This window comes from Nelumbo nucifera, chromosome 3 (genome assembly GCF_055504915.1).
Source record: "Nelumbo nucifera cultivar China Antique chromosome 3, China Antique-T2T, whole genome shotgun sequence".
Lineage (NCBI taxonomy): Eukaryota > Viridiplantae > Streptophyta > Magnoliopsida > Proteales > Nelumbonaceae > Nelumbo > Nelumbo nucifera.
Window position 1 is genome coordinate 15,866,512 of NC_142651.1, and position 67,866 is coordinate 15,934,377.

The window sequence follows — 67,866 nt, forward strand, 5'->3', positions numbered from 1 at the left end:
GTGTTATCTACACTATAAGCCCAATAAATTTTCATCTTATCTAATAGCTTAAGTTTTTAGGTTAAGAGGGCTCCTTGAGAGATGCCAATAGAGTCCTACATCCAGACAAACAGAGAAGAAACAAACAATAATTTGGGCATTTAATAAGTGGAGATGACACCTTGTCATATTTCTTCATGATCTTGGAGAATGCCAGGATTTTGAGGAAGCTGGTGCATCAAGTGGCCAGCAAATTAAAATGGTTAATACAGTACTCCACCAACAATAAGCTAGCCGCGCGTGGCGTATCAAAGATAAGTGTCGACTGGTCTATAGACTTCTGTACCTGTAACTCTTTAGAAGTCGAAGCTTTTGATAGAACTCGACAAACGCACGCTTCAGTTGTTCCTCAACTTTCTTGAGATCCTTCTTTCTGAAACTCAACTCTGTGCTGTTGTGAACCTTAGAGTTGAGAAAACCTTTCAACGTGGAGCTTGGTGTCTCAAGCGTGTTATTCATCTTCACATGTTTCAGGACTTCCAAAGGAGCCGGTCTAGACGACGCCTTGATGCTGTTTTGGCTATTTTCCGGGATCCCTCTGTTGCTATCTTCTTCTATGGTCTCCATGTACTTCGCTGCAATTTCAGAGATTACTACGTACATTAGAATGGACCAAGCCTTTATTTAATCTATTTTGGGTTTATTTCCATATCTCTCTGGTCATCCACTTTATTCTCTTTAAGGTTATGTTTGGTTTGAAGGAAAAAAGAAGAAAAAGATAAGAGAATCTATATAAGGTTTGTAAAAGTTTTCCTAGCATAACAGGCCATACCACTAAATCTTTGTTGGGCTTGGACATAATTTTTGGCCTACGAGTTTGAGTTTGGGTTTTTAAAAATCCAGTTAAGCCTAAGCCCAATTCAACAATACTTGATATAATAAGACCTTTCAGTAAAAAAGATATTTAGATTGATTAATATAAATAAATCAAATTAATTTACCGTTGAGTAAAAAATATCTTATTGCCCAATTTCCCAGCCACGTTTTGGGCTCAGACCCAGGTCCGGGATTAAGCTATATATGAGGGTCGGGCTCGGCCTCGGCCTGAACGTTCTGCGGTAAAGCGCACCGACCCATGAACAGTTCTATACACGGTACACACTATTACTTGGGCTCCACTGTAAAAAATGCGAGCCCCATTTATTTAATGCTAGGAGTTGCACTAGTTTGGATGCCATAGGCATAATGTTATACGCACGGTAAATGAGTACTTAACAATTTTCTTTTTCATACCTATTCCTTAAAATAGCTCTCGCAAATATTTATCAAATGTTCATTTACTTTGTTATGCCTACTAGATCCAATCCCTGGTGAGGAATACCTTATCATTGTTTCCACGGGACTAAAGCCTGTTGAATAGTTAAAGCGTTCTCAATTGAAACATGGATTTACCGGGTAATGGGGTATCAATTGCCACAGAAATATAGAAATGTCTGGATTTACGGATACGGACAAAGCACATTGCACTCCGGCCACAGTCATGATTTACTACGATGTGAATTCCGGTGGGGCTTAGAGCACTCAGGCGCACTTTTCATCCCAGCACAGCAACGCGGCAGCGGTGAGGCAATTTTCGGGATCGGAGTTTGCTACCCTCAAGTCTTAAAGCAAAAAGCGGAGAAGGTTTGGGTCGTCGAAGTTTGATTGAGAGCACATACTAACCTGTCTCTCTTCTGGCAATGGAGGGTGTAGAGGCCATCAGGATCGCCGCTGAGGTGGCAACATTTGAAGAAAGACGACTCAGTTCTGCCGGCCGGTCGAACTCTAGCGTGGGATTCTCCACCTTGATTCGAAACGCTATCAGCGCCGACATCTGTTTATTCAACATGTCTGCTTCCTCCAACACCTCATCCACTTTGGATTTGTAAAACTTGTTCACCTTATTCAACTCGTCGTCAAGCCTCCTGAAGAAGTCGAGCTCGTACTCGCTTCCTTCGTCCGACGACATGAGAAAATTAGTCTCGTACCGCCGCTCCTCCGAGCCTTCCTCCTGCACTGAGCTCACAAATATCACCTGGTCCTCAATGTCTCCACCTCGGCTGGTTGGGTTCTTGAAGCTTTGATACTTTTGGGTCAGCCCGCTGAAGGCTCTGTACAATGACATCTTGCGCTTTAGGTCGGAGGCCGGTGCAGCTGTCGCCGGTGGATTGTTTCTTTGCTTGAATCGTAGAATTTCTTTCAGTCGAGTCTTGAGATAGTTGTAGTCGATGTAAGCTTCTTGCCATTCTGGGACAATATGTGAAGTGAACTCCTTGCCGAACTTCATTATTTCGGTTGTGTCAAGGAATAAGGAGGTCCTTTAATTTGAACCACAAGCTCAAATTATCAACCAAGGATCACAGAAGAGTTGCAGAACGATTAGAGAGAGAGAGAGAGAGAGAGGAGTGAAATAGAGGCAGGATGAGGCAAATAAATGGATTTCAAAATATATGCAAAATGCTTCTTATCGACCATGAGACAATGGGAAACTCATATAAGGAACGAAAGTGAGGGAATAAATTTGTAATTTTAATTTATGTAAAAATTCCCATTTATGACTTCATATATTTTAGGTAAAAAAAGGAACATCCTGTATGTGTGTGTAAGTTGACATATGACTGGTGACTACAAAAGTACAATTGGTCCAAATCCAATACGCAAAGACTTGTACCGGATCAAAATAGAGAAAGATGGATTTGGGCCCGGTCTAGGGATGCGACTGCAGGCCCACTTTTACAGAGGCTAAGGCTGCATTTGGCATTTCAAAAATGCCTACACCCTTGGGCTGAGATGGAACCAAATAATAACGCTCCACACCACACCATTTATAACATAAAATAGATAGGGCCACAACACAACGATTCGGATCTGGATGTAGTAGGCAGGTTAGGTAAGTATAACGAGTGAACACGTAATAGCTGTGTGACATATGTTCTACTTAATACGTTTTTTATTCAAATGTTTAGAATTGGGATTCATTTATGTTTTCCTTTTTCATTGTTTTATATATTTAATTATTTTAACAAAAATAATAAAATAATGAATTAATTCTGTTAACGGAACAAAAACATTTGAATGAAGGACACATTAACTGGGACATATATCACACAGCTATTATGTATTCACTTATTATATTTATCTAACATGCCTACTACATCCGAACCCCAACTATTCACTCTTTTACTGTGGGCCCATTGCTCTGATATCCCAGCAAAACACGACCAAGCTGAATAAGAGAAGTTGGTCTTTAAGCTATACGCCTATAACCCGGGAAACTGTCGGATTGGATTATTCAATCCACCCAAACAAGAAATTAATTTTACCTTTCTTGTGATAAATAAAAAGAAATCAGTCAGGCCATTAGGATCCATTAACTAATATTGTATTAGACAAGGGATTATTGACTTGTCATCTCATTTATGATTGTTTTTTTTTTTTTAATTCTCTTTGGAATTTGTACTAGTACACATGAATGTATCGATTACCTTACAAAAAGGAGTGCAATGTATCTATTCCTAATTAAAGATGATGCAATCAACGTGCCCATAATTCTTATAGCGCATATAGGAACTGTCAAAATCATGGATGGCTAAACATTAGTGTGGATGCAGCGTTTATAGGGTACAATAATAAAGCCTCTGTGGGAGCTTATTTGAGAGATGACAGGGTCGCCTCATCAGCAGGCTGAAGCTAAAGAAGCTTTTGAATGAAGCCATTAATTTGGCCCACAATAAGTTGAATTCTGAGAAAGAAGTAATGGTAAGGATTGCCTTATTGATGTGTTGATCTCAAAAAATCATTACGTCCCAACCCGTATAGACTGATATGTATAGTACTGGACCCTTCTCGATATGCCCCTACAGAAATTGTATCGGGTCAGGGCCTGTTCAGAGGGCAGTGGGACTTAAGTCGGTCCATCTAAACTAAAATAAAAAAATAAATAAGTAAAAGTTAAAAAAAGGACCAATACTGACCGAGTATCGATACTTTAAACCTTGATTGATCCTAACCCTGGACATTATCAAAGAAAGACAAGGGCTGGACTTGCCTTTAATTATCCCATGCCAACAAAAGCTGTATGCTGCACATCTAGTCATCTAGCTAGCTAGCAGCAAACAAAGGCCTTTCAGAATTAATTTTTTACTAGTATAGTTTCCCTTGCTGGAACCAGGATCTTTTGGATGAGGATCTTCATCTATGGACCTCAAGCCTTTTGTAACTAGCTTGGATTATTTAATTGGTTAGTTTTACAACAAAGTTAGGATTTAGCTGCTTTTGAAAATGTCACTAAAGATGTGTAAAAGGACCATTAAATGACACCAAACCGTGGCACTTATTAAAAGGCCACTAAAACCTATTTTTAATAATTTGTTCTTTAGGCTGAGTTTGAAAGGAGTATAAATGTAAATATGTACAGTATAAATATATATAAAATAATATAAAATATAAGGTTTTGCATTTTACATATTTATATTTGTATTCCTTCCAAATTCAGCCTTGTTGCAATTCTAAACATAGCGACAAACGACACCAAACTGTGGCATTTATTCTCTTTATCTCTCTCACACACACAACAAGCTGGTAGTTTCTGTTGGTTTGCTGGCTTCTGAGTTCTTATTGTTCGGTTTTCTCAGCCAATTTCAATATGCATGATTGGCCTGACTAGAGGGGAATGGGATGAGATACAAACAAGGTTGTGTACAATGGGCTAGTAACCAATCAAGAATGAATACAGCAATTCTGTAATCAGAGTTCAAATCAACCCCCTATACCCCCCACAACGTCCCACAGCACATTCTCGCTGTGTATTAAGAACATTTCCCGATAATGACATTATTATTATTGGGATTATCATCGGGAAATGTTCCCAATACATGGAAGAGATATACTGTGAAACGTTGTGGGGGGCAATCTTGTGGAGAACTGATTTGGTCTCAGATAGACATGGGCTAATATCTACTGTATACGAAATGTTGGTATGTTCACTCTTAGTTGGTTCCATAGTCTTGCAACTAAGGTAAACCGAAAAATAAAGAAAATAATCTTTACTAACAAGCCAACAAACTTTTGTCACCGTTTTGTTAAACGATCACACAATAGAATAGACAATTAATTATTATAGTGAAAATGATATCATAGACTCATTATATGTCTAACTACCTCATGAAGACTTTGCCTTTTTCTTCTGTCCTCTTGCTTCATTTTAATCTTGGTTTCTCTACCACACAGATGTTTACAGCCTTTCTTTCGATAGGCTGTTGTTAATTAACACGCATAAGATGTCATTTCCCTTTAACTTCTCTTCCAACGTGGAGCTTTGTACACCAATCCTTGTTTATATTAGTTCTGTTTTAAGAGAAAAGTTCCATTCAAGTCCCAATCTTCCACTTGCTATTTCTTCCTACAGAAGCTAAACATTTTCTTTGGTCTTATGTTTAGGGGTGTCAATTCTACTGAATTTGATCTAATCCGACCCTTTTTAATATGAGTTTATTACAGATAGACCAGGTTCGATTCAATTTAATGGATATTTTGGATCAATTTGAACCAGTCCAATTCAATGTATGAACCATCCAATCTGTTCAAATTGGTTCCAACCCAAATCTGGTCCATTGGTACATGTATTCTTATCTACTATCAATGGGTTGGATATTGGTTCAAGCAGATCCAATCTATTATTGATCAGGTCCAATTCAATCCAATAAATATTTTGGACAATTAAGTCTGAACTGATCCAATTCAATATGTCTTATTGGTCCATGCATTAATCTGTCCAAATTGACTTTGATTTGGACGGGATTCAACCTAAAACCAATCCATTAACACCCCTGTTCATGCTTTATTAGAGCTAATAACCCTCCATTGCATGCAACTATCAGGGAGAGGGGCCGGGATTGTACTAGGATGCATGGCATCTCCTATTTATCACCCATAAAGTATATATGGGATGGACTCTTTTTGGCTGTTGGGTTCACTCTAGCTATCAGATGGCAAATCAGGTTCAGTCAGTCCAAAGCCCATTCAAACAGCCTTTACAGCCTTGCATTGGGAATATCTCCATACTTTATGGCAAGATAATCCCAATGCAAAGTTGCAAGAGACTATTTGAACGGTACGAGCATGGATTTGCACTGACCAAAGCCGAACTCATCAGATGGAAGGGATCGTTTAGATCAAACACATGGCTGTGGACCACCGGGAACACATAAGCCATGATCAAGTAGATTTGAAGATATGGATTTGTGATTTTCCTTTGTTCCATTACAGATCAGAAACTTTAATATAAAAATAAAAGTTAAAGACATTACTGCTATTTTTCCACATGGTTATGATGTATTTTTGCTGAAACTTACAACATTGGAGATAGATATTGATGGAGGGTGATTTGGCCCGTTCTCGTAATAAGGGGACATGTGGACGTGACTCGACATAGGTGACAACTCATAATAGCCAGCTCGTTACAAAGTAATACTCCACCACCCCGAACTAAGGTTCTTCGAGGTAAGATCATCTCGAGCTAAGGGCACCTTGGTACCAGGTCGCAACACCAATACATAATTCAGTTCGGTGTACGACCCTTAGCTCGAGAACATCAGTTCGAGATAGAAACCAGCTTGGGTATACCGATCTGTCCTCGATACAATCCCAAAAGTCACTCCAACGGTTCACCGAATTTTGCGGGATCACGCCTCGTAACAGCTAAGCATTATCTCCCCGTTCGATTCGGGCGGAAGCGATTAACCTTATCAACTGATAGCATTATCTCTAGATAACACAGAAACAATTTCTTTCTGTGCAGATTCTCTACGTCCAACGTCTACTGGAAGCTGAATCACCTCCAACTAGGAGCAGCCAAATTGTGCAGCATCATATATGTAGGTAAAACTGGACCCATTATGTGTAGGATCAGTATTAAAAACCTAGTTTTTTAATCAGAACTATCTCTCTAATCTTGTTTGGTGAAATCAAGGACTAGTTTATAAAGTTTTGAGAATAAACAATGTGATATAGTGGTTATTGAGTATTTTTTTGCCATCATTTACTTGTAAATTTTTGGTTTGGTTTGGTTTTATTTTATTTGTATCAATAATGTTGACATATATAGTACATTAGATTACCATAGTTTTTTTTGGAAAAGCGGGGATTTGTGCTTCCAAAGCTCAAAAGCTCAACGCTTCAATTTTAAGCTTTGTGCAACAAACCGGTAGTTATGGGTGGGTATCCATTCAGGTTGTAGAATTAATGGGCCTGATACAGTAAATTGAGAAGCACAAAGAGAACTAACAATAAGATTTAAGACCTAGGAGGGGTAAATGGAATAATGCAACTTCAAAAGGGTATAAATGTAACGGAAAATATAAGGGAAGTTGTTGAAAGAGAAGTTGAACAATAAATAGTAATAGACATATATATTTGAGATCCACTGCCTACCCAAAAAATATGAGTCCAATTACAATGCATTTGGAATATTTATTGTACATTACATCAAAATTTCAATTAATTTATTTAGTATTTTCATAGGTTTACCTTAAACAAAGTGTATTTACAATTAAAAACTTTAACAACATAAAAGATGTCAGTCTGACGCATCACCTTATTATTGATTTATTTTTTTCATTTTCATAGAATGTACCATAAATATTACCTAAAATATACACCTACTTATGAAACCGGTTTCGACCTGCCGCTACTTGTCTAATATATTAGTATTAAATTCTTATTAAGTTATATATACTTCTTTTGTTAAATCCATCCACTTATAGCCCCAAGTAGAAAATCCGGGGAAAGGAAATGAGAGACCATAAAGACTTCATTTGCATTGCAGAGATATGGATTGAACGATTCCATTTACATAACTAAAAATGCATGGAAAAAAAACTGAAAATCTTCTTTTCGTTTCTTTGGAGACAACTGATGGAATATATCTTGCCTTTCCTTTTCTTGCTTTTGCCTAATTTAAACACACAGCTTAAGACAGATAAATTATATTAATTGGGATTTGTTCTTCTCAAAGAGGCCTTTCATACCGGTCTCACAGTTATATCTCACTATGTATTGAAAATATCTCCTTATGAATAATAAATACAAGTATGGAAGATGTTTTCGATGTACAACTAAGGGTCCTTTTGGTTTGCAGGAATAGAGGTCTAGAATCAGAATCGGAATGGGCTATTCTGATTCCAATTGTTTGGTTGGGCGGAATCAGAATCCCATTCCCATTCCTGCTGGAATGACATTCCCCCATTTGAGGGAATGGCCATTCCTTGCCCCTCCCTTGGGAATGAAATTCCATTCCCGCTGATTTTAATTCCCATTCTCATTCTTGTCTAAACCAAACAGACTATAGGAATGGACCATTCTGATTTTGATTTTGGAGGATTTCGATTCCGATTCCAACTAAGAGGATTTCGATTCCGATTCCAACTACGAACCAAACAGACCCTAAGACATGCCGTAGACTAGGTCGTTAGTGAAACTTTTCTACTCCACTTGAATTTAAGATACTATTTTAGAAAGAAGAATCTAATATGACAGTGACTACAATTGAAATACAAGGAGCAGCAGGGTTTTTAAAATGATATTCTGTGATCCTCCATTGATCAACTCTAATAAGACTGAGAATACTATGGGAGCTAGTATGCCTAGTGACTGTCATGATAGACAAATCCATTTAAGAATTAATTACCTACCCTAAAAACTAACAATTCAACAACCCTGATGTATATATATTTATGATTAACTGTTTTTCCTCTTAATGTAGATAGCTTGACCCAGCCATACAAAGACCCATGGAGTAGAATTGTGTCACTAAAGTTTGTCTTAAAATTGGAGAGTGTAATTCTAATAATTAAGCCGGTTCTCAATGACCCATATCATTAGTTTTCTTGACCCGTTCCTAGCATTTAAACCATCCAACATGCAAGCTTTGGGATTAATTATCTGTAAGGTTAGGTGAGAGAACAAAAGTTTAACCTTGAAAGTGGCACTTCCACGTTAAAAATATGCAAGAGGTTAGTTTTATATATATGGCCATCTTCTTTGATTTGGTAATAGTTTTTGATGATGCACGATTCAGTCGGTCCTAGCTGCCGGTGACCTTGTCTCTGACGGAGTAGAAGATGTTTGAAACAGGGAGGAAGCAAGAGATTCTCGGGGGAGGAACCCGGTGGGAATGCTCTGATGCTCAAGTTAGTACTTTTGAGAAGGCTAGGAGGATGAGAGATTCTGAGACCAGAAGGCACAAGTATCACTTACCTTTACTCTAGGGGGAAGAGGGCCTTTTATAACCACCCTGAGGCACTCACTCCTAGGCCTCTGCCAAAGCAGGTGTAACCGCCTCTGTGGGGGACAAGTATAACCGCCACTGTCTTCTCTGTCAGGGCCGTCTCTGCAACAACTGAGATGGCGGTAGCAGGTGGCCGTTGGAGTGCGGTTGTCATTTGTCAAATCCCTGACAGTCAAGCGCGTTGCCTCAGAGTACGGACTTCTGTCAGATACGGATTCAGTCATGCGACCTGGAGCCGAAATGCCGGGGTGGTGCCCAAGGTGAAGTCTTTTCGGATAGGAGTGTGGCCCGGACTGACCCGAGGTGTCGGGGTGTGGCCCAGACTGACCCGAGGTGGGTCGAGGTTTCTAGGGGAACCTTGGGTTCTATCTTCAAAGAAGCATGGGTTCCTTTTTTTGAGGAGCTCAGGGCCTCTCCTTGGGGAGCTTGGGCCTCTTCTCGGGATATGGTTGTCGTTGTGCCAAGCTGACGCTCCTGCCAGGTCATACCCAGTTGCTTCCACGTGTCGCACAGCCAAGGGGGTCGGGCCAAATCTACCTCCATCAGTTTTTTTTTTTTTTAGTTTTACTTGGTCTGAATTATAATATTTTCTATTAATCCTTTATTTATGGTGTTCTCGAAAGCTCCAATCCATTAGTTTGATCCATGGTTCAAAATATTGCAATATATATCGTAGGATAGGTATTGATTTTCAAGGTTGCTGTGTGACATCTAGAATTAATTAGGTGGATTTAAAAAATTTCAAATATATTACTTTAACATACTTATACCAAACACAAAAAGATTTAAAAAAATGTATGGATCAGATTACATGTTCTAGTGTATATTTGGTACTTTGAATCTTGTACTCAGTTTGGAAGGAGTATAAATACAAATATGTCCAATTAAGTAAGTTGATGAGCAACCTGATTGAAAGATCTGCCAACAGGTTGTATCAAGCCTGAATTAGAAGAGAGAAGCTTCTTGCAATCAGTAAGATAGGTGGAAATGGACCAAGGTGGAGTGGAAGAAGGCTCCATCCTCAAAAGCAAAAGCAACCCTTGGACATGGATTCATAATAATTCATTCCTCAAGGTTTGCCTCCCAAGAGCAAAAAAGAAAATCTCCCTAATTAGAGAATTAGTACAAAAATGGCACTTATTTGGTGCAAGAATGTAAGGAGCAAAAATGAATTAATTGAATATAATAAATCAATAAAAGAGAAAAAATATATATATTGCTGACTAATATTGCCTTAGCTATTAAAACAATAAATTTACAGTCTCCGTATTCCCGTGCCCAACCCATGAAGAAATACAGTCCCATTTGGGGAGATTTCAGCATCGATCGATTGAATTGCGTTGACCAAAAATAGTTTCAGAGGAAAGTTGATTTCTCAGCTCATATAAGCATATTTTTGTCTTTATGAGCGCGTGAAAAAAAAAAAAAAAAAAAAAAAACTCTCAAAAGCGGGCACCATATCAACTGCAACTCTGCTGTATTGTATGAGGATGCATTTGCTCCTTGATCATGACTAATTAGATAGTACGTTTTGCTGCTTCTTGTTCCGTTTCTTCGATATGATCTCTATCATCTTCTCAAAAATTTTTTTTTCTTTCCTGTTTTGACGTCGGTTTACTCATCTTTATTTTCGTCGTCGTCGTCGTCTTCTTCTTCCTCGTAGTTGAAAGGGAGAGGAACAGTCTTGAATGCACGGTATTTTCCGACATTGTTCAAATGCTCATTCTCCAGCCTGATCCATTGACAGTCACGTTCTCATCAGCAAAAAAAAATAATAATAATAATGATATTAACGCATTTAGAAATTAATATCTACCATTTATGTAGTCTCCAAAAGAACCAAACACTATTAACGTATATATATATAACCGAAAGTTTATTATATATAACTAAAATTTTTTTCCCTTACAGACTAAACTGAACGAAAGTGAGTTTGGATGCACTTTTTTTTTTACTTTTATTTTATCTTGCGCTTAACATTGTCGCTTATCGTGATTGGCCCAGTAATAGGGATGATAATGGGCCGGGCCGGGCTGGGTTTTTACAGGATATTAACAACCTTGAAGCCTTCCCTAGCCTGGCCTAGCCTACACCCCCAGCCCCAGACCTGGTATATATGTCTGGGATCCTGTCCTGCCTGAAACAATATTGTTTATGTTTTGAAAAATTAAAATTTTAATCGAAACAACATTATTAATTGTTTATATATACATTATAGCATATATACATGCCCTACATATTATGTTTGATGAAATATTTATGGGTTCCAGTATGATTTGAAAAAGATATGATATCAGAAAAACAACTGACCAATAAATTGGATTATAAAAGTGGTAGCGAATCAGATGTCATTTATTAAAATTCATGGGTGGATTTTGATTGATCAAAACTCTTTCTATATCATATCTTTTCCGTATCATAGATTTTCCCAATATTTATATTGATCGAGCCTTGTATTGGAGATCAACTTCCGTTGGAGCAAGCCTGTGCCCCACCGTTCCAACCATCTTTTGCAACCTTTCATGGAAAGATTCTTTAAATGACCCCGGATCTGCCCACAAGAACTCTGCCCATATCTATCCACAACACATTATCCCCATAAATTGGAAACATCTATCCCTACATAATACTATATACCAGATGAAATCTTCTTATGTGTGTGTGTGACTGCAATGTTAGGTGGGTAAAGTAGGCTCAACAAAGCACATAAGTACGGAGAACTCTCGATACAAGGCTGTAAAAGCTGCTCGAACGGGCTTTACCCTGACTAAAATCGTACTCCTTGTACTGGGTTCGAATAACAAAATCTTAGGCTTTGGCCTGCCCCTGGCTGAGGCTGAGGCTGCCCGTTTAACACCTAGAAGTGTGATAAACATACACACAGGGACTTAATCTTGGTTCTCTTAATCTCTTTATTGACTAATCTTGGTTCTGTATCGTCGTGTGACTCGTGTCTTGTTTGATTAGGGGGTCGGAACTCGCAAGTCGCAAGTGCTGTTGTGATCCCCAACCCAAAATACTAAACCTGATAGAACTCAGAGTTCAGTACTGACTCAACTCAGTTGCTTACACAAACCACATGGAGTTTACTATGATGACCTCAGGTAGACCGGATTAGGCTGTAGTTAATTTGAAGAGCATACCTGAAGAAATTCCAAATGCCACGACGAATGATCTCCAGGCTTGCTACTATAGCAATTAAGGCTTCTCTATGTAGGAACGACACCTTAAAATTCAACACAGTTTGCAACCAGGCAAATCTCAGCAGCACATTCAAGACCTGCATGCAATTTTCACAAAATTAACTTCAACAACTTATTAGCAGAGAAGATGAGTGACACAACTAGTTAATTGCACATCAGGTTTCTTTCTTACTTACCATGCCTCCGAAATACACACTTCTGTGAGGGATGAGAAGCTTGTCTCTCAACCAACGGTTCTTGGAGTTAGGTTGCAGAAGGCCCCAGTCAACAACTATGTCCCAGTATGTGCTACTGATTGCTGCAATGGATGATGTGATCCAGGCCATCGCCCACCAACCCTTTCCCTTGTCCAGACCGTAAGCTGTCCTCATGCTGACCGCCGCGATTGTTGAGAAGTATTTCAGCCCATTATATCCTTGCATTATGTCTTTTTCTTCATACAAACGTCGAAGGCACTACAGCATATATGAAATTATCTTGACTCCATAATGGTTCATAGGGACTGCAGAGCTTCACTTAATTAAAAGGAAAGTAAAGTATTAACCTACCTGAAGAAAACGGGACCAATATGGAATCACTGCTACAATGAAATAGAAAGTGTTGTATACATCACTGCTTTTACAAGTGTGACTTCTGTGTTTGTAGTCTCCCCAACCATAGTAGCAAATATAGAACTCCAGGCTTCTGATGGATTGGACCTGAAGTAGAACAATAATAAGTACTTTCTGTTCCAAGCAGACTAAATGACATATAATCTGACTTTTAATTAAGTAGAATCAGCAATGAAAGGAAACCTGGCTAGTTATCTGGTCTGCCAAGAAAAAGTCTGGAAGAGTGACCTGTAAAGTAGTGAAAGAAGTAAGTTAAGGACCTTCTCAACATAATTTCTGTATGATTTTGGGTAAAAGTTCTATTGATCATGTACCTTATAGAGAGGAGCACAAAGACAATGGAATACACATTGCAGAAGGAAGTAGCGGCTTGAACGATATAAGATGTTGAATGGACAAAATGTTATGGCAAGAATAAGCTACACACAGAAGAGAGATTACCAGTCAAATATATGCCTCCCGTGACATGGAAAAGCAGAGAAGGTGATTGAGCCTAAGAATCATACAATGATTAACCCCAGAGGGATCAGTTCAGTGAAAGCCTTATAGTCTTTAGTTTTGGGGTCCATTTCCATGTCCAGATTTGAGAGAACACTCCCAAGTGCAAGTGCCCCAAGAACAGCACTGATGAAGAAGACCTCACGGTAGCCCAACTCTGTTCCTTGCTTGAAACCAAATATAAATGGATAATTGACTCGGTAGCGCCTCCAAAAGTATATATTGGCAGCATACATGATCACGTGTAAGACAATGAATCCAAACAAGCTGCAAAAAATTGTAGGTTAATAATTATACAGAGAGCCAAGGTGATTAATTATCAGATGCTCAAGCTCAGTCTGCATCTAGCCCAACAAAAAAAAAGGAAAGAAATTGAGTCTAGTGCAAACTGCCAATTTGCTGCAATATTTGATAATTTACTATTAACACTAGAAGTCTGTTAGATATAAGTGACTTATGTTGGTACTCGGCAGACCTAATAGCATCAAATGAACAGATAGGAATTGACTGAGTTGCACACAAGTTCATTTCAAAATTTAAGTTAACTACAATGTTGAAAAGCTTCAAGGAATCCCTAGTTTACCTGTAAAGTGGAAACATATTTTCCATATACTGGGTGCTCCCTTCCTTATCTAGTATATTTCGGGCACGTATTATCAAAATAAGGGCCACTAGTAGAGCTGCTGTGCAACCAGCAAAGAAACCTGATAGATAGCAGAAGCAGAAAAGTGAAAATTAAGCATTAAATGATGAAGTCTAGCTAGAAGCATGTCTACAAAGGTTTTGTTCCTTTTTTTATATAATTCATTGTTGTTCTATTAGTTTTTAATAAGAGAATCAGAGGTTCAATCTCTAACAAATCCATTATCCTAAGTTGTAGGTTCTAATGACACTGGACAAAACTTGAAATCTTACCCATGGAAAATGTTACTCTATGCCTTTCTTTCTTTGCTTTGGGTCTCAAGATTCTAATTCCTTTACTTCGATTTGAATTTGAGAAATGCTTGATGAATGTAGCCTCAACCCTCTCCATGAGCCTAGTGATCTGTAGAGGTCAATCCAAAACCAAATTAATCAAGTTGGTGGAATATAACGCTTCCAGATAATTGTGGTCATGTTAGACTATATAATTGAGCCTCACCTCATCGGAGTTGCCAAGGTAGGAGCTGTCCACCATGTTGAGGTAGTCTCTTGATGCACGTCGTGAAGAAATCTGCAACAATTTGTAAAGAGAATTGAGACAGAGGTTACGTTGGCTACAAGTGAAACAGAGCTTCTTTTTTTTTTTTTTTTTTTTTTTGGTAAGAGTGAAACAGAGCTTCATTAGAATGCAAACAAAAATCTGGGTTGTAATTGGGAAACCGACCTTGTCGTATTTCTTCATGATTTTGGAGAACGCCAAAAGATTCAAAAAGCTGGTTCATTCATAATATAATTGAGAATATCAGTAACAGGCACAAATCTATGAAAATACGCTTGTTTCATCTCCATCTAGCATTTGTTACCTGTAGCTCTTTAGAAGCCGAAGCTTCCGATAGAACTCCGCGAACGCCCGCTTCAATTGTCCTTCAACTTTCCTCAGCTCCTCTTTTCTGAAACTGGACTCTGTGTTTTGGGAAACTTTGAGGAAGCCCTTAATGGTGGAGCGTGGGGTTTCAAGCGTGTTGTTGATTTTCACACGGTTAAGGATTTCTAATGGAGCTGGTCTGTTGGCCATCATTTTGTTTGGCTTCATTACATCAACAACACTTGTAGTACTATTGACAGGTCTGGTGTCATGGATGTCTCTGTCCTCACTCGAGTCTTCCGAGCCACTTCTGCTGCTAAGCTCAACTTCTTCTATCACATCCATGTGCTTTCCTGCATACAATGACCAAACAACCCATGTTGAAAAGACACAAACGCTCTTGGTTTTTTGCATTTTGACAAGCGAGTCGGTTTCATCTTAAACAAACGGGAACTGAACTGAGCCCGTTTGTGGGACACTTACTGCTGCCTCTAACGTCGGAGGGAACAGAGGCCATCACCGCAGCTGCAGAGGCGGCAACATCCGAAGCTAGACGAGTCATCTCGGCTGACCCATCGATTAATCCCGTGGGGTTGTCAACCTTAATCCGGAATGCTATCAATGCATCCATTTGTTTATTCAACATGTCAGCTTCCTTCATCACCTCCTCCACCTTCGACCTGTAAAACTTGTTCACCTTGTTCAATTCGTCATCAAGCCTCCTGAAGTAGACGAGCTCGTACTCACCTCCTTCGTCGGAGGACATGAGGAAAGTGGTCTCGTAGCATCGCTCTGAGCCCTCTTTCTGCACCGACTTCACATGAATCACTTGATCTTCGATGTCTCCTTGGGTGGGGCTCTTGAGGTTGGTGTATGTTTGCGTTAGACCGCTGAAGGCTCTGTACATTGTGAGCCTTCGCTTTAAGCCACCTGGGGCATTCGCCGGAGGCTTGGTTCTTTGCTTGAAACGGTGGAGCTCTTTTAATAGGGTTTTGAGATAATTGTAGTCCATGTAGGCTTCTTGCCACTCTGGGACCATTTGGGAGATGAATTCCTTCCCGAACTTCATCTTTTCTGCTGCAAATGAAACAATAACTGTGTGAACTGTAGTTTGATGAATGTAAAGAAAGAAGCAAAGACGTACGCTTCAGAGGAAGCGGGCTCAGTTCATCGACACCTCTCACTCTTTACTCGCACACAGATAAGCGAGGGTGGTAAACTGGTAAGAGAGGATAAACACACGACTGCAATGAGACCGAGATCCTCAAGCAGAGAATTGTATATATGAGGCAGGGACAGAGAGGAGAGAACGAGCACGAGCACGACAGAGAAGCTTCCAGCTCTCCTTTCAAATGGTTGAAGCGTTGAATCTTCTTTGAAAATTAAGGTCAACTATGGTAGAAGAAAAAGAGATATCATGATGCAGCGCGGGTGGCTGCCCTCCCTCTCAAAAGGTTGTTAGGCAACTTTCTTGGGATGTATATTTACTAAAATACCCCCATGTACCTTCCCCTCTTTTTTCTTTTTCTTTTTCTTTTCTAGTGGATCAACTTCATATCCTTAATCATGATGTTAAATGCATTGAAATTCCGTTGTTCATCATCTCAGGTGGAAAAGCTTTCAATGTAAAAAAAAAATAATAATAATAAATGAAGGAAAAGAAGAAAATAGGCAATGAAAACCTTGTTTGTGATTTTTGTTGAAGGGCTCTTCAGACTTCAGTTGGTGTTTTGGGTTCATTTGCGACTCAAGTTCTAGTTCTGGAGACAACCTTTCAGCTCAAAACAATGGATAATTGATCGGCAATTCAACCAAATTTTTTGATATATTTACCAGTTCACTGGGGGTCAGATCATGGTGGTCAAATCTCCTGCATTGTGGTTATTCAACCAAATCTGTGCTTCCTCAACACAAGAATCACTGTTACCAGAAACAACCGGACAAAATCCGTTCTGGTGAACTGGTAAATTATCCATTGTAGAAAAAGCTGTTGTAAATTAGGGTTTTATGGGTTAGCCAAAAAAAAATTAGGGTTTTATGTATCCCATTATTTTAAGAGTACAAACGCATAATAAAGAAATTAAGTTATAACAAAGAAGAAGAAGGGCATCTTAATAACTTCAATGTCTCCATTATAGAAAAATGAGGTATTTGTACTTTTTTATTTTTTGTTTGACTACAGACATGATATTGTTGCCAATGAAAGAGATGCTTTGATTGATCAAAGTTGTTTCGGTACTATGTCTTTCCATTATCATTGATTTTCCTTTTTATGCAAAATGTCAATAAAGGATTTTTTAACGGGATTACCAAAATGCCCAGCGGGTTTTATAATTTATCCTTTTATATTTTTTTTCTTTCTTTCGATAAAAAACATACTTATTTTATTGAAATGTGATATTCATTAAAAAAAAATAAATCATATCTCTAATTTTCTTGGAACTTTACTTAATTTGTAAAACAAACCTGAATAGTTGAAAAATAGTAAAATAAGACGACAAACATCTGAAGAATGATTACGTGAAGCCGTTTGATAACAGCTAATGACTTATAGAGTTATAGTTAATAATTAAATAATAAATTTTTGAAGAGTCTATTAGAAACAAATAAAAATAATTAGAGTACAAGAGAGAATTTTGCAATTATAGGAAAAGTACAAAGATGACAATGAAATTTGTCCCATTAAATAACTATTAGGAGTAAAATTTCCAACAACTACAAGACCCGAAGTCTATTAATTAAATATTAAAATGATTTGGGCACACCCCCTTTTTTTAATTTTCAAATGGGGGTATAACCCTGTGAAAAGACAAAGAGGCGAGGCGTATCAGTGTTCTCGAACCGTCTGGCACAGGAATTGTTCAGGCAACTTGTTTCATTTTATTTTTAACCTGGTCTTTGGCCAAAAACAGTTGATTTGATCAGTGACCCATTGATCCCAGCAATTAAACTATCAATCCATTCAATCTGTTCAACATTTTTTTGTCATTTTATTTTATTTTTTTAATTGGAACCTGTCATCTATTCGAACTGATTGGTCAAATTGTCAATCCAGAAACTGGTGGTCAGAACGGTCTGATTCTGGGTCGGACCGAAAAAAATCAGGAATCGGTCAAGTAATCGATTCTATTTTATCCCAGAACCATTATTTCGCCAAAAACCATTGATTTGGTCAGCAAACCACTGATCCGGACAGTCAAACCATTCAATGATTTTGATCATTTTATTATTTTTTTCATTTTTTGTCAAAATGAACTGTCTATTCGATTTGAATGATTGAACCGTTAGACCCGGAAACTGAACCACTGACCGATTCATTGTCCAATTCGGTTTTAAAAACCTTGCCTTACATTATATAACCATAAAAGCCAACAAAACACGAGGCACTTCTGTCTTTTGCAAGAATGTGCCCAAATCAAACCCCTTTAATAATAAAAATAATAAGCAAACACCAAAATATGGGTTTACTGTGGGCGTCCACTTAAGAGTCATAGTCAAGCAGCAAGGTTATGACAAGGGGTTGTGGTGGTATAGTATTGTCGCGTTGCAAATAATTGATGGATACATGAATCAAAAGTGGCATTGGTTATGCATTAGTGCAGTGGGTGGTCTGTTCTGTTGTATCCAAAACAATAGTCAAAATTCAACGGCGAGGTAAAAGACGGAACAAAAATGAGTCATCTGTGTAGATATATAGATAACCATGGTATGACTTGCAACTGGTGGTGGGTCCTCCGTCCTGCTAGGCAACTTGGATGATCACCGTGTCAAGTCAATTGACTCCTTGTGTTGTAGGCTCGTAGCATCCAGAAAACCATGCAAGAAGATGCTGAGAGCTCAGGAGGAAAGAGAGGTCTCAGGCTTACTCCTTTAATTTAGGCCACGAAGAGTTTTTATCAATCAGCATAACATGGAATGCCCATAACTGTTATTTTCAGCCATCTCTATCGAGTTCAACAAAACGGAATGAAGAGACAGCATTCATATAATGGGATTTATATATAGTTGGGATAAAGGTTAGATGGTGATGAGGAGATAGTTTATTTGTATGTAATAAAGACAAAAGAGGTTCATGAGGAGTTCGGCTTCTATTAGGACAAATTCAGTGCCGGCACTATTTGAGCAGCCCCTTGTAATCTTGCATTGGCAATATCTCCCATGAAAAAAAATTACATAAGTACAAAGATATTTTCAATGCAAAGTTGTAAAGGATGTTAGAACGGGCTTTGCCCTGACCTAAGCTGCACTCATTCATGAGAGTATTGTTTTTTGTTTTCTGGTATCAATAGAAGGTAGAAACAAAGAATTTTACAATTCTGGAGTGGCTTGTAAAATTTACTTGTCAAACACTTATTTTAATTCTTTTAACTCATGTTTGCTTTTCGGGAAATTATTTACATAGGTAAATACAATTATGCATAATGCATTTACCTATATTCTTTTATTTCCTGTAAATAAGATAATAACCATTTTAGTCATAAAATAATTATTATTAAATGGGGCAATTTTGTCTCATCTAAGTGTGGGCAACTTTCACTTGATGGAAAAGTTATTTATCCATTTGGGAGATGGCTATCACTTATCCAAGTAAGAAATACCTAAAGAAAATAATTTTTCTATAGGCCCCACATAAATATGAAAAAAAAAACATATAGATTATTTGGCCAAGGGGAACTAAAATCCCTTTAACCAAGGTAACCAAATAGATCCTTAACAGAAAGTGCTTGTCAGAATTAAAACCCAATTTAATTAGGAAAAACTTTGTTTGTTGGGGGACAACCGGACAACAGCCTATGCTTTTGAGAACGTTCTTGGGCTCAACACCTTAAAAGGCTGTTTGATGACAGATCAAATGGCTAAACTGAATTATTTGTCTTTTATTCAATATCGAGCCTGTTGGGGAGGGTTTCAGCGTTGAGGGCATGGTTTTCAAAATCGGACTGGACGGGAAAAATCGGGAACTGGTCACCTCCATTTTACCCTAGAATCGTAAATTTGGCCAAAAACTATTGATTTGGTCAACAAACTACTGACCCAGGCAATTAAACTGTTCGAATCGTTCAACGGTTTTTTGTTGTTTTTTTTTATTTTTTGGGGCCATCTGGCTAGTACGAACAGTCGGACTGTTTGACCCGAGAACCGGACCCCTGAGGGAAAAACTTAGAGAAATTACCCAAGATAGTTTCACCGGAAAGCTGACTCTTTTTGCTCGTGTAAACCTATTTTTGGCTTTCCATTTTTTTCACCAAACAAGGCTTCATGGTTTTCTGTGTGGGGCCCACCTTGCAATGTGAGAAGTTACTACATGAAAGCCCTCTCAAATGGTAGGGGAGGTTTTAGACAATTGTCAAAAAGGGATACTTTAAGATAATATGTAAACAGTAAGGGTCAGTTAATCAATTAGCTAAACCATAAGGATAATTTAAGAAATTTAAAAAGGAAAAAAAGTAAACAAATAAAAGCAAGAAGTCCATTCGCATTGTTATTTTCATGGTTTTCAAAACCGGACCGGATGGTCGGACTGGAAAAAATCGGGAACCAGTCACCTGACCGGTTCTGTTTTCCCCCAAAACCGTTGGTTTTAGTCAGCAAATCCCTGAACCAGCCGATTAATCGTTCGAACGGTTTTGACCGTTTTCTAATTTCTTTAATTTTTTTATTTTTTAGAACGAATCGGCTGTTCAGGTCGAACGGTCGAACTGTTCAAACCGGTAACTAGACCCCTGACCGATTCGGTCACCGGTTCGTTTTTAAAAACCATGGTTATTTTGGCCCACAGAGGCCCTGCCTATAAGGCACTTTGCTTGACCCAATGAGCTCTCTTTGGCCTGTTTTGGCTATCTTCAGTTTGGTCCATGTTAGCCCGTTGTTTGATTGGCTCTAGAAGCCCGGCCATGGTGACATTTTGATTGACCCATTGAGTTCTTTTGTTGGCCCGTTGAGGCCCACCTTAGTTAGCCTATGATGATTCAATTTCAGTAACAGTCCATGGGGGCTCTCTCTCTTTCTTGAAGGAGTAGGACAACATATCTACTCGCCACATGTCATCCTATGTTCATCTCTTGGCCACATCATCACTGTCACAGAAGGAATGAGGTTTTGGAGAGGTCATCAAGTGAGCAATTTTGTCAAACACATGAAAATCCTTTGTCCCCATATGTTTGAGGGGGTGTTAGGGAACTAAAGTTGACAAGATTAAGTTGTTGAGATTATGATCACTTGATCAGGATGACATAACGAGTTTGAGATTGGTTAGGATAATTAGGATAAAGTTTGATAAATTACACTGATGTGAACATATTTGAGTATTAGCCTTCTCTAATATAATATTTGAGTAATGCAAACTCTTATTAGCCTTCTCTAATTTAATACCCACCAAATCTCTACCTGTAAAGTTGGCAATTGTGCTGGAAGAGCTGGGACTGCTGATCAAAGGGATATGATATCTTTATAGCTCTGTTTTTAATAGGGAGAGGACAATGGAGGAGTCACCATAGCGCCCTCAGTTCGATATCCTTACACATACAACTAATTCCATTATATTGTAGCTTCCGTTTACCTTTTTCTTTTTTTTTTTTTTTGGTGCAGTCATATTCACATTCACTCAGTTTTTTCGGTGGGTCGAGAAAACAAATTTCTTCTATTGATCTATATGAGAAGGCTTTGCTGTTCAAAATTTTAATATTCTTCTGTTAATGTGATCTTTGGTGTTTTTCCAGAAGAGGGTCAAAAGAGGGGCTTTCCGAGGTACAAGGTTAGTAAATATTCTGCCTGTCAAATTAAAAAAAAAAAAAAAAAAAGTTAGTAAAGTCTTACTTAAACCTACTATTTTTGTATAAATCTTCCAAATCACCAGAACATCACTAGGCAATATAGCCTTTTAAAAATACTCTGTATTGGGTTTGATGATCTTATGGCATTGCTAAAAAATTGCTTTTACCAAGACAAGATAAAGAAGCCATGGCGGGTGGATAGAATACAGTTACAAGGCCAGCATTAATGTCGATGGAGCTGAGTGTTGAGCAATCGAAAAATAACATGTCCGAAAACTGAGCGACTAAAACAAGATGAAATCAAAATTGAAGTTCTAGTGTTTATTCAAATGGTTTGATCACAGGCTGAGAAGATCATTGTAGTACTTGTGGAAACAAGTAATCTGAATACAGGTTGAAGTGTCCAGAAGAGTCACGGGGAAACCAAAAAAGAAGTGAGTTTAAGTTCTGAGAAATGATTTATGGGCCTATGACACTTGACAAATAGATATAGCACTGAACAGAGCAGAATGACGTGATGATCTTTTTACCTTTTTTTTTTTCAAACCTTTTAACGTAGATGCACCTATTATAGTCGATAAGGGCAACTTTTGGCCCTCCAGTCTCGTCGTGACGCATGGCATCTCAGAATGATGATACCAAGACATCACCTAAGTGATGATTTGGAGTTCTAGATCGTAACTCGTCTTTACCCCGACCTGGCGACTTCGATCACAACTTAGGTCGGCTTGCAGCACCTCGTCCAGGGTCAGCCTGTAGCACCTCATCACCGGCCAAAGTGACCTCAACGCGAGGAGCGACCTCCCTCAAGGGCTTGCCGACTTGACTGGGGACCAGGTGGTGACCTGCGATATGTGCTCGCCAACAAATTCGGCATGCATATCCCGATGCTCCCAGGTTTCTCGGAAGTTGGCCCACATACCAAATGTTCCGGAGGATGGTCAACATGCATGGCAGTTACCTCCAAGGATCTCAGAATGGTTAGGCACGACCTCCCAAAAATCCCGAGTGCGGTGCATGAGGCCCACACCAAACAATGCCTATATAAAGGCACCAACCCGAATGACACAGGAGAAGCGAGTAAGCACATTCTAGCTCTCATACCTTGTGATTTTTTTATCTCGCGATCTACTACGAGGGTACTAACTTAATCATCGGAGCGACCTCGCCGGGTTAGCCACCCCGGGTCATTTAACATTGATTCCTTGCAGGTTTCTCTGTTGAGCTACCTAGCTCAGTAATCAACCCAGCTTGGCACCCAATCTACCCCCAACTCGACCTAGTCAGCTCGACATCCAAGTCCTCATCCAGCAAAAATCCTCCACTTCAGCCTCTGAGTCGTCGGCCACCTAGAAGTAGTTCGAACGATAGGATGCTGCCAAAAAACCCTTCATCAATTGGCGCCGTCTGCGGAAAACGCTACAAGAAGCCAAGTTCTCACCTTCTAAAAAGCTAAATCCTCTTCTTCCAGAAAGCTAAGATCTCACATTTTAGAAACTAAAGTTCTCACTTTCTAATTTCCATTTTTTATGAACTCAAAAGCACTTTTGAACAACATCAACAACCAGAACGAATATCGATTACTGGGGGGCAAAAACATCTATGAGGAACCTGGAGAACTCCCCTTTGACAAGCAGACAAGTTCAGGCCAAACTCAGCATCCCCAGTGCCATAGATAAATACACCGCTATTGTATGTGAACACCCCTCTCCCCGCAGTAGAGCGATTAGTGGTTCCCGTCGGGATTGAAGCGTAGCAGTTCTATGAGATGAAGCATGAATTTCCATATCTGAGCATGGGAGAAGCCTAATGTAGACAACAACAGAACATCCTCAACAGCAGTCAGCCAAGATGAGGCCTCACCAGCCCTGTTTCGCAAGGTCGCCTCTAGAAGATGAGCTCTCCGTAGCTTCCGCGGGAGTTGGCAGCCAACGGACTGCATGGAAGCCCTTGCAGGTCGAGCCTTCCAAGGCTCCTGTGCGAGCTAGTGACCTAGAGTCAGTAGTGTTGCCCCCGTAGGTCGAGCTCCCAGTGGCTTCTTGTAGGAGTGGATGATCAGCGTCACTAATGAGGCTGATGCAGTGTAGTCGTGGCCCTAAACTGCCGACTCACACCGACAACAACATTATGCCCTCGCAAGGGGGGCAGAACATGTACGTTGTGTCTCGCAAGCACTCACCCAATAAGATAATCCCACGGGATGACGTAGAAGCAGCCATATGAGAAGTTACTACAGAATGACCACCCGCTTAGGTGGAAAGGTCAAGTTGCACGTCGGCTAAATAAGGATAAGGAGAGTGGACCGTGAGTCACTCCCAGAGCCCAAGGGCTAAGGTGCCGAGCTGATAAAAGATATCGGCACCACATGAGACCCAATCGCCTCTTTAACATGGGCAAGATCAAAGATAAGGAGAGTGGACTGCAAGTCGCTCTCAGAGCCTAAGGGCTAAGGTTATCACCTCGGCACCACATAAGACCCAATTGCTTCTTTTGCACGGGCGAAACAAAAAGCAGTTCACATTCAACACGAGAAAAAGAACAAAGGAAAGACTACTTCACTCTCAGCACCATGACGGATGCAAACTTGGACTATCTCTTCACTTCGGTTTCAGGCTCCGTGTCGAACTCATTGGCTACTCTTTTGAGAACCAGTTCGAGTGACATTGAATTGAAGTATACTTAGCGGAGCGACCTAATAAAGCAGTCACGTGGTTAGAACCCCTTCTTGAGGACGGCATGAGGAGCTCCGCTCTTGAGCTAATAGGTCGGATTGCAGAACCCCTTGATGGTTGCATCCCTAATAAGGTAGATGTCCTCTGGATACCTGCTTCACCTCTCCTCGAGCGGATGAGTCCGCTTTCATGCCTTGAAAATCAAGACGGTAAGGTCCTGCGTAAGGCTGCAAACACTTTAACTCTTCCGACCTGAGAAGCAAATTAGACCAACGCATACGACTACGAGATCATCAAACAGTCATTCCGAGCCAAAAGGAATGATCTACTCCCTTCGCCGAGCTGCCCTCAACTCAGGAGTCGGGGGCAATTGATGAGGGCGGATTTGGCCCTCCAGTCACGTCGTGATGCATGGCATCTTAGAATGACTAGACGTAGATGCACCAACCCTCTAAAAGGGAAAAAATAAAGGGATTATAGCTGATAAGGGCAACTTTTGGGTCCTAATATCTTAAAAATAATTCTTTTAATATAATTTCCAACATAAGTTATTTTTTTAAAACATATATCAAATAAAAATAAAATCACTATTCATCTTCTTCCTCCTCCAAACCACTTCTGCGGCAGAACTTCCACCCCAACCCCATGAACCTCAATGACTACCTTCCATGATCCATCAGCTCTGCCGCTGCCACCTCCTCCCACCTCTAACAATGCCAATCCGTCGTCCACCTCTGCTCGCCAACGCCAATGCCACCCACCTCCATCTACTTCAATGACTAAAAAGATGAAGATCTCCAGATCAACTTCCGCCCCAGCCCCACGACCTTTGTCGGACTATTAAATGGGCAAAGTCGGCCCATTCAACCAAGGTTCAAAGTATCGTTACGTATCGGCCCATATCGGCCGATACATATCATTCTGGGACCCTTCCGATACGCCCCTACAGTGGGTGTATCGGGGGTCTAACCGGTTCAGGGGATGGGGGGGTCCTAGACCAGCTCCCCTGAACCAATTTTGAAAAAAAAATAAAAAGAAAGTAAAAAAAAACAAGTATCGAAACACCAGATACACCCCTACCGGCGTATCGGGCGTATCAATATTTTGAACCTTGCATTCAACAACAGCAGCCCCACACTGGTTACATGAATGTTTTCTCAGAAAACAATATTTTACATGAGCTGCACCGTTTGATATTAGGGCCCAAAACAATATTTCACATGAATAGCAATAGCTCCACGACCTTCTCCATATCGATAGAAAACAATATTTTACATGAGCATTGCTGGAGGTGGGCAAAAGCGGCAACAGAGGCACTGATGGATGGTGATCATTGAGATTCACGGGACTGGGGCGAAAGTGGTTTGGAGGAGGAAGAAGATGAACAGTGATTTTGCCTTTATTTGATATATTTTTTAAAAAATTAACCTATTTTAAAAATTATATTAAAATAATTACTTTTATTGATATTAGAGCCCAAAAGTTGCCCTCATCAGCTATAATCCCAAAAAATAAATAATGTTTGCCGTCTCGCGGTTTTAAACAAACAAACAAAAAAAAAGCCTTGCGGTCTTTGACTGGCCTGAGTAGTGTTACAACTTACAACAAAGTCATGGCATATAATTAGCCAACATCTCCAGTCATCGGTACCCTATGCATCTAAATAGCAACATCCAATCCACTACCGTCATGCTCTGCATACGAATCCGGAATCTCCAACCTTAAAAGAAAGACTCGATAGAGCAGTCGGGAAACTTAGGATAAGGGCCGGAGAGAAGAAAGAATTGGAGCAGATTGATGCCTTGATGAGACATTTCGAGTTGGAGATGGATGATTTTGGAATACTACAAAGAAAGGAGGCTCAGAGATCTTGGTTTGATTGGGGAGGCATTTTCTTGCTTCGTCCAAGTAGACCTTGTGAATTGTGACATATTTGCCTTGGGGAATATATCAAGTCGTCAACTTGACATCTTTGGGATGGAAACGTTTTCGCACCCTCCATGCGAAAATATCACACCGGGAGAGAGAGAGAGAGAGAGACATGCCATATCTCCTTGATAGCGATCTTCAAAATATCCAACCAGATATGTTGGATGATGGATCCATATAAAAGAAAAGAAATAACATATATTAACAAAAGAATAAAGACACCAGAAAAAAAAAGAAAAAACACAAAATAAAAAAAAAAAGTTGAACGGGGGTTAAGGGAAAATTTTTGCTTCCTTTTCTTGCCATGATTTACATGGCTTTAGTATAGGCAATTAGGCATATGTTAGTTTGTGGTCCGAGACTCGGTCTTCAGGCTTTCATCCTGAGAATCACTAGGTAGGTCAGCCGTGAATTTTTTTCACCTTCCTCATTGAGCAATACTTTAGTTGCAAGGGCGCAGTACCTCGTGGCAATCTAATTTATCACAGAGACATTCTTGAGGATTAGAGTAGAAATAATCTTCCTCCTTTGGCTTACCCAAAATAACTTTGCGGCAAGCTGGTTGTCCAATCCTCTTCTCATGTGCCAAACGTACAGCAACTGCAAATTCATCCCATGAAAGTGTCCTATTCTGATAGGAATCAACAAGTTCAACAAGCCGTCCCCGATCTAGTAAGATGGTTTTCCCAGAGCCAAGATACCTAGAAATAGAACAAGCCGTAAAAAGTAAGTTCTTGAGAAATGCCAGTGCCAAGGTCATATATTATGTTCTCAACCATGAGGGAAAATACTTCTACCTTCTCCAATTGAATTATTGACCTATCTACCCACCAAATAAGCTCAAATTTTGCCCGTTTTAGCAGCATCAGCGCAATGTGAATTATATGCTGATTCTAAGGCTCCCCAAGGTGCATATGCCAAGGAGAATCTCAACCAAGCATATTATCTGAAGGTGTTCCTGAGGTATCAGTGCTTCAGGAACACCACATGGCCCAAAATGATCAGGCAGATCACACAGGCCACAGCTCAAGCCCCTTGGTAGATGTCAATGCTTGCATAACAGCACTAAGCTTATTTATGTGCACCTTGAATAAACTGGATAAATCTATCAAAAAAAGAAAAAATATGGATAAGAAACAAGGCAGAATAAGACCAACCTGCGGTGACCTTCAACAAGTTTTGCCATGTTCCCATTATAAGTCGGAATGAATATGTCACTGGCAATTGAAACCATAAAATCCAGTGCTGCCATTTGAGATGAGTGGTTCTGGAACTGCCGTAGATTGTCTGAGTCTAGCAAAATCTCCTTCTTCACCTGAAATCATTGACAGATTCTGTAAAATTAAAGAATACAAAGTTCCACACCCACCTACAAAAGAGGACAAAAAAAGGATCCAAATAAACAATTTGGAAAATATGCAGTAGAGTAGAAGGCAAAAAGTATGCACATATGTGGTTGAATCAGGAGGACTACAAATCAATTCGTTTGATTGACAGAGTAGCATCCAGGTCAACCATGTTTAGAAACATATTATTTACTATCACCATCATCAAAAATTATCACGTGCAAAGCACATGCACATTTACCGGTGGCTAAAAAGGGCTTTCAGCTGTTGAGTGCACATGTCATGATATGTAGATGTTCTGTCATACACAACACTTAAATATGAAAGGGCCTCACTATTAACCTCCATCCTCCTAACCTCTATAAAAAGTGCATTTCTTAATTGAGAAAAGAAATATGCTCAACACCCATGGCGCTATCAACTATTATTCTCAGTCCCCCAACTGTTACTTAACAAAGAATTGGTTGTACCATTATAAAGGGACTAACAACAGGATGACAGAAAACTCACAATTCGGGGAAATGCAGTTCTTAATGCTGTGAGCCTTCGTTCACCACCATATATCTCGCCAGAGGCTATATAGATCTGAGCATCCTTCTGGAAGCCCAAAGCTTGTAAAACCAATGCAACCTCCTCTGGTGTAAGAGGACACAAACCTTGTAATCTCCTCTCTGCAGAATTTATCTCCTTCTCTCTCCACCAAGGGTATGCATACCTGAATGACATAGTAATATATTATTTACATTAGCCAATATCCTAGTCTTACTTTTCCATGAAGTCCCATATTAACCAATCCAACAGAAAGAAAAGAAAAAAAAGAAAAGCCCCTGTAGTAAAATAAAAGGACTCTCAAAAGATTTCTTAGAATAATGAGAATTCCCAGATTTCCAGATGAAGTTAATATATCATATAATTACAATCATCCAAATGGTTTAACATTTGTTCCGGGAAACTTCCCAGGCCTAATACAAGTGAAGGACCCTTACGCATTCCCAATCCTGGGATAAGTATTTTCCCTGAAAAAGAAACAAAAACACCATAGTTGAGCAACAAACCTCATCCTCTTGAGCTCCTCTGCTTCTTCATCAGAGCAGCCATGAGTACAACCTGAAAAGGCCAACATGTCCATCTCATATCTCAAATGTAGCGCCACAAAAGATCCTTTCCCTCGAAGAATCTGAACTAACTTGTGCCCTAACACCTCAATCTGAGGAGTGAATTTCAATGCTTGGTAATTCACACGACACCTAAGCTTCTGAAGGTCAATAGGAAGCCCATTATTTGCTAAGCGTGCATCTGTTTTGTTGAAGCGAATCACTTTGTATTTGCTGAAAAGTGGCAGAATCTGCATGATTGATTATCAATCATGAATTAAAATATGCATGATAAAATGATGATAAGTAATCATCCTATGGTGCAAACTTGTAATCCTAAAATGACAGTTATTCTTAGAATGTCTGCAGCCTGCAGGTTGGGTCCAGTAAGGATTGGAGCTATTCCAACACCAACCCAACCGAATTTTCATTTGAAAATAACCAACTCATCCCATTAAAATATAAAGGCAGTGCAAAACCCATCCCAAAGAAATCTTTATAAAAACTGTTATAGCCCCATTCCATGCCATTAAAAATTTAGTTTCAGAGAATGTTACAGAAGTTTGAAGCATCAAATTTCAGTTACTTAAATGCCAAAAATCAGATCCAAGAAGAAAGAAACTAAATATGAGAGAGAGACAGACAGACAGAGAGAGAGAGAGAGAGAGAGATGGCAATCCTAGCAGTGGCTTTATTCTGGAGGTTCTACTTGACTATTTCCCTACAAATGGACCATTCTGCAGGTTTAAACACCGAAGATGGTGAAAAGATGCAAAAAAGAGTTGTGAATTAAAATGTTGTATATATGGTAGACAGCTATGCAACTAAGGTTATATGAAATGTCTAAAAGACTTGTTTCTTGGTGGTATATTACCTTCTATAAGTGGGATACAATAACCTGATATTTGGGTATATTGGAACCTTAACTCCCCTGGAACCTAAGCTGGGTCGGCCATCTAGATTCCAAGCCCACCCCTACCTCAAATAAGCCACTACCAAGCCCACTGCATTTGGAGTGTCATGGTCTCCCATTTAGCCCACTCCATTTACATCCCTACTTTGGAGTCACTTCATCATAGCATGGATTTGCGATAGAGTAAAATCGCATACACCATCAGAATGCATAAAACCTTTCTTCTATTCCCCTATTTCCTTTTTTTCGATATTTTGGAAGAAATTACAAGCCACAAGGGGTATAAGGACCCCACGCATTCTTAATAAAAGTTGCTGTTATTGATCAAAAAAAAGGACCCCACACATCACAGAAACAGATATAAGCAAGACTTTTACATCTAAAAACAGAAGAAGAATTTTGACCAAAACTCCCATAATTTTCTAACCAGCCCACCGCATAATTCTCCTCTCTCAAAACATGCATGTCCCTGACTGTTAGACCATAGAACCGGCACACTTGATAACATTCTTCAAGGAGAACTTCGATATTCCATGGAGGATCTACTCTTCCCTTCAGCCCTTCGATAACTATGCTAGAATCCTCTTTGATGATTATCCTCTTATGCCAAATTTGCTGCTGTCTTATGAGCTTCAAGAGAACACTTCCACTTCGTTTGCACTCCCCCATGTCTGCTGACGACAAAGGGAACCTTTCCAACCTCAATACCTCATCTCTCACAATTAGACCTGTTCATGGGCAGGGTAGCCTGATGGGCCGGCCCGGCCCATCCCGATCTAAGTCGGGCTTGGACAGGATTTCAGGCCCGTGGGCTCGGGCCTAAAACATCAGGCCCGAGCTTTTTTGAGCCAGGCTCAGGCTTTCTCAAAAAATCCTGGCCCGAGACCAACTTGATAATGTATTATATAATAAAAATACATTTTATATAATAAAATATACATATAATATTTTTTTCTTTATTATTATTCTCTTTTTTCAAGTAATAGTGAGATCTTTCATTATTTTTTTAGGTTTTGAGGTCTTTTAATATAAATAAAATAGTTTTTAATTGAATAAAAAAGAAAATATATTTTTTCCAAATTTCTGACCGGGCTCGAGCTCAGGCCCGGGCTTCAGGCTTTATATGAGGGTCGAGCTCGAGCTCAAGACCTAGGCCTGATGGTCAGACCGGGCTCGGGCTCGGGCCTGAGCATATTCTGTTAATGTAAAGGCAAAGCCCGGCCCGTTAACAGGTCTACTCACAATGACACCAAGAGCAGAACCATCCTCTCTCCTTGACACATCGAAATTTTATTTTGATTTCTCCACTGTCCAATGGCTTCCATCTAATAAGAGATAAGTTGTCTTGAAAGTTCAAAGGGTTCTCTAATCTGCAGTTTGACTGTAAGAATTCAGAACTAAAAGCTCTAGCTCTGTCAAGCACTAGATATGATGGATAGCTCTTGTTCTCAAATATTTTACAATTTCTATTTTTCCAGAAGCACCACAACATCATGCTGAGGATCTCCAAAAAGAATCTTCTGGTATTGGAATTGCTAATACTTTTTTCTCTTCTCCACCAGTCACAGATATCTTTGTTCTTTTTTTTATCAATCACAGATATCTTCGTTCTCAATAGGTAAAAGAATTCCCTGATCTAGGTATGACCAAACCTGATGGGCCACACTACAGTGAAGGAATAGGTCTTCTTCATTTCAACATAATGGACAGTCTGCATCCATTCTCATACCCCATCTCTTGAGTCTAGTTCCTGTCATCAATTTTTTACTCAGTAATAAATACATGAATACACCTACATTCGGAGGGCATTTTAGACTCCAAATTTTGGGAAAAGGGTAGTGTCAAATCCCATATCTCCGGCTTTTAAAGCATAGGCTGATCTACTGGTAATTTTCCCTTTCAGGTCCAGTTTCCAGATCAGTTCATCTTCCTTAGAAATAGCAGGAATGGGAATGGGAATGATCTTTTCCCACGTCTATTGGGATTTTTCCTAACAACTTTTCTTCATTCCAGCATTGGTTTTCTTTTGAAATGAAGTCACTAAGTCAGCATTCCTGGTCAATTCCAGTATAGCTACTAAGTTGGGCCAAGGGGAGATTACCCAACAAATGCTTGACCAGAGATTTTTTAACCATTTCTACTAAGTTTCTTGCTAACCATTGCTTGACCAGAGATTCTTTAATATCATCTCTTGAGTCTTGAGCATCAAAGAAAGAAACATGAAAAAGGCCCATTACTCAATGTTGCTCCAAGCTATTTTTGGAAGGGGTGAACTGGATACAAACCTAACCTTTGGCATCTTTTATACAAAGTGGCTGCTCTCATACTTGAAACCTGTGCTTTTACAGTTGTAATCTGAGATTTTACCATTAGACCAAGCAATGGCCCCTTCAAAGAAGGAAACATCTAGTTCAAATTTTCTTAAAGTTAAATTGCCCCTGTTTAACCATTAATGGAGTTATGTACCTCATTCATCCATAAATAATGAAGCAGTAGTTATTGGAGAAGAGAAAAAAGAATCCACTGTAAGATGAAGAGGAAGAAGAAAGGGTAAGGGTTTTCTATGTAGATTTAACCAGAATGAAAGAAACTGAACTGGTGTTTGTAATCCAGGTTCCTCTCTACATGGGACACAATCAGTGCTTTAAAAGCACAAGGGGCAATTTGCACCCAAGGCACAAGGCAAGGCGCATGACTTTTCAAAGAAAGGACAAAAGTACAAAAAAAGAATCAAAATAAATGAAAAAAATGCAAAAAAAAATAAAAAAATAAACATATTAAGCATAATATTAATTAAAAATGTAAACTTAAACTTTAAAATAAATGTTCTAAAAAACCTATTATCTAAAATTAAAATACATAAAATTAACATGTAAGACGTATTCAAATGAAATTTTTAAAATAAAATCAAACATATAAAACATATTCAAGCATGTAAAACCCTTACTCTCTTTTTTTCCTCGATTGCATTACTTTAAATAGCTAGTTTGATGTAAAACATCTTGCCCTGATTCTGTGAGCCGCCTTTGTAACAAGCCCCTCAAGGAAATCCCAAACAAATCTATGTTAGGGTCTTAAATTCTTAATCCCTACAAGCCCCTAGCCCAGCTGCTAGGTTCAAAAAAGAACAAAAAACGCAAAAAAAAAAAAAAGTGCACCTAGATGCACCATGCGCACACCTTTCGAAAGTGCTACTCCTGGGGCCTAGGCGAGGTGCATACCCTAGAATGTGTCTCACCTATGCACCTAGGCATGCCTTTTAAAACACTGGACACAATTATATCTTCAGCAGGTGAAAATGCATTTTTGCAATAATGAAGGTAAAAGCTGGCATGGATGGTAAAGACAGTATATGTAGTTTTTACTAACTTGGGACCAAATCCTGCCTTACCCCCCCCCCCCCCGGAAAACAACAAGGAAAAACATTGAAAAGAAAAAGATCTTTTGCAGCAGATAAGCCAGAGTGGTTCAAACCTGTTCCAAGTAATACTTTTCACTTGACCAGCTCACTGGAGGCATCTCAAGGGCTTGATATCCAGCTCTTTGACTAAGCCTCTTCGGCAGCCTTTTGATAATGTGCACTTCATCTCTTAATGAATGAATGAAATGGTTCACATCAAAAATGTCCCCAAAGTCACTGCAGGGGGCAATTTTCCAAAAGTTGGATGTCTTGTTTCTTCCTTTAACCAGAAGCAGTAAAGGGATAAAAATGCTCTAGCTAAAAATTCCAAAACCAATGAAATACCTGTGATCAGCCCAAAAAGAAGTTTTGTCAAGCTCCGGAACAACTAGTGTGAGGTTCAGAAGCCGAGCAACTGTCACCATGTCACAAATCTGAATAGAAAACTGGCAGATTTAGACACATCATCAAAGGACGCAGAAGCACAAAGAATAAAAAGCAAAATAATGAATACAAACCGCAGCACGCATTTGATTCAAGCCTCCATTACAAGAAACTCTAAGATAACCATTGCTTTTATAAACTCCTGCAGCATACCCATTTGTGAAAGTGTTAATCACTAAGAACCAGGAAGTTTCCCAAGTGCCCACATTTGCATTTTTAATGTCTGAAGCATTATTAGAGAAGTAAAGGCATTCCATCTCTTAATACAGGAAATATCATCTGACCTGAGATTTCAAGAATAACTAGGGGTACCAACAATATCCAAAAATCTGATTTCAAATTCAAGATTTAAAATAACCAAATCAAATTCGGGTAATTTGAATACCATATTCAGGAAATATTTTTATGCTATAACTAAACTTTGTGATTATAAGGGATCGTTGCTTGGTCATCATCATCATTATCATCCAAGCCTTATCCCAACTATATGTCCATGAATCCTGTTTAATTCAAGTCTGACAGCAGCCCCTTTGCACAAAAAATGCCAGAGGTTAAGTCTAAACCAGTCCATCCCTCCCAAGACCCTGGATGACAGGCATTGTGGTGACCTTTTGTAACTAAACTTTATAATCATAATCTTGCTTAGATCAAAGCCAATGCCTTAATGACTCCATTTGTGAATTGCCAAATCATAACTGAGGATTTGGCAGATGAACACAACAGAATACTCTTCTGCATTAGGAACCAGAAAAGGATCTTGAACCGTTTTCCATAACATTTTGACATCCCCCAGGTGCATCTAGATAAGATAGCAAAACTTGATAATGGACGGATAAGATTTTGTGGTTCTAGATTGCCTACTAAAGGAACATAAAAGAAAGAAAAACAGGATGTCCAATTGTCCATGGATGAAGTATTTGTGAGTAGAAAAACAAAATAAAATAAGAATGCAAGTAGAATTTTTTTCCATTGGTTAATGGGTGCTATCAAAAGGAGTTCAAGGATTTCAGAACAAACCTGAAAATGGAGAGTAGTAAGGGGCTGACACTGCAAAGCCTCTTGAGAACAAAATGAGCCTATAAATATGTTGTCTAGCTTTGTTACCTGAACTCTGAAATGTTAGTGATTATTTAGAGCTCTATGATTCTTTTCGCTTTTTCAGAATAAAAACGACCTTAAGGTGGAAATTTTATTTGAACTCTGTTTTATGCTACCAGGAGCAAGCATGAACCAACTAAATTTGTGCCAATAAGGGTCAAGGTTTTCGTAAGTTATTAAAAGTAAATTATTACTGAAACAACTAAAAATTTCTGTTGCAAGGCTTGAAATGCAACGCCCCCATTAGAAAATGTTTAACGATGGAAATGCACATAACTAGATAAGTTGCACTGCGAATACAAGCGTCAGCATTAGATCCATTCATGGGCAACAATTTAAGTCCATGAAGTACTAATTCATGCACGTGCACGAAATGGTATTCGGAAAATCAAATCTATTTCCTTGCATCTGCAGAAGTTGCCGGGATTAAATTTGTGGTTGCAACAGTAAGCTTGGGAAGTATATTATAAAACAAAAGGAAGCTAGGCTGGAGAAGAACTCACTCGCAGGAACCGGGACCGTCGGCGCAGCCACTTCCGAGCGGAGAGGAGATGTTTTTATCCCGTTGAGATGGTTCGACAAGCCAGTCAGCAAACGCGGATTCCAGAGTTCCCCAACGGCAACCAGTTGAACAATGCATGTCCAGAGCAAAATGCTGGAACAGATACGAATGAACCAGACTTGCGCACGTGTCCTAGGGGGCGGAGGCGGAAGCTTATCAGTCCTCAACTGAGGACCCTCAGATCTAACCTCCATATCTCGCGCCTAAGCTTCTAAACCCCTTCATCCGACCTTCCCCTGAGCTCCGAACGACAAAATCTAACTATCCCAGTCAAAGTAACAAAATGGCATCCGAAAAAAATTCAGAGAAGAAAAAAAAAAATCAAAGAAGAAAACCATGGCCCATTCGAATCCCTGTCCCGAACGACACTTGTAACTCCAAAAATCCGACTCCGTCAAGATCAAAGAAGAAACCCCAGGAAATCAAAGCAGGAGGATAAATTGAACTCCGGTAGCTCCACTAAGCATCCACACTGAATCAATCCATCAACCGTTCGTGTAGAAAAATCAACCAAAGCCAGAAAACCCTAAAAAAGGGCGCAATGAAACATAAAGAAGAGGGCGCCCTATGAAATCATGCAGTAGCGGTGGTATGTATCATGCCTCCTCACGAGCCAAGAAAGAAAAATAGAACTACAAAATTACGAATTACAAATTACAAATTACAAATGTATAAACAAAAGAAAATAAAAATAACCTCACCAGCACCACTTCCTGTGACTCCTCTCTCTCTCTCTCTGCTTTTGTTCTGTTCTGTTCAAAAAAACAAAAAAAAAAAAAGAAATGGTTGGCTCGTCGTCGTCGATTTCAATGGGTTCGGAAGGAAACACATTTAGCACACGACCGAGATTTCCGACTTTCACGGTAAATATCAGCTAATGGGCTCCATCTAATGGGCAATGGGCCAATGGATATTTACGCTAATGGGCTCTATTGTCTTAAGGCTTGCAGCCAAAATATAATATATATTAAGACACCCGAAATTAAGGTCTGCTTATTTGTAGTCCAGTTCTTAAATTAATATATTGGTGTTCTCTTTTTTTGGTAGAAATTAATTAATATATACTCTGAACCTGAAGCCAGGAATGAAAACGAAGGATCTCCTGCTCCAGACAGGTTCAGGTTGGACCAGTCTGTGGTGACCATTTCCATTTCCAAGAAAAGAAAAAGGAAATGTAATGAAACTAAAATGTCAGCATTTGGCCCGCACTTCACGAATCACGATGTTCAATTAACCAACAGTTCGTCTGATTTGGGATCAATGGTTATGATGAGGTAGGTGGGTGGGTAGGTGGGTGGGTGTGGGACCATTCACTACTAAAAGATCAAGTGACTTATTGCCATCCTATGCCTAAATTGATAATAGGAATTAAAATGGAGCGGGTCAACAATGAAATCCTATTTCTCACATTACGGGTTTCAACCATCAAAAAATTTGCATTATAAAATGTATCCACATGATCTCTCCAAATAGGGATCCGATCAAATTTTGGACCAGTTAATCCCATCATATAGGGAACCATGGGCCACCACAAATGTACAAACCATTTGAGGGGTACAGGTTCAGTATGTGATTCCTATTAGGATCCCATGGCTCAGTTTGGGGAGTACATATCAGTACTTGCACTCGGCTATGTATGTAGTTCTCCTGTAGGATTAACCCGTTAGCCCACATCCAAATCCATTTATACTTTCTCTTTTTTTTTAATCTATATCTATAGTATTGTAAAGGGGATACCTGTATTGGTTTTGATACAGGTCATAAGAATTAAATTTGATTATATAATGGCAAATTATATTTTTACCATTTATTTGTATGAGTGCATACAGCATATACATGCATTTACTAGTTGTATATAAAATCAAATACAGCCTTACCAATTAGGATAAAAATTTCCAATTTCTTCTATTTTTTTTGAAAAAAAAAGTTACCAACCTTCCACATTTTCAAAGAAAAAAAAAAAAAAAAAGCTTTTCTGACTCTCCTATCACATACTTCTTCTCACTTACCTTCTATTTATTGAGACTCAAATAGGAATGTAAATTGGCAGGGTTCAGCACTCAATCCACTCATATAAAAAGAGAAGGATTATCAAACCCAATCCAAATCATCTCATATATAATGAACTTTACTCAACCAACCCTATACATACCAAGATTTCAATGTTGCAATGTTAACAAGTCAAGTTCAGATCAAATTGAACCCAACCCAAGCCTAATCCCATAGGGTTGGGTGAATGCTGATCTACCATTTAAACCGACCCACTGACATCCTTGCTCTCAAATTATAGTTGATAAGGCTAACAACACTTTTTTTTACTTCAAAATGTCACCAAAAAATCCCAGGCAGCCATTGGAACATGCTTAGGCAAATGGTGAATTGGAGATTTTCATTACATTGTTGATATAATTCTTTATCGACACGTTCAAGGGACCACCCACAAGATGCCAACTGGCTAGTTGGTAAGGTTTCTAGACATTGTAACAAAGACTTGGGATCAAATTCTGCCTACACTAAAGTTGGGGGTTATGGGTTCCAGGGATGGGCCTCAACCCATTGTGCATCCCCATGGACCCTAAGGCTGAGTTTGGAAAAAGTGCAAATACAAATATATACAATACAAAACCTTATATTTTATATTATTTTGTATGAATGTATACTGCACATACTTGTATTTGTAGTCTTTCCAAACTGAGCCTAAAGAGGATGATATGAATTCATAATTGTTTTCCCACAATGATAGACAAACTTAAATTGATACTTTTGGGCAATGTGTATTTCCTATTGTTTCGTTTCTTTGGACAACTAAATAAAAGGACAATTGATGTCATTTTGCATTTTTTGTCACAAGAAAACAGTCTAAGGATATATGGGTGGTCAATAATATATTTTTAGAAAAAGGAGGGGCCAGTGAACTTTCCAAAAGACAAAGGGTGGGTATAATTTACCCTCTATACAAAGTAAGTGACATTATTTCAAGCATACCAATATTTAAGGACTGTAATTGTAATTGGATCAGATTCATTTTGAGCTAGCATCCATCTGATTGCCAAACCTTTGTATCCGATACGTCAGAGATCGGTTTTGATTTAATTTACATCCATTTTGTTGTGCTTGTATTTAAAAGGAAAAATAAATAAATAATAAAAAAAGTAATTGATGGCCCTAATAAATATTAGCTTCTGAGCCTGAAAGGGTTGCCTTTTTTTTTAATCTAAACATTTGAATAAAACAGAGCCTTAAGGGAATTAGTTGCATCCCAATTCCATGAGGATTACTTTGTCAATCCTATTTGATATCCTTTATATTCGATTCTAGTATTTCGATTATTCCTTTAATATGGTAGATTAAACGCCACTATGGCACATTGACACTAGCCTTCTATTTAATAGAATTATAATTATAATTAATAAAAGCACATTCATTTCTATTAATTATGGCATTTTTTTCTATCTTCTCCTTTGTGTTTCAGCTTGTATCAATGGATACAATACAACTTTTCATTAATGCAATGAAAACTAGGACTATGCCTATCCTGTTATTTATTCTTCTAATGTGATATGTAGATTGAGCAATATAAACACCTTGGTTTAGGTTTGTTGTTGTATCACATTTGAATGATCCTTTGCTATCTTTAAATTCAACAAAATGAACTCCATCAAAGCTTTAGTTGAATAACGAGTCTTCAAAGTTCAAACTACTTGCAGCATTTCGGTTTTGTTCACAAATCCCAGAAGGCATAGGTTTTGGTTAGCACCACCGATACACTAAACTGAATATTTTGTTTATTTCGTTATAGCCAAGATTTTGAAATATTTCAGGAAGTTTGGAATATGTAAAAACTTGAATATTAAAAAACAAAAGTTTGGGTCCATAAATTTCAGTTTTAGGCATTTTCAACAATTTTTATTTTGAAAATGAAATTATTCTGATAATACTTTATTTCATTGGTCCTAGGGCCAAATTCTCAGTTCATATAAAGATTGACTTTACCAAAAACTAGAGCTCCTAAACAATAAAAAATGAAAGGAAAAAAAAAGGAAAACGGTTTCACTCTGTTCAAAAATCGGGCCGGGCATAGAACCAAATAAGGGAGAGGTTCACGGGTCAGAAGTTCGACCAGGATCGAACTGTGATGATGTGACATATACATATATACTGTAGGTCATATAAATATTATATAGAATATATTTTACAACTTTTAATGTGCTTAAATATGATGGATGGATGGATGGTAAGCTTCTTAATTTTTAAAACAAATGGCCAAGGTTCAAACCTTTTGACTTACATTTTCTTTAAAATACGTGCACAATAATGTAATATGTATAATACATAACCATTAATTAGCACATTTAAAGAAGTGGATTGGTGGTAATTAAGTAATTTATAAAAATAAGAGGTCTTGGATTCAAATCTTATTAACAACATTTTAAAATTTCACTTATATATGGACCTAAGCGGTTTCATGAAACCAGGGCTAGTTCACCGGTTTTCCGGTTCAACCAGCCAGTTTTTAGCAGACTTTGAGCAAATCCGGTTACTGGGATATGACCAAACCAGTCAAAGCCCTGGGTCATGGTTGAACCAGTTCAACCGGCCGGTCCGATCCGGTTTTCTAAACACGTGTTTCACTTCTCATGAATAAGCATAACCCAGGTCCATGCCTTCCCCTGAGCCCTGATCAATGGTGCGATTGCGAAAAGAGAGAATGATGTAGGCGAATTTCTTGCGTAGGTTGAGCGCAAAGAAATAATAATGATGGATAACTTTTGACAGAACAGACTCCAGAGTTCAATATAATACAAGGACATCAATCATGGGGGCCCACCTGGTGTTTTGGTTTGATGTCCGAGACTAATTAAAACAAAATCCTATCATTGGTCGCATACCATCGACCAAGAAAAAGTTCAGTATATCACCACTACTATTTGAATATTTGATATTACAGCAGCCTTGGTTCAAGTTATCCTTTCCTAAGGATTAAGGAGTTGTAACTCATGATGTCCAAGCTATTTCGCAGGGTAGATTAATAGAAAGGAATTCACCTCGGAATCGAGTAAACTTGTTTCAAAATCTTTAGATAAGAGATTTTTCTTTCAACTAAAATGGTTGTATTGTTAGATAAAATGCTTCTCCAATATCAAAAAATGAAGGAAAGAAAAAAGAAATGGAAATAAACCGATTATTCTAACATATAAGTTCAATGTATCAAACATGCCAAGAAGTCCAACAATGCGGATACAGAACCAAAATGGGTACACAGCTTTCTCCATGGCCGATCTAAGAGTGGAAGATACACCTCTGAATGACGGATAAGTGACAGTTCTAGATCCCATGTATATTACACAAGGAATATATACATATGCATAGAACTAAAACATAAAATAAAATTAAGGAGCAGCAATTGAAAAAGGCTACAAGGACCCAAAAACACATACCTGCTTGTTGATCTTTATGTACACAAACCCAGAACCTACAATACTATACATCTTGTCGGCACACAGGGCACGAACCATGTCCAACAAGCCACTTGTCTACGCATGTCAAATGAAATGTGTGGTGGCAAAGTGGCAGGCTTCTCACTGATTCCCCCACTACAATATCCTGCAAGTAAGACTACGTTGGGAAAAACTAAAGTAACAAGTGTTATAGATATATGAAATCTAAAAATCCCTTCTGGGCATCATCCAATTTTTACCATAGGTACATATACCTGCAAACAGATTGTGCAGCAGAAATTATCACCATACTGTGCCTTTTTTGTGTCCGTGATTATGTGACATGGAAGTTTTTTCAATGATTCTGCTGAAAGACCTCTGGCTGTAACTTCACCATAAATATCATATATCTCATCATAACTTATATTGGCTATGCTCACCTGCTAAATTCAACACAATTCATCCAAATGCAATACCAAAGAGTTAGGCTTTATTTCTCCATTAAGACTTTGAGGGTAGAGGGTATAAGCCAAAGTCAAAAAAAATCAACAAAGTCAACAGCTTGGCAAACAAAATGAAAGAAAAAAAAGTTAATGCCAAGGATGAGAACCAGTGAAACTCATATACATCCTACAGAACACATCAAGAACTTTTGCAGCCATACCACTTTTCAAAAATAAAATAGTGGCATACCGGCCCCAAAAATATTCTTGACATGTGCAGATGCACTTATATCAACTACAACTTCTGATCCGTTCATATCAGTGCTTTAAAAGCGCAAGGCACAGGCACAAGGCGAGGCGTGTGCCTTTTTTAGGCAAGGCGCACAATTCAAAAAAATGCAAAAAAAATCAAAAAAATTATAAAACATAATATTAATAAAAATATTAACTTAAGTTTTAAAATAAATGTTTTAAAAAACCTATTATCTAAAATTAAAATACATAAATATATTATGTAAAGCATATTCAAATGAGAATTTAAAGATGAAATCAAGCATATAAAACTCACAATCTATTTTTCTCAATTGCATCAAATAGCTAATGTGATATATTACATTCCTAATTCTACGAGCCGCCTTTGTGTCACGCCCCTCAAGGCAAATCCAAAAAAGACCATGTTAGGGTCTTAAATTCTTAGATTGCACACAAAAAATAATAATTTTATAGTTTAATTTGCTTTTAAGAAGACATTTTATTAAGATGAATGAATTGACAACATTACTAAATAGGGGGGTCTTGAAGCTCCGGAGACTTGTTTGGGTTGGCCTCAAGGAGCGTGGCATGGGGGTCCGGGGGCGGAGCCCCCGGTCCAGCGGCTAGACTCAAAAATAGGGAAAAAGCGGCAAATTTTCAAAAGGCGCACGCCTGGGCTAAGGTGCAAGGCACACCAGGCGTGCGCCTAGGACCTGGGCAAGGCGCCTACCCTAAAATGCGCCTCGCCTGAGCGCCTAGGTGCGCCTTTTAAATCACTGGTTCATATGCTTGGTAGCATTGTGCAAAAAGAAAATGTACAAGGCAGTTCAGATAAGAAAAGAGAAGCCACCAAAGGAATGGAAATTCCCATCTTCTGTTTTCTTTGGGTGGGTGGAGAGTTGAGGAAGCAACATTCAGGAGAAGTGGACTTGTATCAGACACCAGTGAATGCCTATTTATGAGCATCAGAAGATGCTGCAAGGAAGAAAACTTATAGGCTCTTCAACATAGTAAAAAGCTCAAACTACCCAATAAGAATGTCACCTTCCATATAAAAGGTGTACTCTGAATTCCCTCAAGGGATGAGTTATAAGTTTGGTGGAGGTAATAGAATCAGATTCCAGATGGACAGGTTATGTGGGCAGCAACCTCTAATGGAATCATATCCATTCAAATTCATGCTTGCACAGAAAAGAGAGGCTTTGTTGAAGGACTGCCATGTGATGTCGAATGGACAGGTTACCTGGAATCCAGTACTTAGAACAAACTTAATGATTGTAGGAAGTGGACCTAATGGTGGAGATGATTCAGAAAATCCAATCTGCCTTCCACAGATGGGGCAACCTGACTGCAGGAGGTGGAGGCAGGAGAACAGTGGGCTGTTCTAGGTGCAATCATTTTACAGGAAGCTGAACCAGCAGTGCATGTGAGTTTCCTGATAGCAGAATCTGGCATTTTGTTTCTCCCTCTAAAATTAAGTTTTTTGTGTGGACAGCAGTACTGGGAAAGTTTTTGACTGCGATAGGCTGTAAAGCAGGGGCATGCTCTTCCACTGTGTGGAGTGTGTTCTTTTGTTCAATGGAAATGGAAACATTGCCCATTCAGCCAAGGTGTATGATGAAGGGTGATTTGGCCCCGACCTAGCGAAGAGGGGACACGTGGACACGACCTGACAAAGAGGAGACAACTCAGCCTGGCAAGTATAGTTCGCGACAATTGAGCTCAATGCAAGGCCACCTCGGCATAAAGCTCACCTCAGTGCAAGGCTCACCTTGGTATAAGGTTCACCTCGGCATCGAGGCACCTCAGTGTTCAATCCAGTTCAGAACTAAGGAACAGAAGTACCAATTTGGGATCAACAACTCGAATCACCACATAACTGATTCCCGCGTAACCAACCCCAGAGGTCTCTCCAACGGATCCCGAATCCCTCGAGATCATGATGAGCTAACAGATCCTGACTTTTCTAAGATTACGATGAGGGCTCATCCCAACTCCACCGGAGTCGGAAGTGGAACGATAAACCTTATCAAGTGCTCCTTCGGAAGTGGAACGAACTCTATCTCCACACCCCGGATATCCCAGAGCTCTTTCGTGAGCTCCACGACTACTTCAGTATATAAAGGCACCAACCCCAATGGCTCAAGGTACGCGTGATTTTTCTGCTCTCTAGCTCTCTAAGCTCTCAAAGCTCTTCAGCTCGCATCAGATTACTAACTTAAGCATCGGAGCGACCTCACCGGGTTAGCCACCCCGGGTTCTCTGATCCTTTCTTGCAGATTCACTTAGCTCGTCGTCCGACTGGAAGCCAGATCATCCTCCAACAGGGAGCAGTCAGATCGCGCTACATCAATTGGCACCGTCTATGGGAAGACGATCAAAAAGCCTTCTTCACAATCAACAACTTTCCACTGAAATCAATGGCCTCTTCCAATCACGCCGGACAGAGCAATGAGATGAATGTCTCTGGGGGGCAACCTCGGAAATAGGTCCGGGGACACTCATCCCAACAGGGCCACTCTTCCTCAGCATTCGCGTCAAGAAGGACCGCTCACAGGAAACCAGTTCGGGGTTTTGGGCGCGAACTCAAGGCAAGGCCCCTCCATCCACGATAGTCAGCCCCAGAACCCCACAAGGAACCAAGAGCTACCTCGCGGCAGAACAGTACCAGAGCATACTGAGGTTAGCAGCACCAATGCAGAACCGTTAAAGAAGCAGCAACGGAGGCGTCACAAGGCACACCGAACTTCAGTACAGAACAGCCAGCTCGCGAGACCGAACCAACAAGAACAGATGAAAGGTAAAGAGGAGGCGAGCTCGGTAGCTACAAAGACCGCTCCTCTACTCTCCGGGTCGTCCCCTCTGTCTTCCGAGCTCTTAACGACCCCGATGCCCAAGGACTTTAAGATGCCTCCCCTGGATAAGTATGACGGATCTTTTGATCCTAATGATCACGTGGATTCCTTCCAGTCCCAGATGCACCTAGCTGGGGCTGACGAGTCCTGCATGTGCATAGCTTTCTCCACCACCTTCAAGGGAGTACCTCGGACTTGGTACCGGAACCTCGCGCCAAGATCAATCAAGAGCTGGGCACAGTTCGTGGAATTATTTACCTCGCACTTCATCACCAGCAAGAAGTGCCCGAGGTCGTAGGAGAGTCTACTTAACGTAGTTCAAAGAGAAGGGGAGTCCATCAGGAGATACATCAAGTGGTTCAACGACACCTGCCTGCAGATCCCCGACCTAGACCCAACGGTAAGACTCACGGCAGCCAAAAAGGGCATAACTCACAGAGAATTCAAATGGCATGTGGTGGCCAATAAACCAAAAGACATCACAGAATTCCTCAAGCTCGTCGACCAGTTCATCGGAACCGAGGAAGAGATGAATCAGAAGATAGACAACCCAGCAAAGAAAAGAAAAAGAGATGGTGACAACACAGCCACAGGTAATGACGGGAATAAAAGAAGAAAGAGTAAGTCCCCGACCAGGGGAGGAAACAAGTCTGGGAGCCAATCTCCTTCGCGATCTCGCAAGTCAGGTCAGCGCTCCAAGACCCCACCTGTTGAAAGAACGAACTATACACCCCTCAACGCTAAGCGAGGAGAAATCCTGATGGCCATCAAAAACTCTTCATTTGTCAAGTGGCCTCCTAGGTTGAGGGGAGATCCCGCCACCAGAAATAGGAACGTCTACTATCACTTCCACAAAGACCATGGGCACAGTACGGAGTACTGTAGGAACCTCCGCGACGAGATCGAAGAGGTCATCCGTCGTGGGTATCTAAAAAATTTCATACAGAGAAGATAGAAGCCAAGCAGATTGGCAAACAGACCGGCAAGAGAACCAGAGAAGAAATGTCCCCAAATCCAGTAAGAGGTAGAACGAGCAGCCACCACGGCAGTTGCCCAAAGAGAGACCGATCCGTGGGGTAATCAATATGATTACTGGCGGGTCCATCATCGCGGGATGTACTTCGACAACAGGACGAACCTCAGTCCGCGAACTAGAAAGCGAGGAGCAGAACCCGCCGAAGCGACCCCGACTTGAAGACCCGATTTACTTCAAAGAGGATGATGCGCGCGGGATCCAGTATCCTCACGATGACGCCTTGATGATAAAGCTGAGGCTAAACGACTTCGAAGTCAAGCGCATCCTAGTGGACTCGGGTAGCTCGACGGACATATTATTCAAGGACACATTCGACAAGTTGCAGCTCCAGGAAAACAACCTAAAGCCGACAGATACTCCCCTGGTAGGCTTCAGCGGCGAGGAGGTCTGACCTTTAGGGCGAGTTTCAGTACCTGTAGAGGTCGGCACGTGGACGAATATTGTGAGGTTCGAGCACACATTTCTTGTAGTAACAACTCCCTCTCCCTACAATGCCATAGTAGGGCGGCCCATTACGCACACCCTACGTGCGGTAGTATCCACCTACTACCTGGCAATGAAGTTCCCTACGGACTATGGAGTAGGGGTTGTGCGAGGTGACCAGCTCGAATCTCGCAAATGCTACGTAGCCACCCTCAAGGGAAAAGCCAAGCAAGCGGCTGACATCAAGCTCGAGCGACCAACGGAGTATGCTGATGAGTGAGCTACACCAACAGAGGAGACAGTTAACATCCCAGTCTCGACCGATGACCCAACTAAGACCCTCCAAATCGGCGCTTCGATCAAGGAGCCACTTCGCTCTCAGCTGGTAAGCTATTTACTTCAAAATTTAGATATACTTGCTTGGTCCGCGGCAGAAATGCCCGGAATAGACTCTAAAATTTTAACTCACAAGCTAAATACCAATCCCTTAGTCAGGCCAATTAGACAGAAAAAGCACAACCTCGCCCCGGAACGCTGGAGGATAGTCGATGAAGAGGTCGGGAAGCTCTTAGCGGCAGACTCCATCAACGAAGTCCATTACCCGAACTGGGTAGCTAACCCAGTTCTGGTAAAAAAGGCCAACGGTAAATGGCGCATGTGCGTCGATTATACCGACCTGAATAGAGCCTGTCCAAAAGACTGTTTCCCACTAACCAAGATCGACTGCCTAGTGGACGCGACCTCAGGGCATGAGTTGTTGAGCTTCCTGGATGCATACTCTGGTTACAACCAGATCAGGATGGACCCCGTTGATGAAGAAAAGACGACCTTTATAACTGAGCTCGGATTGTATTGCTACAAGGTCATGCCCTTTAGATTAAAAAATGTCAGGGCAACCTTTCAAAGACTTGTAAACAAGATTTTTGAGCCGTTAATCAACAATAAAGTTGAGTGTTATGTAGATGACATGGTCGTGAAGACCCGATTTTCAAATTTTTTGTTAGACGATTTGCAAAATGTTTTCGAAATTCTACGAAAGTATAATATGAAATTGAATCCCAACAAGTGTGTCTTCGGGGTCACCTCGGGTAAATTTTTGGGCTACATAGTCAACCGGCGTGGCATTGAAGCCAATTCAGAAAAAATAATGGCCATCTTAGATATGAGACCTCCCCGCAAACTAAAAGAGGTTCAGAGACTGAATGGCCGGATAGCCGCTCTAAGCCATTTTATGTCTAAATCGGCAGATCGCTGCCTACCTTTCTTTAAAGCTATAAAAAAGAGTAAAGACTTCGAGTGGACTGCAGAGTGTCAGCTCGCCTTCGACGAGCTAAAAATACTTAGCTAGTACCCCGATTCTAACCCGAACCGAGGAAGGGGATATTTTAAAGTTGTACCTCTCCGTGAGTGACGAGGTGGTCAGCTCGGTACTGATCAAAGAGGTAGATCGGGTCCAACAACCCATCTACTATGTTAGCAAAGTTTTGCAGGATGCTAAAACAAGGTACTCGGAGATCGAGAAATTGGCATACGCGCTAGTCATAGCAGCTCGCAAGCTTCGCCCGTACTTCCAAGCCCACACCATCATCGTCCTCACTAACAAGCCTCTGAGATAGATCCTACTCAAGCCCGAAGTGTCTAGCAGATTGACGAAGTGGGCTATCGAACTCAGCAAGTACGACATCCTGTACGAACCTCAGACAGCAATTAAAGCCCAAGCCTTGGCCGATTTCGTGGCAGAATGTACGTTCAGTACCGCAACTCCCGAGCTGGCCAAGCTCGAGCACACGGTGGAAGCTTCAACCAGTGCAACACCAATCCCAGTTAGAGTTGGTCCGACCTGGGACGAGGAGCCCTGGATCCTCCACGTTGACGGCTCGTCCAACCGACAAGGAAGCGGTGTGGGAATAATTTTGTACGGTCCAAGCGGGGTGAAGCTGGAATACGCACTCCGGTTCAGGTTCCCAACATCGAACAACGAAGCAGATTACGAAGCATTGGTTGTCGGGCTCACTCTAGCAAAGGAAGTGAAAGCCAAGCACCTCGTCATATGCAGCGACTCTCAGCTCGTAGTCAACCAAGTCAGCGGCGAGTATGAAGCCCGTGACCACACCATGGCTGCCTATTTGACCAAAGTCAGGGAGATCCTGTGCAGCTTCATCTCTTACTTCATCAGACAGATCCCGAGATCCGAGAACGCTGAGGCCGACGCCTTGTCCCGATTAGCCAGCACAAGCAGCAACACCATGCGGACCGTGTACATAGAGGACTTACCTCGGCCTAGCATTCTTAGGGGGGCAGGAGAGGTCGCTCCTGTAGTACAAGCAGAGACGAGCTGGATTGATCCACTCGTGAGTTATCTGCTTCATGGGACCCTCCCTGCAGAACGCAATGCGGCCCGAAGGGTAGAGCGCCAGTCGGCTAAGTACGTCATTATAGACGAACAGCTGTACAGGAGATCCTTCACACTCCCCTACTTGCGGCGGACACTTGGGGGTAGGGCTCTCGCATAGAAGGCATTACGGCAGGGCTACTACTGGCCCACAATGAAGATAGACGCACTTGAGCTCGTCAAGAAGTGCGATAAGTGTCAGAGGCACGCTAACATCCACCACCGACCTGCTGCCAATTTGAAATACCTTACTAGCCCATGGCCCTTTGCATAGTGGGGAATCGACATACTTGGCTCATTCCCACCAGCGACGGGACAAAGGAAGTTTTTGGTCGTGGCAGTAGACTATTTCACGAAATGGGTGGAAGTTGAACCTCTAACAACAATCACAGCCCACAACGTACAAAAATTCTTTTGGAAGAACATAGTGTGTCGCTTCGGGCTACCTCGGGTACTCATCTCCGACAATGGGAAGCGGTTCGAGGATATAAAATTTCAGAATTGGTGTGTTGAAATGGGAATTCAGCAGAATTTCACCTCGGTGGCACACCCCCAGGCAAACGAGCAAGCGGAAGTCACCAACAGAGCCATACTCCGTGGACTAAAAGCTCGCTTAGCTCGAGCCAAAGGATTGTGGGTAGACGAACTGCCCAGTGTACTTTGGGCCTACTGGACCACCATCAAGACTGCCACAGGTGAGACTCCTCTTAACCTCACTTATGGCACGGAAGCGGTGATCCCAGCAGAGATCGAGGTGCCTATACTACGCTTGGAGGCCTACGACGAAGAGACGAATGATGACGAGCTCCGTACTAACCTAGACCTTGTAGAAGAAGTACGAGACCTGGTATACATCCGGACTGCAGCTTACCAACAGAGAGTAGCTCGGTACTATAACGCCCGGGTCAAGAAGTGACACTTCCGCGTCAGCGACCTGGTTCTTTGGAAGGTTATGGTACCAGAGCCCGGTGTCGGTAAGCTCGGACCAAATTGGGAAGGTCCGTACCGAGTAAGACAGGTATATGGGGAAGGTACGTACGAGCTCGACTCTGGAAGGGAAGCAAGTACCTCGAGCGTGGAACATCAACAACCTAAGAAGATACTACTTGTGATCACCGAACTGGAGAGAGGACTGCGAGTCACTCCCAGAAGCCTAAGGGCCATGATGTCGAGCTGATATAAGACCTTGGCACTACGATAAGTCCCAATCGCCTCTTCAGCATGGGCAGAGAAGTCCTAGTCGCCTCTTCGGCATAGGCAGACAAGTCCTAGTCGCCTCTCCGGCATAGGCAAACTGGTTTTCATGCCCGAGGCATAGACAGTTCGGGTACAAACCCTACGACGTCTAGCCAACATTGGCACATAAATACAGGTTGATCCCATTTGAGGTCGGGCCCGACGGCTCGACACTAAGGGATAACCGACACCTAAGCGAGTAACCCGTGCGCAGACAGGTCGGGTATATACCCTACAATGTCCACCCACTCTGGCGTACAATATGCGAAGTTACCCCTACTCGTAGTCCAACTCATTAGCTCGATAGTTCGGGGTAACCTACACTTGGAAAAATCTTACTTCGGTTATCCCTACTCATAGTCCAGCTCGTGAGCTTGACAGTTCGAGGTAACCTACAAATTTTTACTCCTATTTGGTTTAGTTCACCAGTTCAGGAGTTGTTTACACTTAGAAAGTTTTGCACAGAGATAGTCAAAACGCTTATATTTCATTGATGTAAAGTTGAGTAAAAAAAAAGGAAACTTCCACTATAAACCGAGCTCGGAGGCTCGGGGTATACAGTAGAGGATCAGGAGGCTTCTAGTCATCTCGGGGTTCCATCTTCATACAGCTCTCACCAGCACCGGTCTCCTCGACTAGACATGTTCATGGGCTGGGTTGGGCTTTTACTCTTCATGAATAGAAATTTGTTAGGCCCGAGCCCGAGCTCGGCCCTGATAAAAAGCCCGAAGCCCGACGGTGACTATGTTCGCCGGTGACTGTGTTCGCCGGAGCTGAGTTCGCGGTGACTATGAGCTGCGATTTTAACAGTGAAAAGTGTGTCAAGTCGCATCTGAGAAAGAGAGAAAGAGAGAGAGAAAAAAAAAAAAAAAAAAAAGAGAACGCACCGCCGCCGTCGGTGCTTATATTCGCCGCCTCGCCGGCGTCTGAGATTTGAAAGAGAAGTGAGAAGAAAAATGAGAGAAAGAAAGAGAGAGAGAGAGAGAACAGAAAAGGAGAGGACTCACCGCCGGAGTTGTTGCGCCGGTGAATGTTCGCCGCCTCGCCGGTTGTGTGGCTGCCTGAGAGTGTGAGGACTGAGGAGGATGTGAAGACTAAGAGAAGAGAGGTTCGGCTAAGGGGAAAGAGGTTAAAGAGGTGAAAGAGAAGAGAGGTTTGGCTTAGGGAGTTAAGGTTTTTTAAGTTTAGTCTATAGGTCAGGCCGGGCCGAGCCGGGCTATTTTGGCAAATCCCGAGCTCGGCTCGAATTTATTGCGGGTCGGGCTTTTCGGCCCAGGGTTAAGCCCTAGCTCATTTGTGTGTTCAAGCCCGTCCGGAAGCAGGGCCGGCCCGTCGGGCCACCCGGCCCATGAACAGGTCTATCCTCGACGTGATCGAGCAGGTCGTTGTCGCTTTCTTCTTCGGAGTCCGGATCTTCAGCAGCTTTGGCAGCCATTTCCTTTGTGATCCTCGAGGTAGTTATGGCTCTAAGATCGAGCTAGGGGAACTCACACCGGGGCAACCACCTACTAAGCTTGAAGCCTTTGCGATAGCTCGCCGTCCCCACCTCGACCATCTCCCTCCGGTACTCCGCCGAAGTCTTGTATTCCTCGATGGCCTTAACCTTGGCCTCCTCCACTGCTTGAAGGAGTATCTCAATCTGCTCCTTTACATGAGCCTCGAGATTCTCCACCTCCCTCTTCAGCGCTGCCTTATGCTCCGCGAGCTCCTCCTCGGACATCAACAGCGTGATCAGCTCTTTCTTAGCCCACGCATCCTTCTTCAGTTGGTTGTTTTCGCTACGGGCTAAGTTAAGCTCGGTGTGAGCCTCACGGGAAGACTCCTCGGCTGCGAGGGCCCGCTTCAAATTCACCTCGGACTGATAAGTCAAGGCGTGGATAGCGGAGTTCACCTGCCAAGAGAAGAGAACAAGCGTCAGTAGATAAAAAGATAAGTACAAGATCGAAGAAGATAAGTCAGAAACTTACCACCATGCAGTGGGTAGCCGCTCGGGCTTCGAGCTGAGCGACCGACAGTTCAGCCCAACCAGCAACCTCCTCGGCGTACACTGCGCTTTTGCTCTTGAGAAGGCTGTATTTCGGAGTCAGAATTCTCCGAGTTGCATCGTCGCTGCCTGAAGAAGTGGCAGCTGCAGAGGCAGAGACTCAACGCGAGCTCTTTTCAAAGCTCGCTTCTTCTTCCCCTTCTTCATACTCCCGAAAAGTTCGGTCGCAGGGATGTCCATGATAGCTACAACCAAAGCACAGTCATAAACAATACCAAGATAAAGTAAAGGAAATACAACAAATGGTGACCGACCAGGACTCAGACTGGCCTGCACGAGCTTCTCCTCGGTCACATAGTCCACGAACTTCAAGCCGAGCTCCGCCCATAATCGGAGCACCTCCCTTGTCTTCAGGTCCAACCTGACACCGAGGTCTTGGATGGCCGCCCTCCAATGGGCCGGGAAAGGCCACCCCTCAGTGTTATGGACCACAAAGTAACGCCTTTTCCAGGCCGGGACCTTGTTCGAAAGCTCGTGCAAGAGTTTGTAGCCTGGACGTGGTGATAGGTAGTAAGTTTGCCTGTGTTCGGGCAGAACACAGGACGAGTTCTTTTTAATAGAAAGGATGGAGGAGAAGATGTCGAGGTCGAGAGGAAGGTTGTAGTCGTGGAAAAGGGAGATTGTTCCTACTACATTACGGATGGAGTTTGGGTGCAACCGGTCTATGGTAATGTTAGAAAGCTTTATGACTTCAACTATCAAGGGGTGAAGTGAAAGACGAAGACCAGCTGCGAGCTGTTCCTCGAGGATCATGATCTCGTCGTGACCGTGCTCCCAAGAGAAGTTGCCTAGGGGGATACTGTAGACTAAGTTGTTTGGAAGCTTATACCGGGCTACTAGGGACAGGAGCCTGTCCGCCGTCATCGTTGACGGGCCAAAGTTATCTGGCACCCGACCTCGATGCGAGGTGGAAGCCATGTCACCAGAGGCCTCTCGCTCCTCCCAGGGTGAGTCCACCTCGGGAGGACCGCGGACCGCATCCTAACCCGAAGTAACCTCCTCGACAGGACCAAGACCTACGGCCTGAGCCGAGGTACCCACCTCGGCTCCAGCGGATTCACCAAAGGAGAGCTAGAGAATACTCACCAAAGGGAAACCGAACTGAAGAAAGGAAGACGACCTCGGGAAGACACCGAATTGAAGGGCTTGAGTGCGACCTCAGAATGCGAATTATCAGACTTGTGGCGAAGAAAATGAGTCCCTTGCCCCCTATTTATAGCCACTGTATTCGGGAATCAATGGTCGAGATCGTCACGATCCAACGGGTCCTAAGAAAACCGGTTGCACGACCCCCGAGGTTGAAATCAGTTTAGTGCGCGTTTTGACGTCCACGGAGTTTATAAAACGGCTTGACGTCCACGCGTACACTTGACGTGACCTGGGTTGTTCCTGGTTGAGCCAAGCGGTTGAGCTGGTCCGACCAATGATTCGCCTATCAGACCGCCTAGACCTCGTGCCAAATCCACCTATACTCGTCATGAACTCCCCACACCGGGTTGAGACCCCTGGCTCGGGGAGTGGGGGGCAATTGATGAAGGGTGATTTGGTCCCGACCTAGCGAAGAGGGGACACGTGGACACGACCTGACAAAGAGGAGACAACTCAGCCTGGCAAGTATAGTTCGCGACAATTGAGCTTGGTGCAAGGCCACCTCGACATAAAGCTCACCTCGATGCAAGGCCACCTCAGCGCAAGGCTCACCTCTGTATAAGGTTCACCTCGGCATCGAGGCACCTCGGTGTTCAATACAATTCGGAACTAAGGAACCGAAGTACCAGTTCGGGACCAACAACTTGAATCGCCACGTAACTGATTCCCGCGTAACCAACCCCAGAGGTCTCTCCAACGGAACCCGAATCCCTCGAGATCACGATGAGCTAACAAAACCCGACTTTTCCGAGATTACGATGAGGGCTCATCCCGACTCTACCGGAATCGGAAGTGGAACGATAAGCCTTATCTACTGCTCCTTCGGAAGTGGAGCGAACTCTATCTCCACACCCCGGATATCCCGGAGCTCTTTTGTGAGCTCCATGACTACTTCAGTATATAAAGGCACCAACCCCAATGGCTCAAGGTACGCGTGATTTTTCTGCTCTCTAGCTCTCAAAGCTCTTCAGCTTGCATCAGATTACTAACTTAAGCATCGGAACGACCTTGTCGGGTTAGCCACCCCGGGTTCTCTGATCCTTTCTTGCAGATTCACTTAGCTCGTCGTCTGACTAGAAGCCAGATCATCCTCCAACAAGGAGCAGTCAGATCGCGCTACATCAGTGTAGAACACATTTTTTGCAACATTTGGATGGGAAGGGTACTTCCCATTGTGTACCATGTCACTTATGCAGAGCTTGCAGCTTGGGTGTTTAAGTAAAAGGAGGAGAATTGTCTGGGGCCTGCTTCCATTGGTTGTGTTCTGGTGTGTTTAGACAAACAGCAGATGTTCTTGGCATATTTCAGAAGCATAGTTCCAATGAGCAGGAGGTACTAGGAAGAATCAAAGGAAAGAGATGTTCTTGGCTGTCACTGCACAAGGAATTCAGAAATTTAGACAAACAGCAGATTTTTGATAAAGTCATACTATTTTTCTTCTTAACATCTTGCCAACAGAATTTGGTAGTCTCACACACAACTTTGGTGTATACAAGAATAATAGTGTAAAAAAAGGTCACCATTAATACTTCTAACAAAAAAGAATCATATACAACTCTAATCCTAATTCCATAAGTCAGGGAAAATATACTCTCAGGACTCTGCCAATAATTGATTCACAATATACATTAGAAAAAGATCATTTACTTGGCAAGGTATTGAAAGGTTGTTCCCCAATATACCATTGATTAAAATTTTCCTCAAGTTAAATAACCACTTTAAATAGTTTCTTTTTGAGGAATGATAAGTCTAAATTAATGCAAAAAACAGAAAGAAGGGAATAAACACTTTGTCTTTTGCATTAAAGTTATCATCCCTAACGGAAAAAGAATATTTGATGTAGAGGTTGGCAAATCTTTAGGTCTGTGGTTTCTGGGTGGAAGGTGTTTTCTCATAGAGCTTTTGCTGAATTCGAGCAAGGTTCAAAATATCAAAACAGGCCGATACACTGGATGGGGTGTATCGGTCCGTACCATTAGCTGCTTTTTTTTTTCTAAACCAGTTCAGGGGGTCAGTTTAAGGCCTGTCTACCCCCTGAAATGGGTCAGACCCCGAAACACCTAGTATAGGGGCGTATCAGAGGGTCACCAATATGATACGTATTGGCTGATACGCTCTGATATGTGACAAAATTTTAGTCCTTGAATTTGAGAGGAGGTGCAGGGAAGAGAGAATGAAGAAGACTGGAGTTGGGAAAGGAAGAGAGGTTTGGGATTAGGAAGTTGAAGGGAGGGAGGCTGAGTTTGTTGAGGAAGACTAACAGGTAGTGCATTTGATTAAAGGAGTTCCTCTAAGTCTTTCTTTTTAAGTATGGTCGTTAGTGGTAAGGGGAGAGATTTCACAGAAGGTCCTGCATAGAGCCATTAAAATGTTTTTTCTAATAAAATGTTCTTTTTATCATCAAAAAAAAAATTGATGTATTTTATTTATTTAATAAACACAAAAGTTTGTAGTTTATAAAGAAGGCAACTATTTGCTCTCATCCAAAGCATTTTGGTTATTCATGCATACTTGCATCAAGCCATAGAATATTAAATTCTGGCCCTTAACCAGGAAAATACAAGCAAAATTATTGAAGAAAATACAGTAAAATAACCTGCCAGTGGTGTGCTGTGAACATCGTTGGTGCAAACTGTTCCTGTACAAACCTCCCATGAAGGAGCTCCTCTATGAAATCTGCCTGGAAAGCGATGGATCAAAAGGTCAATATTAGGTCTAAAAACAAAATTTCTGCAATAAGTCACTGACCATGGATGACGAGGTACGAGAACCAGATTGTTCTGAACACCAGTAAGCACGGGAAGCTTCTAAAACCTCAACAGATAAAATTGCCCCAGCAACAGCTCCAAGTCCAGCCCCACGAAGGACACCACTCTCAGAAGCCCGACCTGCTAATGCACCAGTAACCGCTCCAGTAAGAGCTCCAGCTGTACATGAAGCATAAATAAGTAAGAACAAAATCATCAAATTATTGTCAGTAAACTTAACATTTCAGACCCAATAAAGAATGCCTTTATTAAAATCTCCCAATAATCAACTATTTCCAACTTCCAAGTGGTCAGAATAATAGGGAAACCATCATAAGTTGCATGCATCAGGATTCACAATTAGCAATCTGCCTTGGCTCTAACAAGCATTGTATTGCACTCAGAATAGGTTTTTTTTCCTTTTGATAAGCTGGCAAAAAGTATTGTCAAGTACATGCCAATTAAAGAAACTCTTGTAAAGTATCTTAAAATACCACTGCCTTCAAAATGAAAAACTCTTACAACTTGGAATAACTGAAGCAGAGTATCACCATGACTGAATACCTTTTTGAAGGGAGAAAATAATATTATATACATACATACATATATTACACGCACACACACACGCACGCACACACACACACACACACACACACACATATATATATATATATATATATTAAAAGAAAAAGGGAATGTGAGAAACCATCACCCAACAACACACCAACTAAAGCAGGTCCAGAAACTTTGTCCAAACAATCTCTTGTTTCTTTACACCCAAGTTGTCCAAACCACTAAAGCAGGTCCTACCCCCAAACAACCTTGCCTTCTTTTGATAGACCATTCAGCTGCCAACCCAATAAGCAATAACAATGCCAGCAAACTTTGTGGAAAGCAAGACTGAACCTCAAACAGCTCCAGAAACTTTGTCCATAGACCCCTTGAAACTCTGCAGTGAATAAACAAATTATCTGAATCTTCTGAAGCTTCTCCACACATCACACCTACTGGGCAACACTCTCAGACCTCTCCATGCCAGTACATCCACTGTTAAGCATTTGACCAACACTGCAATCAATAATAGAAAAGCAACTTTTGGAGGAGATATAGTGTCCCACACTTTAGCTTCTGGAAAGCCCCCCACTTCAGTGAGCCTGTTGTAAAAAGATCTGACTGCTTTGTCCCATTTCCAAATTTGTCTGTCCCTGCTCAGAGTATCAGGTATGATGGCACCAATTTGCTGCATCAGCCCCAACCACTGCCCAACCTCCCAATCATTCAGGTTCCTTTTAAAAACAGGGCACCAAACTGCTACATCTCCTTCCCAGTAAACAGCCTCAGCTACCAACTATTCCTTATTTTGTGCGATCTTAAAAAGGATGGGGAAACTCTCTTTAAGTGGCTGATCTCCACACCAAGTACCACACCAAAATTTTATCCTCATACCATCCCCCACCACATACTTAATCCTTGTTCTGAACTCCACAAGAGATTTTTGAATACCTCTTCAAACTGCACATCCATTGATCCATAGGACATGTTTGTCTACACTGGCTCCCAGTTCTTGTTGCTTGCACCATTTCTTCAGAAACTACATCACCAAAACTCTCTTTTTCCAACTCTGTAAATGTCTTTCAAACTCCTCCCCTTCCAAAAAGAATAAACCCATAATTTTGCTAACTTCAACTTCATATATTCACCACCACTTCCAAATCCATTGATTTTTCTACAACACGAGTTTCATCAATATAATGTCTTCATCCTGATTATCACCATCCTCATTCTTCACTCTGATTAATCTTTGTCCACCTAAGGTAATTTCCTATATTCCTTCCTACTATAAAACTGCGAGATGACTTGTCCAAAACCCTTCTCTCTGCTTCCAACCCTATCCCTTTACTCTCCCCCTTCTAATATTTTAGCTTTATAGAGAAAGGTGTTAAGAAGCTAACAAATTCACTTACAAAAGTTAACTGAAAGCAAAAGAGGATTGGACACCTCCAAGCAGAGGATGGTTGAAGCTGAATTTTGATGGCAGCAGTATGGGTAATCCTGGGCCTTCTAGAAGTGGGGGAGTGGTAAGGGAAGAGAACGGAACCATATATGCAATGCATTCAGGTCCAATAGGAGAAGGTGATTCAGTAAGAGCAGAAATTTTGGCAGAAGTATTTGGTGTGCAAAAAGCTAAAGAAATGGGAATTGAGAGGTTGATGATTGAAGGTGATTCGAAGGTGGTAGCTGACCAGTTAATGAAGGAAAAGAATGTGGTGTGGAATTTCATAAATGAATTAAAACAGTTCAAATGGTTCTCAAAAGACATGTGGATACAAATCAGATGGATATGAAGGCCTGCAAACTATTTTTTTTTATCAATAAAAAGGCCTGCAAACTATTTGTTAGATTGTTTGGATAAACAAGGAGTTAATAGACAACAAAAGTTTTGGGCTCAAATGTAAAAAAGAGTGGTGGGGTGAGATTGTAGTGTCTATGCTCTTTTTATTGTATAATAACAAGTTGCTCATAAAGGAACAGAGAATTTTGTTTTAACCAAGTGATATGGCAATCATACCCTATTCATGTCATAATTTGTTGCTTTTATTTTGTATTTAGAATGTCAATGACTTTAGATCTTTTGTTTTATAATTTATTTAGATCTTTTATTTCATAATTTATTTCGATCTCTATATTTAGAATGCCAAGTGATATGGCAATCATACCCTATCCATGTCATAATTTGTTGCTTTTAATTTGCATTTAGAATGTCAATAACTTTACATCTTTTGTTTTATAATTTATTTAGATCTTTATTTTGTAATTTTTCAAATTGTGTGCTGACTTACTTATCTAAAAAAAAATCCAGACTGACTTTAGATCTTTTATTTTGTTTTATGTTAAATTGTTAATTGATATTTTTCTTGATTGAGTTATGATGGGATTACAAGTTTTGGTTTCTTCTGTATCAAGCATTGAACTTCAGTGACTTGCACTTTTTAGGTATCATCATCAATTTTATAAGATAAAAAGAAGAATGTATATGGACTATCAGAATATGAATTTGGAAATTGAACTTGGTTATGTTATGTAACAGTCATGATGCATGTGGTAAAATCATTGGTAATAACTAAATATGTGATTATCACAGGTATATCCAATTGAACATTCCATTATTTACATTTGTTTATGTTAGTGTCAACTGTATAGGGGTAGTTTAGTCCTTCTATTTATATTTAAGCTGATGTGTAATGTTTATGTTAAGTGATGTGTCCCATACTTAAGTAGGGATGTAATAGTCTTTTTGTTGTATTCGAATAGAAACATATAAATATAACCTGGCCGACTAAAGAGAGTGATTTTTCTCTCTTGTTCGAACCAGTTTTCTTCTCTTCTCTTCTTCTCTTCTTCTCTCCTCTATCTCCTCTAATCTTCCTCTAATTTTAACAGAATTCTAGTGCAGGTCTGAACTTTATCAGTTTAAAAGTCTTACAATAAATTGGGGAGGGATTGTAAAGAGTTATTATGGCTCTCTATTGAATTCAATTCAAACACCCCCTCATCTAATTTTAGAACATTGTTTGTAAATCATCTTATCCAGAAATTGAGATTTTGTAACACTTTTAAAAAATTATATACAATCAGGAGGGGGATATTAATATTTACATTATGGTTCACAATTGCATCCCATTAAGATGCCCCCCCCCCCCCCAATATGAGAATACAGTTTGCAAACCTTCTTATCCAGGCATCATTAATTGCTCTATTCCTAATACATGGGCTTTGTGATTCTATATAAGTGTTCCCAACTCAGTTCAATGGGTTCATAACAGTTCCTCTCCATACAAAGACCAACTAGGGGCTATTGCTTGGTGTAATGGTAAAATTTCAGTCTGGCAAGCATGAGAATACAGATTGAAGTCTGAGAACATCTAATTTGTGCAAAAAACTGACAAATTGGTCTATATACAACTCACCCCTCTCAAGACCGTAGATAGCTGGGACCAACATTGGGTAATGGCCTTTTTTTCTCTTTACCAAGATCAACTGATGCAATTTAATCAATAAGGGTCATTCGAAAAGCACCCAACCAAGTTAATGTACGTAACAATAATACTTCCCGAGAGAACTGGCTGCCTTCTTTACTCTGTAAATTCAGAATGAATTAACAGTCATTGATCTTGCAATACTATACCTTGTTAACATTAGCCATCCTTGCGTTCACAACAAACAACCGTCTTGAAAACTCATATTAGTAGCTCTGCTATAGATGCCACCGGTACAGAGAGATGATCGCATTCTTCTAATGGACTATGTTTCATTACCACAATTATCCGTTAAAGTTAAACAAATTTGATCCTCGAGGAAGTTCTTTTATAGGTTCCTCAAGGCTGTTTCCTCGTCAGTCATGGGACTCATGGGTAATATAACAATGGATTAACTTCAGTTTTAACATTAAAAAACCCATTTAATACTCTTCTACTACTCGTACGTTAAAATAACCATGAAAAAAAACAGCATCACATGCACGTACTTGAATTTCAAAACATGCCCAAAAAACCCAAAAAAAAAAGTGTTCAATTCGAATAACATCCAATGTGTATTATACTTCTGAAGATGGAATCAATTTGAACAGAATCCAAATCCAATCTATACAGGACTTATCAGGATGGAATTTGGAATTCTACGACCAAATGAAACTCTTCGTATATAAGATAATTAAGATACCTAGAGCGAACAGCCCTGTAAGAGCTCCGGAGAGCGCACTGACGATCAATCTGGGAATAAAATAATATATTCCATGTTCTCCACCTTCAGTGACCCCTTCATCTTCGCCTGACATCGATGGCAAATGAGAACGAGGAGGCGGCGGTCTTCTTGCAGCAGGCCGATAGCTGCCGCAGGAAGCACAGACGCCAGAAGCGTTACGGAATCCACTACAGGTGCAGTAGGGGACGACCTCCATTGATAAAAATCAGTCACTTTGACTCTCTAATTTCCGGGGCCGACGCTTTAAGCCCTAATACCTTCACGTCGCTGGTCAATGGCATTTGAACAAGAAGGATCGATGTGCTCTATATTTTGGGGCTATGCGTCAGCAACAATTTCAAGCAGGATACCTGCAACCGGAAGTTAGGGTTTCTCGAAGGGAGGGCAGGTACGAGCCCACGAGGGGAGAAAAAGGGAAAGGCAGACAGCTTTTTATCCTTCGAACCAAACCAATATTATTTACGCAATGATAGAGGTACGGATTGGTCGAATCCGTGTATTCATACGGGTGAACGAATCCGTATATTCATACGGGTGAACATGGGACAACAATGGAATTTCCCCATTAATTATGACAATGGGAACCCGTGAAACCCATGATAAGGTTTCACGTCAGTATTTAAATACATGTGGGGCCCAAAATTTTAATATTGGTGTGGAATTCGAACCCGATGCATCCGCCCACATTAGCATGGCCTGAGCCTGGGTCCACAGCCCCTGGCCCAGCCATAAATGGGTGATGGGTCCATACCCTATATGAATCGGGTCCAACGGATTACTCTAGGCTAAATGGGCATAGGGCATCGCAAAAAACATTTACTCCATGTTTGGTTTGAAAGAAAAATAGAAAATGAAGGAAAAGGCAGAAAAAACTATACGAAACGTAGGGAAGGAGGGTAGGTTTTATATTTATATTTATATTTATATTTATGTTTATATTTATATTTATATTATATACACTAAATTAATATTATACACTTATACCACAATTACCCAATGGAGCAATTCTAGACGGGTATAAAATTCCTTCTATAAGCGTATGGAGTTACCACCTAACATGGCTGATCTCTCTTTTTTATTAAGAAATTAACTATTAGCCACTTTCATCTAAATTATCATAACTATCTCTAATTCTGATTTATCCCATCTCTAATTCTGATTTATATAATAACTTTAAAATATTTATTAAAAACACAAAAAAATAATTATAATAGATTTAATAATATTATATTTTTATGAAATTATGTAATAACAATATAAATTATAATATATAGATTATTAAATTTAATAACTAAATAATATTTTAAAAATATAAATAAATAATTTTAAATGTTATTCAAATGATAATAAAATTAAAAAATAAAAAATTATTTAAATATATCAATAGTGAAATATTTAACATAACCAAATTTTAAATAGTTAAAAAAACAAAATTATGTAATAAGTTTAGAAAATCTCTTAATAGTAGAAAAATAATTATAATAGATTTCAAAATAATGAATTAATAATAATTTTATATTTTAAAATTTAATAATAATACAAATTCTAATTTTATGGAATATTAAACTTAATAAATAATTTATATTTTAAATAATTAAATAATGGTATTGTTTAAATAATTAAATATTATTGTAAATAACTAATTTTTAAATACATTAAATATTAATGAATCAATTTTTGGTGATGTATCAATTTTTTGTGCCAAGTACCTCGTCATTTGGTATACTTCCAAGTGGCGGATGACTCAGAGGCCAAAGTGAACTTTTGCTGGATGAGGACCTGGATGTCGACCTAACTAGGCCGAGGTGGGAACAGATTAGGTGCCGAGTTAACTAAGTCGAGCTGGGCAAGTAAGGTGCCGAACTGACTGGGCAGAGCTAGGCAGGTTAAGTGACGAGCTGACTAGAGTGTCGAGCTGCCTATTAGGTGTCGAGCTGACCAGAGGGTCGAGCTACATATTACTTGTCGAGCTGCCTATTAGTTGTCGAGCTGACCAGAGTGCCGAGCTGACTAGAGGGCCTAACTGCCTATTAGTTGTCGAGCTGCCTAGTGGCGAGTTAGATTGATTGTTGAGCTTCATAGTTCTTTAGAGACCTACAAGGAATCAATGTCAAAGGACCAGGGGTCGCTCTGATGCTTAAGTCAGTATGCTCATAGTAGACTGCGAGCTAAAAATCACAAAGTATGAGAGCTAGAATATGCTTACTTGCCCCCCCCCCATGCCATTGGGGTTGGTGCCTTTATATAGGCATTGTTTGGCATGGGCTTCACACACTGCATCCAAGATTTTCGAGAAGTCGTCTAAGTGGTCCGAGATTCCCTGAGGCAACTGCCATGCACGTTGACCACCCTCCGGATCGTTCGGCACGTAGGCCAACTTCCAAGGATCGTGGGAGTGTTAGGATATGCATGCCGAATTTGTCAGCGAGCACGTCTCGCATGTCGCCAGGTTAGTGCCTGTGCCAGGCCGCCAGGTCGGCGCCTGGGCCAGGCCGCCAGGTTCGCGCCCGTGCCAGGCCGCCAGGTCGGCGCCTAAGCCAAGCCGCTAGGTGGGACACCATCAACTTGACTAAGGCAAGTTGTTGCCTAAGTGGTTACGGGTGTCACCTAGTTGTTCCGAGGTGCCATGTGTCACATTATCATTGGAGGGCCAAATCTGCCCTCATCATTTGCCCCCCACTCCCGAGCTGAAAGTAACTTGGCGAAGGGAGTAGATTTCTCCTTTTGGCCTGAAATGATTAATTCGATGAGCTCGTAAGCGTCGATTCAATTCCTTAGGCTCTGGGAGCGACTGGCAGTCCACTCTCCTTACCCTTGATTTTGCCCATGCCGAAGAGGCGATTGATCCTATGTGGTGCCGAAGTCATTGCCAGTTCGACACTTTAGCCCTTAGGCTCTGGGAGCGACTCGTAGTCCACGCTCATTGATCTTTGATTTTGGCCCATGCCGAAGAGGCAACTGGGTCTTATGTGGTGCTGGGGTCTTTTATCAGCTCGACACCATAGAGTTACGGCTGCGCTGCATCAGCCTCGTTAGTGATATCGGTTAACCACTCCTACAAGAAGCTAGTAGGAGCTCGACCTACGGGGGTAGCACTACTGACTTTAGGTCACCAACTCGCACGGGAGCCTTGGAAGGCTCGACCGGCAGGGGTGTTCATGCAGTCCGTTGGCCGCCTACTCCCGCGGAAGCCACGAAGAGCTCATATTTGTAGAGGGTACCGCGCGAAGAGGACTGATGAGGCTTTATCCGAGTTGAAATAAAGTTGGTAGAGCTGCTTAGTCTGTTAGCCATTAACTTCCTGCATGGTCTTTGAATTCATAAAAAATGGAAACTAGAAAGTGAGAGCTTTTAGTTTATAAAAGGTGATAACTTAGCTTTCTGGAAGAAGAGAACTTAGCCTTTCGGAGGATGAGAACTTAGCTTTTTGTAGTGTTTCCCATTGACGGCGCCAATTGATGAATCAATTTCTGGTGATGTATCATTTTTTTGTGCTAAGTACCTCGTCATTTGGTCTGCTTCCAAGTGGTTGATGACTCAGAGGCCGAAGTGAACTTTTGCTGGATGAGGACTTGGATGCCGAGCTTACCAGGCCACGCTGGGGGTAGATTAGGTTCCGAGTTAAATGGGCCGAGCTGGGCAGGTTAGGTGCCAAATTGACTGGGCCGAGCTAGGCAAGTTAGGTGACGAGCTGACTGGGCCGAGCTAGGCAAGTTAGGTGACGAGCTGACCAAAGTGCCGAGCTGCCTATTAGTTGCCGATATGACCAGAGAACCTAGTTGCTTATTAGTTGTCGAGCTGACCAGAGGGTCGAGCTGCTTGGTAGCGAATTGGATTGATTGTTGAGCTTCGTAGTTCTTTAGAGACTTGCAAGGAATCAATGTCAAAGGACCCGGGGTGGCTAACTCAGCAAGGTCGCTTTGATGCTTAAGTCAATACTCTCAAAATAGACTGCAAGCTAAAAATCACAAAGTATGAGAGCTAGAATATTCTTACTTGCCCCCCTATGCCATTGGGGTTGGTGACTTTATATAGGCATTGTTTGGCGTGGGCTTCACGCACCGCATCTGAGATTTCCGAGAAGTCGTCTAAGTGGTCCGAGATTCTCTAAGGCAACCGCCATGCACGTTGACCACCCTCCGGATCGTTCGGCACGTGGGCCAACTTCTAAGGATCGTGGGAGTGTTAGGATATGCATGCTGAATTTGTCAGCGAACACGTTTCGCAAGTTGCCAGGTCGGCGCCTGGGCCAGGCCGCCAGTTCGCGCTTGGGCCAGACCGCCAGTTCGCACCTGGGCTAGGCCGCCAGGTGGGACACCATCAACTTGGCTAAGGCAAGTTGTTGCCTAAGTGGTTTCAAGTGTCACCTAGTTGTTCCGAGGTGCCATGTGTCACAATATCATTGGAGGGCCAAATTCGCCCTCATCAAATATCAAAAAAGTTAATAACTAGATCGTATCTTAAATATTATTTCAAAAAAATATTAAATAACAAATTTGTGTTATAACTTTAGTAAAACACAAAATATTATTTATAATGAAATTATGTAATAACATTAAAATATTTATTAAAAACATAAAAATAATTATAAGTAATATTATATTTTTGTGAAATTCATAATGAAATTATGTAATAACAATATAAGTTATAATTTTATGGATTACTCAATTTAATCACTAAATAATATTTTGAAAATATAAATAACTTATTTAAATGTTATTCAAATAATATAAATTAGAACTAAAAAATAAAATATTATTTAAATATTTCAATAACTAAATATTTTAAATAAAAAACATTTAATACTACATAATAGCCTTAAGAAAAATAAAATTTAAATATTTAACGCAATTAAATATTAAATAGTTAAAATAACGAAACTGTGTAATAAGTTTAAAAAATATATTGACAGTAGAAAAATAATTTAAATAGATTTCATAATATTTGAATTAATAATTATTTTATATTTTACAAAATTAATAATAGTATGAATTCTAATTTTATTACTTATTGAATTAATAATTTAAAAATTAAAATATGGTATTATTAAATAACTAAATATTATTGTAAATAAATACTTTTTAAATATCAAAAAATTATAGATAAATCATATCTTATTTATTATTTAAAAAATAGAAAAATATATTAAATAACAAAATTATGTTATAATATTAAAAATTTATCAAAAACACAAAAGTAATTATAATAGATTTAATAATAAGAATATAAATATAAATAATTTAAAAATTAATTAAATAATATTATAAATAACTAATTTTTAAATGTTTTAAAAATTAAAAATGTAATTCTAAATCATATTTTAAACTTTATTTAAAAAACAAAAAATTGATTGAATTTTATCAAAATCACAAAATTAATTATATTTAATAATATTCGACAATAAGAATATAAAATATAACTAATTGATAAAAAATAAATATTATTTAAATAGTGAGAATAGATTAAATAACTTAGAGGTATTGAAGCTTTTTATTACTTATTTATTATATTTTCGTTATAAATATATTTTCAGTAACTATGTATTTTTATTTAATAGAGATTAGACTATTAAATTAGTTGAGATTAGGATTTTTGTTCACTAGGCAGTTCAATTCAGTTGGAGATGGTTTGGCCAACCAAACTAATCAGGTCAGGTTGGAAGTTGGTCACTCAAAACTAACCAACCATCATTGAAAACTAACTAACTTGAGTTGTATTAGTCAATGTTTTAAAAACCAAAATAGAGGTCAACCCGCTTTTGCATTTGGGCCATTGCCAATTAGACCTGTTCATGGGTCGGGTGACCCGACGGACCGGCCCGCCCCCCGAACGGGCTTGAATACGCATATAGGCCCGCGAGCTTAAGGCCCGACCCGACCTATAACAAAACCTAAAAACCCTAGTCGAAGACCCCCTCTTTTTTTTCACCTCTTTGCCTCTTTCCTTTCATTTTCCAGCCGAACCATTCTTCTCCAATCTCCACATCCTCCACAGTTCTCATCCTCACACTCTCAGGCAACCACACAAACCGACGAGGTGGCGAATGTTCACCAGCGCAACAACTCCGGCGGTGAGTCCTCACTCCTCTCCTCTCTCTCTCTCTCTCTCTCTCTCTCTCTCTCTCTCTCTCTCTCTCTCTCTCTCTCTCTCTCTCTCCCTCTCTCTCTCTCTCTCTCTCACACACACACACACACACACACATAGACGCAAACTGATCATTGTTAAACTTAAAATCGTAGGTCGCAACTCACAGACTACAGTCACCGCGAACTCAGTTCCAGCGAACACAATCAGGCTTCGGGCTTTTTATCAGGGTTGGGCTCGGGCCCAAGTTGTAGGCCCGTTGGTTGGGCCGGGCTCGGGCTCGGGCTTGGGCTCGGGCCTAACAAATTTTCATTAATGAAGAGTAAAAGTCCAGCCCGACCCAGTCCATGAACAAGTCTACTGCCAATGGCTCAATCATTTGAGTCGAATGGGTCAAACCATTCCACGTCAACACTCTATATATTTAACTTCGACTTAATAGAGTTCATGCATCGCATGGGTCCCCACTAAACCCATAACCAAGGTTAGGTGATGGTTCAAATGATTCAACTAGTCAGGTTAATGGCGAGTTGAAAACATCGGTATCAATTTGGGTTGATTTTCAATTTTCAAAAGATTCAAACTTAAAAAATTAAATTCAAAATATTATAATGATACTATTAAAAATAATAAATTTATAAATTTAAATTTACATTATAAATTATTTTAAACTTATAAATATGGGAATTTTCCTACTTTCCTGTATTAAAGATTTATATTTTAAATATAAATATATATATATATATATATATATATATATATATATATATATATCAATCAGTTCAATTTTGGTCAATTTACAAATGGCCAAACCAAAAAAACTAACCCAACTTTGTTAGGTTGAGAAATTGTTGAACCGAAACAAACCGAAAAATACTAAAATGTGACCAACTTGGATCAAGTTGGGTTAGTTTGGTCAATTTCATTAGTTTTATGAACAACCCTAAATAGAATTAATTATTGTTATTTCTGTATTGCAAAAAAATTTAAAAATAGTATATGATGGATCGATTTTTTGTGATGGCCAATTTTTTGTGCTAAGTACCTCGTCATTTGGTCTGCTTCCCACAGACGGCGCCAAATGATGTGGCGCATGTCCGACTGCTCCCTGCAGAAGATGATCTGGCTACCAGCAATGACGGGCTCGATGAACCTGCAAGAGACGAACTAGAGGACCCGGGGGTGTTTACCCGGCGGGGTCGCTCCGATGCTTAAGTTAGCACTTGGTTGCGAGCTGAAAATGATATTAGATTGTGAGAGAGCTAGAGAGCAGCGATTACGCCTCTCCCCACCCCCGGGGAGTGAAGCCTTTATATACTGGAGTCCTTGCGGGTTTGGTGGAGTATGTCCGGAATTCTCGCTGCGACAGGATCCATTTCCGTGTTAGTTGAGGATAACACCACCAACCGGTAAGGTTGCCCATTTCCACCTGATTCAGGGAGTGGGTGAGATAATACTAGTTGTTACAAGGCATGATCCTGTAAGACACGGGGTACGATGGTGAGATCCTTGGAATTACCATGCGGTGGTCGGTCTGGCTAGGAGGCGAGCTACCTGTGAAGTGCTTGAATGCTTGGTGGCGAGCTACCTAGTGGCAAGCTGCCTGTGAAGTGTCGAGCTGCTTGGTGGTGAGCTGCCTGTGAAGTGTCGGG

General features: G+C 40.6%; 3 protein-coding genes and 1 pseudogene across 5 annotated transcripts in view; all 4 read right to left on the reverse strand.

The window, feature by feature from the left end:
- The window catches only part of LOC104603023 (phosphate transporter PHO1 homolog 3-like), a 5,460-nt pseudogene extending 3,002 nt beyond the window's left edge, over window positions 1-2,458 (reverse strand). The window contains exon 1 of the transcript XR_016083817.1: window positions 1,702-2,458. The product of XR_016083817.1 is annotated as a phosphate transporter PHO1 homolog 3-like (transcript). The remainder of the gene's footprint in view (window positions 1-1,701) is intronic.
- Window positions 2,459-10,498: 8,040 nt separating this feature from the next.
- Window positions 10,499-16,630, reverse strand: LOC104598117 (phosphate transporter PHO1 homolog 3). Its single transcript, XM_010260033.3, has 14 exons — window positions 16,268-16,630; window positions 15,607-16,200; window positions 15,122-15,476; window positions 14,983-15,031; window positions 14,758-14,829; window positions 14,532-14,661; window positions 14,200-14,320; window positions 13,625-13,883; window positions 13,433-13,537; window positions 13,302-13,346; window positions 13,056-13,205; window positions 12,684-12,962; window positions 12,448-12,584; window positions 10,499-11,036 (listed from the first exon to the last, which is right to left on the reverse strand). Exons 2-14 carry the CDS (start codon window positions 16,190-16,192, stop codon window positions 10,919-10,921), a joined length of 2,406 nt encoding a protein of 801 aa, XP_010258335.1. The 5' UTR covers window positions 16,193-16,200; window positions 16,268-16,630; the 3' UTR covers window positions 10,499-10,918.
- A 10,004-nt stretch (window positions 16,631-26,634) lies between these two features.
- Window positions 26,635-36,156, reverse strand: LOC104598136 (O-fucosyltransferase family protein). Its single transcript, XM_010260061.3, has 8 exons — window positions 35,296-36,156; window positions 33,769-33,836; window positions 33,596-33,684; window positions 33,325-33,487; window positions 28,899-29,188; window positions 28,354-28,558; window positions 27,655-27,812; window positions 26,635-27,198 (listed from the first exon to the last, which is right to left on the reverse strand). Exons 1-8 carry the CDS (start codon window positions 35,546-35,548, stop codon window positions 26,940-26,942), a joined length of 1,485 nt encoding a protein of 494 aa, XP_010258363.1. The 5' UTR covers window positions 35,549-36,156; the 3' UTR covers window positions 26,635-26,939.
- A 4,366-nt stretch (window positions 36,157-40,522) lies between these two features.
- On the reverse strand, window positions 40,523-60,553 carry LOC104598144 (NEP1-interacting protein-like 2). 2 transcript variants are annotated; one of them, XM_010260073.3, is made up of 5 exons: window positions 60,089-60,553; window positions 55,371-55,549; window positions 55,219-55,302; window positions 41,068-41,232; window positions 40,523-40,958 (listed from the first exon to the last, which is right to left on the reverse strand). In XM_010260073.3, exons 1-5 carry the CDS (start codon window positions 60,324-60,326, stop codon window positions 40,836-40,838), a joined length of 789 nt encoding a protein of 262 aa, XP_010258375.1. In that variant the 5' UTR covers window positions 60,327-60,553; the 3' UTR covers window positions 40,523-40,835. The 2 variants fall into 2 exon arrangements, with proteins under 2 accessions (XP_010258375.1, XP_019053629.1); XM_019198084.2 differs by having other exon boundaries at window positions 41,068-41,235.
- Between the last annotated feature and the right edge of the window lie 7,313 nt (window positions 60,554-67,866).

Excerpts from the sequence above, each read along its gene's own strand:
- LOC104598136 (XM_010260061.3), bottom strand. The coding sequence starts at position 35,548 with ATGGAGGTTAGATCTGAGGGTCCTCAGTTGAGGACTGATAAGCTTCCG. Across the intron at positions 33,685-33,768 it reads TGAATCAAATGCGTGCTGCG|ATTTGTGACATGGTGACAGT; the intron begins GTTTGTATTCAT and ends TTTTCTATTCAG. Across the intron at positions 29,189-33,324 it reads AAAAGTATTACTTGGAACAG|ATTCTGCCACTTTTCAGCAA; the intron begins GTTTGAACCACT and ends TCAATCATGCAG.
- LOC104598117 (XM_010260033.3), bottom strand. The coding sequence starts at position 16,192 with ATGAAGTTCGGGAAGGAATTCATCTCCCAAATGGTCCCAGAGTGGCAA. Across the intron at positions 15,032-15,121 it reads CGGCTTCTAAAGAGCTACAG|CTTTTTGAATCTTTTGGCGT; the intron begins GTAACAAATGCT and ends TGAATGAACCAG. Across the intron at positions 14,830-14,982 it reads TCATGAAGAAATACGACAAG|ATTTCTTCACGACGTGCATC; the intron begins GTCGGTTTCCCA and ends AAATTGTTGCAG.
- LOC104598144 (XM_019198084.2), bottom strand. The coding sequence starts at position 60,326 with ATGGAGGTCGTCCCCTACTGCACCTGTAGTGGATTCCGTAACGCTTCT. Across the intron at positions 55,550-60,088 it reads TACAGGGCTGTTCGCTCTAG|CTGGAGCTCTTACTGGAGCG; the intron begins GTATCTTAATTA and ends CTTCATGTACAG. Across the intron at positions 41,236-55,218 it reads TCACAGCACACCACTGGCAG|CAGGTGAGCATAGCCAATAT; the intron begins GTTATTTTACTG and ends TGTTGAATTTAG.